This window comes from Oncorhynchus clarkii, chromosome 8 (genome assembly GCF_045791955.1).
Source record: "Oncorhynchus clarkii lewisi isolate Uvic-CL-2024 chromosome 8, UVic_Ocla_1.0, whole genome shotgun sequence".
NCBI lineage: Eukaryota > Metazoa > Chordata > Actinopteri > Salmoniformes > Salmonidae > Oncorhynchus > Oncorhynchus clarkii.
Window position 1 is genome coordinate 38787785 of NC_092154.1, and position 51973 is coordinate 38839757.

General features: G+C 42.2%; 1 protein-coding gene across 3 annotated transcripts; it reads right to left on the minus strand.

Annotated features, from left to right (window-relative positions):
- Positions 1-11573: 11573 nt before the first annotated feature.
- LOC139415377 (Golgi resident protein GCP60-like) lies at positions 11574-50896 on the minus strand. Of its 3 annotated transcripts, none has more exons than XM_071163483.1 (8): positions 50615-50896; positions 19102-19243; positions 18667-18807; positions 18405-18542; positions 18090-18264; positions 15859-16078; positions 15058-15345; positions 11574-14754 (listed from the first exon to the last, which is right to left on the minus strand). In XM_071163483.1, the coding sequence occupies exons 1-8, from the start codon at positions 50862-50864 to the stop codon at positions 14540-14542; spliced, it is 1569 nt and encodes a 522-aa protein (XP_071019584.1). In that variant the 5' UTR covers positions 50865-50896; the 3' UTR covers positions 11574-14539. The 3 variants fall into 3 exon arrangements, with proteins under 3 accessions (XP_071019584.1, XP_071019585.1, XP_071019586.1); XM_071163484.1 differs by having other exon boundaries at positions 11577-14754; positions 15880-16078; positions 50615-50875; XM_071163485.1 differs by having other exon boundaries at positions 11585-14754; positions 15058-15342; positions 15880-16078; positions 50615-50875.
- Positions 50897-51973: the final 1077 nt, after the last annotated feature.

A 51973-nucleotide genomic window follows, 5' to 3' on the forward strand; every position in this document is an offset into this window, starting at 1 on the left:
CTGTTTAAAGGTCTTACTCACGTCAGCTATGGAGAGCATGATCACACAGCCGTCCGAAACAGTCTGTGGTGGTAAATAAACAGCCACGAAAAGTATAGCTGAGAACTCTCTAGGCAAGTAGTGTGGCCTGCAGTTTATCACAATATACTCTACTTCAGGCAAAGACTTCCTTAGATTTCGTGCACCAGCTGTTGTTTACAAATATGCACAGACCGCCCCCCCTGCTCTTACCGGAGTGTGCAGCGTGTATCCCGCTAGCTGAATATCCATATCGTCATTCAGCCACAATTCCGTGAAGCATAGAATATTACAGTTTTTGATGTCCCCGTTGGTAGGATATTCGTGATCGTACTTCGTTTAGTTTATTGTCCAATGATGAGTAATATTGACGGTAACGGCAGCTTTCCTAGTTGTCTTCTTCGGGTCCGGACGAGGCATCCGGCTCTTCGTCCTCTGCGTCGCTTCCTTTCGCGAATAATTGGGACGTCTGCCCTGTGGGGTGCTTGGAGAATATCGTTCTTCAACAACAACAAGCAGGACTCACACGAGGTTCATGGAAAAGTGGTGACATTTTTTTTTCAAATTCTTGACCCAGAAATGGTGTCTCCCGTCATGCTGAACAAGGTGCATGCCCGTATAAGGCCCCAAAAAATATTTTCTTCAATGTTCATAAAAAAGTGGTGAAAAATATGTTTCAAATTCGTCAACCCGAATTAACGTTAAGCCGAATAGGTCTTAAAAAAATGTTTGGCCATGGCCATGAAAAAGAGCTGACAAATATGTTTCAACTTCGTGACCCAGAGACGGCATCTCACATCATCCCGAACTAGCGGCAAGCCGGATAGGGCTTAAACAAAGAGATTGGGCCATGTTCATGAAAAAGTGGTGAAAAATATGTCTAAAATTCGTGATCCAGAAACGGTGTCTCCCATCATGCCGAACTAGCGGCAAGCCGGATAGGGCTTAAACAAAGAGATTGGGCCATGTTCATGAAAAAGTGGTGAAAAATATGTTTAAAATTCGTGATCCAGAAACGGTGTCTCCCATCATGCCGAATTAGCGGTAAACCGGATAGGGCTTAACCCTCTCGCTGTCCTTGGGTCACTTTGACCCAACCCGACACTGTGTTGTCCTCGGGTCATTTTGACCACACAGTGTTGACCCTCCCGCTGTCCTTGGGTCACACAGTGGCCTTTTGGCTATTTCAGTTCCATGGCATGTTAGCACCCCCTAGCGGTGACAATTGAAACAACATGATTCAGAAACAACACACATTCTCTGAGTTGTGGACTGTGTGCATTTTGGGTATGGATTCAACATTCCCTGGGTTATGAAGACGACCATGGATACCTCTTAGAAATTGTAACCTGCAAAAGGAAAGACATACAAGGTAACGTTTGATAAGTCTGGGTTTGAGCTTGAGACCGGTATACACTTCACCACCATGAGAGGTTTGCTGCACTACATGAGCACGGTTGAAAAGGTGACCTTTGTGACAAGAGCCTTTCCTACGATGCAAGAGCTCTGCAGGAGAAAGATGGAGAAGGATGGAGCAGGAGGAGACGATGGGAGATGGAAATTCCAACATATCTCAAAGGCTTCATACAGGCCAAACCATATGCAAAGAGATGGAGGACATGACCATGGAACTCCTGCGCATCTCAATGAATATGTCAGCCCGTATAAGTGTAATTGAAGTGTACCATATGTAACCCTGTTATGACTTGACATCAATAAATAAAGTTAATGACCAGTCATTTCAGAGATGTTTTCTTTTTATTCATGACAGTACAACTATCATTAATATTGTCAGCTCGCTCATTTCACCCAAACGGTCAGGATTAGCATGTTGTATAAAAAGGGGGCTCATTTATCCAACCGTGGCTGGTTTATCCAAACATCTACCATTCATCCAGCCGTGTCTGTTTTATCCAACCAGGGCTCATTCAACCAACCATGGCTAGTTTATCCTTTCTAGCGCAGGCGTTCCACTAGCGACTCACCTCGACAACATCCGGTGAAATTGCAGAGAGCGAAATTCAAACTACAGAAATATAAATATGTGTGTAAAACATCAAAATAAAGCCTAACTTCTTAAGTAATTCTGTGTGATTAGTTAGTAAATAATTAATGAAGCCAATATGTAGATCGCTGATTCATCATTTATGCCAGGGTTCGTGCAGATATCCAAGTGTTTTGCAACATTCAGAATGAGACTGATGAGGTAATAAGAATGAATGATTTGACCTGTGACTGATGTAAGAGATATAAATATCTTAGAGTTTAGAAGGGAGATAGTAGCTTGTTAAATAACTTTTCCCGTGGTGCCCCAGATTACTACTTAATTAATAGTTATATGATTAATTTAATTGCGTAATAATTGAACTTGGTATGTAATTAACACAGTAATGATAGTAATGAGGACAGAACAATGCTTGCTTTTCTCCGTCTGCTCCACTACAGATAGAGACGACTTCCTTGGCAGGTATGTTCCAGGTAGTACAGGCCAATATAATAGACAAGCCTGCTGGCCTTACTGGGTGGATAGGAACTGATGGGTTCTGACTTTTAGATATGAAATATACTTATTCATGTCACTGGGGGAGAGAGGGGAATGTATAGCCTTTACATTCTGTCAGAATATGTTATTGTTAGCCACCAGGGATCCTATGGGAGGAGAAGAGACACAGTCTGGTACAAGTCAACATGACAGCCGTGAGTTAGGGAGGAGTGAGCAATTTGGGGTCAGGTTAGATGAAGTGAGGAAGAACATATATCATTCATCTTCTGGATAGCAACAGAAATGTATTGGCTGTTCAGATGGGTCAGGAGGGGCTCAGTATAGGGGAAAGGGTTAAATACCAGTACTTGTGAATATGTTCCTTGTCTTATGCAGCTGTGGTGTGAGCTTTATTAAGCGTCCGTGAGTTTTATTAGGTTCATTTAGAACCGAACAGAACATTAATCCGAGCTGTTTAGGAGGGATATCACACCTGGCACAAATTATTATACTATTATGTATTTCCTTCAGGGGGTGCTCTATTTGCACCCAGAGGTGAGTAGTTCAAAGTCCGGGTACAGGGGGTGGCTTGGGCCTAAAATGATTGTGTGAGCCTTGCTGAGGGCCCTGATCTTCAAGATCTCATCCAAGCCTGTCTGTTTGATTCCAAGTACTTTGCTTGCTGTGGTGTAATCCTTCTCAGCATATTTTTCTGGCAGACAGTGTAATTGCCAAACCAAGCAAAAAAATCTCTCAATGAAAGAATTGTAAAACAGAGTCAATATAGTATAGTCAACATTAAAAGATCCCAGCTTTTTGATAAAGTACAATCTCTGCTCACTCTTTTTGTAGATCAGGTCTGAACATTTACTCCACTGAAGTATATTGTCCAAGAGGACACCCAGATATCTCTATTCCTCTACAATCTCTACGTTCTGACCTCTGATAGATGTTGCAGAGGAAGGTGTTGTACGCATCCTGAAGTCTATGCACATCTCTTAGGTCTTGTTGGTATTGAGTACCATGTGAGATTCATCACACCACTCTACCAAGTCATCTAGGACCGGGCCACGGTGTTCCTCGTCATTATGCAACGGGCTGATCGAGGCAGTGTCATCAGCAAACTTAACGAGGTGTCTGTCAGGATGGGAACTAGTATTACTATTAGTGTACAAGATGTACAGGAGTGGGGACAAACCACATCGCTTTGGGGAGCCTATGTTGGTGGTGCTTATGTCTGACACGTGGGGACCCACCTCGACCCGCTGTGACCTCTGGCTCAGGAAGTCCAACAGCCACAAAACTAGCCCCCCATCTAAGGAGAAGTCCCTTATGAGTCTCTGTGCCAGAATGTTAGGTTGGATTGTGTTGAAGGCAGAAGAAAAGTCAACAAACAGAACCCTGACATGGGATTTAGTGCCCTGTAGATGTCTATAGACCATGTTGAGAAGAGTAAGAATGGCATCATCAACTCCTCTGCTGGGCTGAACTTCTGGGTGGCGCTGAGAATATGACTTTTCACAATTTTCTCAAACCATAGGATGTGTGCATTACATCCCCTGAACAATTTCAGAACATCAACCTGTTTAACAACAACCCTCTTCAACATTTGTAATGATGCTTCCATTTGTATAACCTCTGACACAAAGCTGTCTGATTCAAATCGAGAGAAGAAAACATTCAATTCATTAGCCATGTTCTGGCCCTCGTGTCTCCCAAAGTGTTAATGGAATTTTTATCAATGATGACTAATTACGTATACATTTCAATCAGGACTGACTAATCAGAATACTAGTATGTTACTATATATATATATATATATATGTACTAATCCGAATACTATTATGTTACTGTATATGTACTAATCAGAATACTATTCTATATATGTCTGAGTTTTCTTTCTTGATCCCAGTACTGAAAATAATGTGTGTGTGAATGTGGTCAAGAGTTTAGAACAATGGCGGTCTGTTCCTTGGTACAAATGAATTAACTATATCTCCATACTGACTAGAATGCTTATCTACACTGACTGACCTTGGCTCTAGGCGAGGAGGGAAGGCTTGAGAGCTATAAAGCCTTTCTACCAGTGTCAAGAAGAGACGGAACATTTAGAAAACGCTGACGTCATTTTCAGTTTATAACCTGTGGTAAAAATGTGTGTGTACTCAGTACTCTCTTGAATAAAGGCTGTTACTTGACTTTAAGACCGGGGCTCTGTCCATTCCTATAAAATAAGGGTCCTACAAAAAAGTGTTTAATTTGAATTGGGAATTAAAACAGAGAAATTAAATTCCTTCAACACAAAGTCAGCACTGGTTTTTCCCTCTGCCTATGTGCCTATGTGGGGGGGACCAGTCATGGATTTTATCCCTTGCCAGGCCACCCTTGAGAATCCTGAGGAGAGGGTCCTCTCCACCCTTTGCTTGTATGCCTCCTTGTCCACCAGTATCTGTCTTATGATCTCACGTTGTACATCTCTTAAAGAGTGTCAATTACCCTCAGCATAAACTGCCTTCTTCCTATTAAGTAGTGATTTTAAATGTTTTATTGGTATGGACGATTTTACTGGTATTATTGGTATGGACGATTTTACGGTCTTATTAGGCACTACCTGACTCAGAGGTTTACATAGTTTGTCCTCAAATACCTCCCATATAGTACAGTCAAAACACCCCTGGAGACCATATGCCTCCCACATAGTACAGTCAAAACACCCCTGGAGACCAAATACCTCCCACATAGTACAGTCAAAACAGCCCTGGAGACCAAATACCTCCCACATAGTACAGTCAAAACACCCCTGGAGACCATATGCCTCCCACATAGTACAGTCAAAACACCCCTGGAGACCAAATACCTCTCACATAGTACAGTCAAAACACCCCTGGAGACCAAATACCTCCCACATAGTACAGTCAAAACACCCCTGGAGACCAAATACCTCCCATATAGTACAGTCAAAACACCCCTGGAGACCAAATACCTCCCACATAGTACAGTCAAAACACCCCTGGAGATCTGGACCTCTCACATAGTAGTCAAAACACCCCTGGTGACCAAATACCTCCCACATAGTACAGCCAAAACACCCCTGAAGACCAAATACCTCCCACATAGTAGTCAAAACACCCTGGAGACCAAATACCTCCCACATAGTACAGTCAAAACACCCCCTGGAGACCAAATACCTCCCATATAATACAGTCAAAACACCCCTGGAGACCAAATACCTCCCACATAGAAGTCAAAACACCCCTGGAGACCAAATACCTCCCACATAGTACAGTCAAAATACTCCTGGAGACCAAATACCTCCCACATTGTACAGTCAAAACACCCTTGGAGACAAGTGATACTGTTGTCGTTCCAGATCTGGACAGTTATAACTGTGGGTTTCTCCCTCTCTAAGAGCCGACAGTAGGTTGGCCTGAGGTAGTTTTATCTGTGGGTTTCTCCCTCTCCAGGAGCCGACAGTAGGTTGGCCTGAGGTAGTTTTATCTGTGGGTTTCTCCCTCTCCAGGAGCCGACAGTAGGTTGGCCTGAGGTAGTTTTATCTGTGGGTTTCTCCCTCTCCAGGAGCCGACAGTAGGTTGGCCTGAGGTAGTTTTATCTGTGGGTTTCTCCCTCTCCAGGAGCCGACAGTAGGTTGGCCTGAGGTAGTTTTATCTGTGGGTTTCTCCCTCTCCAGTAGCCGACAGTAGGTTGGCCTGAGGTAGACCACACTGTGGTCTGATGTCCCCAGGAAGGTCTGGGGACATTAGGTAACGTCCCAAAACACAAATCAAGTCTTATTTTTTCCCAGTATGGCATTTCACATACAGGTGGTGCGTGAGCATGACTTTGAGCAAAGTGCAGTTGTTAAAATCTCCTAAAATACATTTGGTTGTTGGATTCCAGTTTTCAGTTTCAGTTTCTGTGACAGATTATAAATAATTTCTGATGTCTTTGCTATATTAGATTTTGGTTGAATGTACACAACGGTAACAAACAGTTACCAACAAACAGTTGGGGGAATTTACAGGGCTGGTAGTAGGGTTGCAGTGACACAGAAACCGGTTCAATGTTGGGGGTACAAAGTCTCTCTCTCACCATGATCGATTTACACCACTGATCCCGTTTTCCACCTAGTCCGTTTGTACCGGGTATGAACACGATCAACAAGATCAATCCAACAACCTACCACTGTAAAGCTATCTTTGACAGACGGTTTACAAACAAAGTGTAAAAAGTTAAAACATAAAAGATCGCCTTTTAAAATGATAACCTTGGATTAGCTAACACAACGTGCCATTGGAACGCAGGAGTGATGGTTGCTGATAATGGGCCTCTGTACGCCTATGTAGATATTCCATTAAAAATCTGCCGTTTACAGCTACAATAGTCATTTACAACATTAACAATATTTGATCATTAGAAAACCCTTTTGCAATTACGTTAGCACAGCTGAAAACTGTTGTCCTAATTAAAGAAGCAATAAAACTGGCCTTCTTTAGACTAGTTGAGTACTTGGAGCATCTGCATTTTTGGGTTCGATTACAGGCTCAAAATGGCCAGCAACAAAGACCTTTCTTCTGAAACTCGTCAGTCTATTCTTGTTCTGAGAAATGCGAGAAATTGCCAAGAAACTGAAGATCATGTACAGCGTTGTGTACTACTCCCTTCACAGGACAGCACAAACTGGCACTAACCAAAATAGAGAGTGGAGTGGGAGGCCCCGGTGCACAACTGAGTAAGAGGACAAGTTCATTAGAGAGTGTCTAGTTTGAGAAACAGACGCATCACAAGTCCTCAACTGGCAGCTTCATTAAATAGTACCCGCAAAACACCAGTCTCAATGTCAACAGTGAAGAGGTGACTCTGGGATGATGGCCTTATAGGCAGAGTTGCAAAGAAAAAGCCATATCTCAGACTATCCAATAAAAATAAAAGATTAAGATGTCCCAAAGAACACAGACACTAGACAGGATAAAAGGTGTTATGGACAGACAAATCTAAGTTTGAGGTGTTCGGATCACAAAGAAGAACATTCGTGAGATGCAGAAAAAATGAAATGATGCTGGAGGAGTGCTTGACGCCCCAAAGTCTACTTGGACTGAAACGGAGATGATGAGTGGCAGGTGGCAGCGTGGTAAACACGGCTTGTCCCATGAATTAATCTCAAAATGACAAGACGAACAGGTGGAAACAATTGATTTTCAAAGAGCTCACCGTTTTGGTGGCAGAGTAGAGGGAAGGCACTGTCTGATCAGGGCAGGGTAGCCTAGTGGTTAGCGCGTTGGACTAGTAACCGAAAGGTTGCAAGTTCGAATCCCCGAGCTGACAAGGTACAAATCTGTTGTTCTGCCCATGAACCCACTGTTCCTAGGCCGTCATTGAAAATAAGAATTTGTTCTTAACTGACTTGCCTAGTAAAATAAAGGTAAATAAAAAAATGCTAACCCACTACAAAATGAAAATTGGCTTGTTTTACAACAGGGTAGGGATTTGAAGAACACCCCATTCTCTATTAATGAACAATTTCCTCATGAAATAGTGGAGAGACGTCGTGCCCTGTACCCCACTTTCAAAGGGCTCCGAGCATAGAAGCACAATGTTCGTCTAGCGGTGGATAAATTATATGTAAACAATTAAATGTTTAAGGACTCGATGATTACAACGTGGCTGTGAGTCACCTGTTGAAGTAGTCCCCGATACATATTTTCACCGCATTACACAGTACAAATATGGATCATTAAAAATATATATATATATATTTGTGCATTATGGAACCGTGGACTATGTGTACTTAAAATAAGGTTGCATTTATGGTAATGCAGAATGGGTATGATGAATTTATCCTTTTTCTATTTAGGCTATATGGAACTTGGGACTATATAGACGTAATATCAGGCTTTGATTGAGGGGAAGGCGAGAATGGGTAAGGCTGAACTATTTGTTTTTCTTTATGAATTTTTCTTTATTTAATTTGAAGATTGTACATTAGAAATACCAAGGTAGTTTTTTTGTTTGTTTAAATCTGATATGTCCTAATTGTAGAGGTCGGGTATATTTAGACTTTAAAGCTGTTATATAGTGCGGCCCTTGTTCGCCGATGTGAATCGGCATGATTAGCTTTTAAGATAAAACTTTATATGAATAGGTGTATTATAGGGTTAGGATAAAGGATTATATTATTTTAAAAAACGGCATAGGTTCTCTATTGGAATAATTGGTATTACCCTTTTACATTTAAAAAAATACATCTCAATATAAAACATTTTTAAAGGATGATTATTCTTCCGATACACACCGGCAAATGGATGGATTAGGTATTGTCAACGGGGTTGTTGTTTCTAGTGTGTGCTGGCTGGTTAACACTGGGATAGTGATTAAAGTTAACGGTAGAACAAATACAAGAATTGGCTTATGCAAGCACTTCTGTAAGTGAGAGGTATATTATATATTTCTATATAAGTTATTTATGCTACCTTTTATATTCTTGATCCTAATGATATAGGCCTAGGTGTAAAACAGCAGAGGTGACAGAGCAACGACCCTGGAATAAAAAACAATGTGTATGGGTGGAGAGAGGATTGGTTTTTACAGGTTACCTCGCTCTAGATTGTCAGTACTGCATGTGTTCAGGGCTGTCGTGCCGTGGATGTGTCGGAGTCGATTGTGAGTTGAACTTGAGTTTGCCTTCCCATAAGAGAGTGGCTTGCGGTCGGCTCTGGCACAGCCATGGCACGACACAACAGGAATACAACAGGAAATAATGTGATGCCCAAGACACATTTTTACTTGCAGTCATTAGTGGCCGTTAGAATCTATGTTCCTTTTTCCTTCTTTTTTGTTGGAATATAACAGGATGTAATGAGGACTACATGAAATATGTATTGCATGTAATGGACATAAAAAAAAAAGGACTGGTCTTGCGATATATTTAGGATGTTTTCTCTTTTTCACTAATCCAATGAACTGAGCAGGCTGGGCTGACATGCTTATAGCCTTGCTAGGACTTTCAAATATGAGCATGCATGTATAAGATTGTACTGCTATTATTTATATTATATCCAAACTATGCAATAACTATTTAGGGAAGAAGCAGTCAGCTGCTATTCTGTATATAATGGAGTGGCCAGCAGTCACCGGATCTTAACCTTATTGAGCTGTTGTTGGAGCATCTTAACCATATGGTACGTAAGAAGTGCCCATCAAGCCAATCCAATTTGTGGGAGGTGCGTCAGGAAGCATGGGGTGAAATCTCTTCAGATTACCTCAACAAATTGACAACTAGAATGCCAAAGGTCTGCAAGGCTGTAATGCTCAAATGGAGGATATTTGACGAAAGCAAAGTTTGAAGGACACAATCATTATTTCTAACCTTGTCAACATCTCGTCTCTATTTCCTATTCATTTTGCAACTCATTTCATGTATGTTTTCATGGAAAACAAGGACATTTCTAAGTGACCCCAAACTTTTTAACGGTAGTGTACTTGCGGATTGGGTGTTCCCACTGTGATCAGATCTGTGGTCTGTGACAATCCTCCGTGTGGGTGTCCACCTGTGAAGTGTTGGAGGAAGCCATCCAGGTCCTCTGTTTCCGTGACGAGACAGCAGTCATCATTGGGGCTCGGCAGTAGGAGACGCCATCAGCCACAGAGAAGTGGAAATACCCTTGAAGGGCTGCTCTTTAGGTGTCGCTCTTTTGTTCTCTCTGACAGCTTTGTGTCAAAAGAGGAAGATGGGACGATGACAAACTTTTCTACTGGTAGGCACATCTCAGGGCTCTTCATGTATCGGTCTAGTTTAAGGTCTGGTTTAGCAAGGTACAAGGGGTGGTGAAGTTCTTGTTTCTTCCTCAAATTGATTTGAAATGTAAAATAATATATATATTTTTAAACATAAAATAATGAAAATAGCGGAGGGGTTGGGTAGAGGATACAAACCTGGTTTTGGTTTAAAGGGAAGGGTGGGGGATAGGATACCCTAAACCGGGTTTGTAAGGGGACTTGGTTTGAGGAAAGAGGTAAATAACTTGATTAAAAATAGAAAGTAGGTGATGGAAACTTGTTTGGATACTGGGAGGGAAGCCGTGGTTAGTGATTTTTGAAAGTGTGACGAATGGTCGCAGTTATTGCTTAAGTTGTTTTCACTGTGTGAAGAAAAAAAATCTACTTACAATGAAGTAAAACTGCCATTTAGGTTGTTAAAATGTCAGCTTCTACTGTGGTGCCTATCAGAGGGAGTAAGAGTGGATAATATCACAATAAAATGCATCAGATATCCACTCTAAGATGGTTTTAAAAGTGATAATATGCCCAATAGTTAAGTACAGAGGGGAGTGCTAAATAAAAATCTAGGCGGGTCAGCTTGTTACTCCCGAATCATGGGTTTCAGAGGGTAAACCTGCACCCCAGAACAGCCATCCTCTCCTCTACTGTTCTCAGTCCTGAAAGTTAATGTATGTAGTGCGTTTGTGTACTTGGTGTGTCTATATGCCATCTTGATTGCAAGGTTTTAAAATGGTCTGAAGGTCTGACATGATACCTCCCCAAGTCCATACTCAGAGCGGCCAGATGTAGCTCTGATGGCTATTCTGGTCGTGGTCGTTTCTTCTGCAAAGTACCCTCAGGTGGTTCATGTTTCTCCTCAGTGCAGGTTGTGTGGCAGTGTCCCCCTCCACACCAGGTGTCTTCTGTGCAATGTTGTACGGTTTGGTTAAAATGCTGACATTTAAAACACTTCAAAATGTACAGGAGTGTGGGCTTTCTTGATTCTGTCGTGTAAGTTGTCCATATAAAAACCCTCCCGAAGGAGTCTGGGGGCATCCTTAGGGCATGTGAGGGTAAAATAAAATGAAGGAGCGGACTGCAGCCCCTTATATGGGAAGTGGAGTGGCAGTTTCTCCTGTCTAGATGTGTGATTGTATCTTCCTAGACTGACTCCACCCTCAGGCATTACCATAGTGAGACAGTAATTTAAATAAAACCTTGGCGTAACCCCTTGACTGTAATAGAGTTGAACACAAACTGTAATTGTAGATGTTTTACATTTACATGTTTTAAATGTGAGAATAAAATGACATTCAGGTAATAGAGATGAACATAAGTTTAATCAATATTAAATATGCCAGATTCTTCTTTAAACGCTTAACGATCAAAAAAAGTCAAAGCAATACAAAAATGGATGAGCTTTCCCCCCCACATTTCATCCAGTCTTTCAGTTTACACTTTAGAGTTTGACTTTTTTGGGAACAATGTACATAATATCCACTTCTCCATACTTTGCAGTGCATCAACTCTCAACTCATGCCCCCCCATCTCTAGAACCCACACTTAAACCCATTTATATAATGATATACTTACAAGGCTAGAACAATCTGTATCATTAGGCTTAAAGTTGGTGAGCAAAAGTAGTTCAGACAAATGAACAGAACACAATGAAAGATCAACAATGGGGACTTTCTTGAACTTTGTGGCTCCTAACTAGCTTTACCATCAATAGTGCCTTGCATGATGTATTTCTCAATTTCTGGGTCAAAACCATTGCCACAAGTCAACCAGTACAAACTACAACTAGGAGACGGAGTTGGTGATTGGCTAACCGGTAGGCCTTACTCTATTTCAATCTCTTTCTGACCCCTGTTGATGTGCAACCAACCTCGGCACAGTGGACGTTATTAAGTGTTAAGGTAATGTCAGGCATCTTTGAATGGAAAGGAGACTTGAAAACCCATCAGAAACCAAACAATGGTCTGATTCATCGAAAAAGTAATTCAAAAGAAGAACAATTCATACAGAATGATCAGCTCCCGAGTTTGATTCCAGCCTGTATCACAACCGGCCGTGATTGGGAGTCCCATAGGGCGGCGCACAATTGGCCCAGCGGTGTCCGGGTTACGGTTCGGCCGGAGTAGGCCGTCATTGTAAATAAGAATTTGATCTTAACTGACTTGCCTAGTTAAATAAATATTTGTTTTTCTTTAAATAAACAAACCCTGGTGGCTGACTTTGACTTCAAGTGAAACACAAAGCATGCAGATGCAATGTGGAGGAACATCTGACTGGACAATACCAAATAATGGCAACAAGTTAAACAACTAAGAGATCATACAGTAAGAGTTAAAGAAAAACACACCTTCAGAGCTCAGTCTGAGTTCAGTTAGTAACTGATTACTCTCAACAAAGAGACATGGATGACTAGAGAGCTAGACGTGATCATCTCAGTTTATTAGCGATGGCAGACAGTCTTATTTGAGAGAAAAAAATAAATCGGAATCAATCCATCAATTAGGACAGAAAGATCAAATGCTCGAGAGAGGTCACAGTAAAACTCATCTTAAAGGGGAATGTGCAGTTGCATCATCCCTCTTCGGACTTCTGAATGAATGAAATATTCCCATTGATTCTTGAGGCATTTCCAAGTTAAATTCTTCATGACTTCAGTTCAACTGTCATAACCCATCAGAACTTCAAATATAAGCTTGTTTCACTCCAATGTTGGTAAACAAAGTAAATGTAAACAAGCACTATATATGGTTAAAACTATAATTGTAATCATGGATGGTCAGTCCTTGCAACCATAGCTCTGTCAATGAATTTGAGAGTGGTTACCTTTCTCCAGCCCTATCCCTCAGCTTTTTACTGAAACAGGGGTGGGGATTTCAATTTGTTATTGTTTCAACTGATGATTCCCTCTAAGTTATTAGCCGGCAGTTCGTATGTATGAAATAGGTTTAGCATCTCCAGTCCATGGACAAACTCAACACACACACAGGAGTGATCAATAGATGACAATGCCCAGTCTCCTTCAGAACAGACATGGGGGTGTCCCAATACGCCTTACTGGATTCCTTTCCTTGTCCCCTGTCCTTCATAGCCACTGATAGGGAAAGATGGGTAAGTTTCCATCCTTATAATTTTCACCTCTCATGTCCTTTGAGATCAGTGGCCATGAAGGAAAGGAAGCATCTAAAAGACTAAAGAGACATGTCTCCTGAAGCAGGGAGGCCACTGTTTGGAGATGAAATACACCCAAATATTATACAGACACAAAAATGATCCTACACTACAAGAAAGGGTGAATAATAAATATGAATTAAATGCTTTTTAGACACAATCTCACTTTTTTCAGCATTCCATTTTGAGATACCGAACTTTTCCATGTACATGTCATATCCCTCTTCCAACCCTATACCCCTTCTAACCCCTTGCTCTTCATCATCCTTCGCTCAGTAGAACAGTGTACAATCCCAAATGAATCCCTAGCCCCTCCCCGGTTTGCACTTGTGGCGATCTGAAAGGATTGCTTAGATAATATCAATATGATAATAGCTCCACCATGGCCTAGGACAGGCTATACTAGAAATTCTGCAATATTGTTATATTAAATCCAACCCTCTCAGACCTCCAGAAGTATGTAGCTGGTAGGAGCTAGGGGTTGATGTGGATTTGGGTGTGGCTCTTGCAATAGAAGCGTTGCCACTTGAGGAGTAACTGACTGCGTGTGTTTTAGTGTTACTCCGTGGTGGTCTATGAGGGACTCCTTCTGGAGTACAAAGGCATGGTGCTGTAGTGTAGTGTGTCACTATGTTTGGACTCCGTTTGACCAATGACTTCTCTCATTGGACAAAGCCCCAACCCTGTATGGACTTCAGTTGTGTTAAATTTGAACTCAGGTTAAGGAGTGTCTCACTCAGAGAGAAGCACAGCCATAACAATGACATGACAGGGCAGACTAGGGTTAGATGATGTTTGGGCAGGAAAGATGGCCTAGAGTTGATCTCTAAGAGCGAGAAGACGACAGGTGGTGAACACACTACAGGGTTAACTACCTCCCGGACTCCACAGGCTCCAATGAGGTGTAAGCACACACACACACACAGACAGGAGTCACACACACACACACACACACACACACAGAGACAGGAGTCCCATCTCCAACGGGAGTCCAACGCAACTCCATCGCCCTCTGGAGATCTAGTCCAGAACAGATAATCTCATCCCCCCTTCCTCTCTTCAAACACACACTCCCCGTCTCCTGTAGTCCCTCCAGGCTTATCTGGTGTAGTAGACTCTGTAGTAGACACTTTTTGACCTCCAAAGAGAGTAAGAGTTGTCGAACTTGAGAAGGTAGACCCCACGGCCAGGGTATTGGTGACTGCCGGCATAGACCTCCTCGTGACAGTCCCGCCGATACACCGGCACTATCTCATCCACCTGCGGCTTCCCTGCCTCTTTCTTAGCCTTCTCCTCCTCACTAGGGGGCTCACCTGGAAATAGAGGGAACGCAGACCATCAGGGGGGCTGGTCAGTAACTACTGGATCACACTACAAGATTATTATCATCTGGTCTGAGGTGGCTTTCAGTGAATAGCCGCCTAGTGTTTTTCTAGCAGTATGAAAGGACCATACACATTAACAATAAGGGGCTATGTTAAAGACATGAACAAATATTAACTATGACAAACAAGCAGGTATAGGCCCTCTCAATAGAGCTGTATCCTGGGTCTCACGAAAGAACCCCATAACATCCCATTAGAAATCCAGCAGGCATCTCATCTTCCTCTCCTCACCTTCCTCATCCTCGTCTTCGTCGCTGGACTCGCTGACGTGCACACTGACCGAGGCATTGGCGGAATCTGTCCACTCAAAGAAGACTCCGAAGCCGATATCGTAGTGGTCCGTGGCAAACTCCCAGAAGAGGTAGGAGCCCTCCTCGTGGGTGGGCACTCGCACTGTCACTACCTCGCCACGCCCCACTGTGATCACACTGTCCACGTCCTGCCGAATCTTCTCCTTGAAGTCCTTGATCTGGGGTCGCGTCCACATGGAGGGGGCTGCTATGACCGGGGGAGAGTCTGCTGGGGGAGAGGACGGAATGAGAGGGGCGTGTAAATATAACAGTGGCAGATTATGCACAATGTACATCCATTTCTCTGGTACAACATTTCAGAAAAATACAGGATACAAACAAATGTATGCTTTTGAGTAGTAAAAGTGACTTTCATTTTCACTAGATGAGGCAGTACTGGCTTTAGGGCTATACAGGCACACTGTCTCCTTGTTCTATGCAGGATAACAAAGTAGGCAGAGATACTCTGCTGTAACCGATGAATGAATTCCATGGTTTGATTACAAACCAGGAATTGGCATCTTCTGTCCTGGCCAGCAACTTCTTAGCCAATCGAAGGGTTAGGGAGGAGTCATTCACATATCCCTTACACCTATTCATCCATTTCTGATCCCCAAAGTCGCATCACCAAGTGTAGAGAGTAAGGCATTACATTACAATTTGGAATGTGTGCACGCTTGTGGATGCATGCATGTATGTCTACCTGGCCGGTGTGTGTGCGTGCATGCATGTGTGTTTGTACCTGGCCTTTGCGTGTGTGTACCTATTGGCCCATTCTCAGTGGCCTCCTCAGCAGGCTCTAAGCGCTCTGGCTCTCTGTCCGTGCCCTCAGAGTGGGAGTCTGACTGGCCATTGAGCAAGGGGACCTTCTCTCTAGCCGGGAGCGCTGCAGCTACAGGCTCACTAGTGGCCTCCAGGGTGGCCTTCACCACCGCATCCTCCTGCTGCTTCTGTAAGGCTGCCTGGAAGGGTGAGGGAGGGGGAACGGAGGGTCAATGCCTGGGAGGGCAGCAGAATTAAGACATTTCTGTACAATCTCAAACTTCTTCCCTTAATGATCACAAAAAAATCTCTTCATGAAAGATGAAAGACAACACAAGTTGATAAAAACTCTCTAATTAGGGAAATGTTTTAGTATCAGTGTTTAAAGACGTCCTCCAGCTATTTCTGAACTTTTCCTGTTGAAAAGCGATATCCCAAGTATAAATAGGGGAGAGTGTGGTAAGTTGAGCCAAAGGGGAAAATTGAGCCACCCTTGTTTCTAGGGAACCATACACAAAATTAATCAATCACCAAATATTTAGGAAGAGGTCATCATTTCCATGGACACTGAAGGAAGACACTACATGGGAAAAGTGGTAAGCAAGTTGGTGAAAATTGTTTTTTTGGACTAAGTCAAGTTAACTTGTGTTAGAGGTTTCATGATGCTTGTATCTAAACCAAAGTATGTACTTTAAAGATTCTAAGGTTCTATACATCAGTTGGGGTCTCTATTAGGTTCAATATGAGGTCCTAAACATAGCATGAAAGTGCATCCTTGTAGCTGTGTGGGCTAATTCCCTGAGTGTACAAAACATTAAGAACACCTGCTCTTTCCATGACAGTCTGGTGAAGCCAGGTGAAAGCTATGATCCCTTACTCATGTCACTTGTTAAATCCACTTCAAATCAGTGGAGATGAAGGGGATGAGACATGCTAAAGAAGGATTTTCAAGCCTCGAGACAATTGAGTGATGGATTGTGTGTGTGTGCCATTCAACAGCCAATTTGACAGAGCTTGAAGAATTTTTTTAAAAGAATAAAAGGCAAATGTTTCACAATCCAGGTGTGGAAAGCTCTTAAAGGCTTACCCAAAAAGACTCATAGCTGCAATCGCTGCCAAAAGTGTTTCTACAAAGTATTGACTCAGGGGGTGTGAATACTTATGTAAAATTAGATATTTGCAAACATTTATAAAAACATGTTTTCACTTCATCATTGTGGGGTATTGTGTTTAGATGGGTGAAAAAATAAATAATATTTAAACACTTTTGAATTCAGGCTGTAAAACAAAATGTGGAAAAAGTCGAGGGGTATGAACACTTCCTGAAGGCACTCTAGGTTAACAATTATATGAAAATATGTCTGTTAATTCATAGTGATTTTGCAAAAGAAAGCCACGCATTTCAATGCATGCCACTGGAACACCTAACATATGTCATACTTTGACTAAAACTACGACTTATTGGTTATCGTCTTTCAGCTCAGAAAAGTGGATTCCTACTGGTGTGGGTGTTTAAGAAGACAAAAGCGATTGTGATGGTGTTAAATTGTGTTTGGTTTTAAAAAGGTAGTGGTAATATTTTATTCAGTACAGACATTTGTAGGTGGCTTAAAAGAAAACTCCACCAAAAAACAATATTTTGGTATTTGTTTCATTAGTCCATTGTTGATATAGTCCCAACATGTTTTGCATGTTGTGCATGTCAGCAACTTGATTGCTGACATGCAAAACAAAACATTTTGTTACTATATCAACAAAGGACTAATGAAACAAATACCAAAAGATAATTTTGGGGTAGAATGGTCCTTTAACTTAGCCTGTCCTTTAGCTCAACAGACCCCATGACCGTGGTAAGTTGTGCCAAGAGACCACTGTTTTTGGACAAGATATGGTTTTCAAAACACATTTTTACATGAATTCTGATTATTTCTGGGGATAAACATCATCCTGAAATATATCTAGATATCTTTGTTAGAAAGAATACTATATTTTCCTTGGAGTGATGCTGAATGTAAAAAAAAAAAAAAAAAATTTGCACAACTTACCTCTCCCCTATAGTAATGTGCACACACTTTTGCGCAAAACAGTGCTTTTTTGACAACAGCAAACTTCAAGAAGTATTGCATTCAAGGAATTGGTCTGATGTGATGTCATTGTCCTACCCACTTGCTTGAGGAAGATGTGGAGTGCATAGAATGGTGTTGTGTGTACCTGTTGTTGTGCCAGCTGGACCTGGTAGAGCTGCTGCATGTACTGTTGGTAGTGTTGTTCCTGTAGCTGGTGTATGAGACCCAGCTGCTGCTCAAGGCTTTCTGGGTACTGCTGGGCAGCATACTGCTGGAACTGCACTGCCGTCTGAGCATTCAGTGCTGCCATGATCTGCTGTCTGCACACAGGGAGGGGGAGGATGGAGGAGAGAGTCAACTCAGCACCCTTCCTTCAACAAACACTGGACTACTGTAGAGAGGTAAAGCTGAAGCTAAAGAAACTGATAATCTATCATACACACACAGACACAGTACTCACTTCTGCTGCTCTACCCGTAGCCTCTCCTCCTCCTCCCTCTTCAGCCTCTCCTCCTCTTCGATCATCTGTCTCTCCTCCTCCTGCCTCTGTCGCTCCCTCTCTTCATCCTCCCGGCGCTGTCGTTCCTCCTCCTCCCTCCTGAGGTAAGATGGAAGGAAAGAGACAAAAACACGACAAACTTTAGTAAACTTCCTAAGTCCTAGGGTAGTTTCCACCATGTTGCTGTCATGGGCAGAAATGTCTGTCCTCCTGGACAACTTACCGTTTCCTCTCCTGCTCATCCTTCTCTATTTGGTGGGAGGTGACATAGGGTGCAAATAAATTACAGCATTTGTTCAACAGCTTGACAAACTCCACCATAGCCTCCTCCTTCTCCATGTTACCCAGAGCAGCCCACTCTTTCCTAAAGGGGAAAGAGGGATAGTATAGTTTTTTTTATACTGTAGATGTTAAATTCTCTCACTTTTGTTTATTTTACTTTCTTTGGCAATATAAACATATGTTCCCATGGCAATAAAGCCCATTTGAATTTAAATTAGAGTGGGAGATAGAGATGGGGGACAACTTTTTCACACTGAGCTGTGAAAAACCTGGATTCCAAACGGTTTCCTCACGTTTCCTGAAACACAGCAGCAGCACTAGTGCTGGAGCATCAGCTTTAGTTAAAGTCCCACACACTGGCGTGGGGGTGGTTTACCTGCGGTCATTTCCCAGGACGTCAAAGAAGCCCACCTCTGGAGAGGCGTCGAGGTTGTATGGCCCCAGTAACACCTGCTTGTGGAGGGCCACCAGACGAAGCTTCTCTTCATAGGTGGGGTGGAAGGCCTTGCCATCCTTATCTGAGGACAAGACAAACCAGCTTATGGGCTAGACTGCAAAACACTATCAAGGCAAATAATATGTTGATCAGTCATTGCTAGACAGGCCTATATTGGAAATGGCACACAGAACATCTTGTTGCTAAGCGTGTTACTAGCGAATGGTGACTGACATGTCCCTTTTACAGTGTATACAGTCAGGGAAAAAGTTAGCCATGTCGGACCTTTGTCGTAGAAAAGTCTCAATTTAGACCAGATCGAATGATGAGAGAAAGACATGCTCTCTAAATGTGCACTCCTTATATTGCCAATGCCCTTTGGGAGAAATTAACAATGACTGCAATGCACAGCTTCACTGAAGAATAGGAGAAGTCCAGCTTTAGAACTTGTTTACACAATGTTGTGACTATATTAAAGCAGAAATCCGCAGATTGTGGGTGAACCTATGCCTCCCCACTTCTTGCGTAGTGTTTTCACTTTGAACGAAAACGAGGCAGTTGAGCGCTGAGCCACCTTGGGCTGGACTTTTATGCTAGGTGTGTCTCTGTGCTAATCCGCCTACTCGAATGACCCTACTGCCCCAGAGCTGGAGAGGAAGTGAAAGTCACTTAAAACCAGAAACAAAGAGCAGACGGAGCCAACAAGCATCATTCTCTGTTCTTGGATCTGAATCAACTCAACCCCAAAAGATAAAAAGCAGCGAGAAAGACTGCTAATGACCAATCCATAAACATGATAAACTGGATTAATTTTAACCGATGGAAGAGTGACGGACATGGCCACCGTTCTCATGGACAGGTAACGTTAGGTAAGTGTTAGGTAAATGTTGGGTTGCGTTTTTAGCCTGCTAGCTACTAACCTTAGTGTGTTCAATGTTCAAGCTAGCAGCTAACAAGGCTACCTAACATCTGAATTTGGACTGTTTTGTACTCGAAGGAATCTAACGATACCATCATGTGGCAACACTGCATAAACCCCAACAAGATTGTTTACATGGTAGTGTCTCTCGTTTGTAGATGATAATGCTAACTAGCTAGGTGGTAAGACAGCAGTTTCTGTCCAGGACCACCCCCCAAAAAATGCTTATAGCTATACCATTTGGTCAGAGATGTTTCTGTACATTGCCAATTACTTTATTTTTTAATTGGCAAGATTAGCAAATGTAGGTACGACATGCCAGCAACAAACGCTGACACAACAATTCCAAGTATAACTGATTAAATTATGAAAGACAAGCATTGTAATTTTGAATTCCATAGGGTGTGGAAGATGTGTAAAAAAATAAAAAAAGCATTGTCTATCAACAATGACAAGCCACGGGTGTTTAACTTGGATGCAAAATTACTGAGGATAACAGTGCTGATATTGCCACTCCTATTTGCCATATCTTCAATCTAAGCCTACTAGAAAGTGTGTGCCCTCAGGCCTGGAGGGAAGCTAAAGTAATTCCGCTACCCAAGAATAATAAAGCCCCCTTTACTGGCTCAAACTTTTGGGGGGAAAAAACATGACCAGATACAATGCTATTTTACAGTATACAAATTGACAGCAGACTTTCACCATGCTTGTAGGGAAGGACATTCAACAAGCACAGCAATTACACAAATGACTGATGATTGGCTGAGAAATTCATGATAAAAAGATTGTGGGAGCTGTGTTGTTTTTTTCTTTGCGGCTTTTGACATTATTGATCACAGTCTGTTGATGGAAAAATGTATGTGTCATGGCTTTAGATCCCCTGCTATGTTGTGGATAAAGCATTACCTGTCTAACAGAAGGGTGTTCTTTAATGGAAGACTTTCCAACATAATCCAGGTAGAATCAGGAATTCCCCAGGGCAGCTGTCTAGGCCCTTACTTTTATCAATTTTACTTGCCTTGAAATTTCACTGGCCTTGAGTAAAGCCAGTGTGCCTACGTATGAGGATGACGCAACACTATACACAAGTGTTGCAGTGAAATCACTGCAACACTTAAAGAGCTGCAGTTTCAGAATGGTGGCAAGGAATAAATTCCTTAACATTTCAAAAACTAAAAGCATTGTAGTTGGGACAAATGATTCACTAAAACCTAAACAGCAACTGAATCTTGTAATAACTAAATGTGGAAATTGGGCAAGTTGAGGTGACTAAACTGCTTGGAGTAACCCTTGATTGTAAACGGTCATGGCCAAAACATGTTGATACAACAGTAGCTAAGATGGGGAGGAGTCTTTCCAAAATAAAGCTCTGCCTTCTTAACAACAGTATCAATAAGGCAGGTCCTACAGGCTGTAGTTTTGTCGCACCTGGACTACTGTTCAGTCATGTGGTCAGGTGCCACCAAGAGGGGCCTCGGGAAAAATACAATTGGCTCAGAACAAGGCAGCATGGCTGGCCCTTAAAAGTACACTAACAATAATATGCATTTCTTGAGCCATTCTCATGGCTCAAATTTGAGGAGAGACTGACTTCATCATTACTAGCACACAGCTCGGACAACCATGCATACCCCACAAGACATGCCACCAAAGGTTTCTTCAAAATCCTCAAGTCAAGAACAGACTATGGGAGGTGCACAGTACTACATGGCTACATTGAACTCTTTTCTACATCAGGTAACTGATGCAAGCAGTAGAATAGGATTTTAAAAAACGATACAAATATACCATATTGAACAGGGGGACTGGGGACTGTGCAGACACACACGTACACATGGATGTTGTATTGTAAATATGTGATAGTGGAGAAGTGGCCTGAGGGAACACACTAAATGTATTGGGTAAAGTGTTATGAAATGTAATGTTATATTTTTAACTGTATATAACTGTATTAATGTAGCTGGACCCCAGGAAGAGTAGCTGCTGCCTTGTCAGCAGCTAGATGGGGATCATTAATAAACACAAAATACAACATTTCTCAGGAAGATACTGGTGGAGACAGTCTGATTTCAAGTTAACCTAAGACTGCGCAAGTTGTGGTTGTGCAAACACCAACACTGAAGAATTAAGAAATGCTGTATACATATTCTGTTTTAATTTGTGATTCAATAATTATTTTGTTGGTAATATACCAAAATCGTTAGCCATGTTTGCCTGTTCAGCACATCGCCTGTAAATAAACAGCATTGATTCCTACCTAGTGTGAACTACCCACCAGAACCGGCCGTGATTGGGAGTCCCATAGGGTGGCGCATAATTGGCTCAGCGTTGTCCGGGTTAGACTGTCATTTTAATTAAGAATTTGTTCGTAACGGACTTAAAATAAATATCCAGCCTAGTCAGTCAAGTAAACAATGGCTCATCTGCATGACATATTGGTGGACCATGGGCCATGAAGTCATAGGATGGTACATTAGCTTCTTACACTGGTAAGAGCAAAACACTACATATAAACTCAGCAACAAAAAAAAAAGTCCTCTGTCAACTGCGTTTATTTTCAGCAAACTTAACATGTGTAAATATTTGTATGAACATAAGATTCAACGGACAAACTGAACAAGTTCCACAGACTTGTGACTAACATAAATGGAATAATGTTTCCCTGAACTAAGGGGGGGGGTCCAAATTTTTTTCAGTATCTGGTGAGACACCTGCATTAAATACTGCAGTGCATCTCCTCCTCATGGACTGAGATCCGGGCTCTTAGCTGGCTATGGCAGAACACTGACATTCCGGTCTTGCAGGAAATTCACGCACAGAACGAGCAGTATGGCTGGTGGCATTGTCATGCTGAGGGTCATGTCAGGATGAGCCAGCAGGAAGGGTACCACATGAGGGAGGAGGATGTCTAACCTGTAAGGCATGGCATTGAGATTGCCTGCAATGACAACAAGCTCAGTCCGATGATGCTGTGACACAGCGCCCCAGACCATGACGGACCCTCCACCTCCAACTCGATCCCGCTCCAGAGTACAGGCCTCGTTGCAACGCTCATTCCTTCGACGATAAATGCGAATCCGACCATCACCCCTGGTGAGACAAAACCGCGACTCGTCAATGAAGAGCACTTTTTGCCAGTCCTGTCTGGTCCAGCGACGGTGGGTTTGTGCCCATAGACAACATTGTTTGCCAGTGATGTCTGGTGAGGACCTGCCTAACAACAGGCCTACAAGCCCTCAGTCCAGCCTCAGCGTATTTCAGACAGTCTGAGCACTGATGGAGGGATTGTGCGTTCCTGGGTTAACTCAGGCAGTTGTTGCCATCCTGTACCTATCCTGCAGGTGTGATGTTCGGATGTACCGATCCTGTGCAGGTGTTGTTACACGTGGTCTGCCACTGCGAGGACGATCAGCTGTCCGTCCTGTCTCCCTGTAGCGCCGTCTTAGGTGTCTCACAGGACGGACATTGCAATTTATTGCCCTGGCCACATCTGCAGTCTTCATGACTCCTTGCAGTATGCCTAAGGCACGTTCACACAGATGAGCAGGGACACTAGGCATCTTTCTTTGTTTTTCAGAGTCAGTAGAAAGGCCTCTTTAGTGTCCCAAGTTTTCATAACTGTGACCTTAATTGCCTATCATATGTAAGCTGTTAGTGTCTTGACGACCGTTCCACAGATGCATGTTCATTAATTGTTTATGATTCATTGACCAAGCCCGGGAAACAGTGTTTAAACCCTTTATGATAAAGATCTAACGTTATTTGCATTTATACGAATTATCTTTGAAAGACAGGGTCCTGAAAAAGGGATGTTTATTTTATTTTTTGCTGAGTTTACCATCTATGTTATCAAAATCAATGTTTATTTGGCATATGCACAGGATACAGTGGGGGTGTATAAAGGGAATATGATGGTAGGAATTTTTTGTTCATACAAGTACTTTGAGTATAGTTATGAAATGTATTAATTCTCTCTCAAAACAGTGCGCATGTTCACACTATAATTTACTAATATTCCAATCATAATCAATATTATGTTATCAAAATCAATGTTTATTTTTCAGCATATGCATAGGACAGAGTGGTGTGTATACAGTGTCTGCCATTCTGTACCATTACCAACCAGGCAAGAACATCAGTGCAAGGGGCTTGGTAGGAAACTTTTGTTGATACAGAACGGCAGCCATTCTGTATCAACATTTAACCTTTTCCTGGTGAAACTGAAATGAAAATACAATTACATTGCGTTAGAATCAATACTATGAAAACTTGGAAAGGCCATTGACACTTGGGCTAATAATTTCAGTGATGTGATTTCTCTCTCTCGCATCAGCATTAACACTGCTGTAGTAACAGATCCACGGATGATTGGGACTACTTGCTGCATGACAAAAGACTTGACTCATGTAAAAATCCACATACAGTTAAAGTCGGAACTTTACATACACCTTAGCCAAATACATTTAAACTCAGTTTCACAATTCAATCCTAGTTCAATTTCCCTGTCTTTATTTTAAGAAAGTGAAACATCAGAATAATAGTAGAGAGAATGATTTATGTATCCCATTATCACATTCCCAGTGGGTCAGAAGTTTACATGCACTCAATTAGTATTTGGTAGCATTGCATTTAAATTGTTTAACATGGGTAAAATGTTTTGGGTAGCCTTCCACAAGCTTTCCCAATAAGTTGGGTGCATTTTGGCCCATTCCTCCTGACAGAGCTGGAGTAAGAGTCAGGTTTGTAGGCCTCTTTGCTCCCACACACTTTTTCAGTTCTGCACACACATCTTCTATAGGATTGAGGTCAGGGCTTTGTGATGGCCACTCCAATACCTTGACTTTGTTGTCTTTAAGCCATTTTGTCACAACTCTGGAAGTATGTTTGGGGTCATTGTCCATTTGGAAGACCCATTTGCGACCAAGCTTTAACTTCCTCACTGATTTCTTGAGATGTTGCTTCAACATAGCCACATCATTTTTGTGCCTCATGATGCCATCTATTTTGTTTAGTGCCTCATGATGCTGCCACCCCCGTGCATCACAGTTGGGATGGTGTTCTTTGGTTTGCAAGCATCCCCCCTTTTCCTCCAAATGGTTCTATTTTTGTTTCATCAGACCAGAGGACATTTCTCCCAAAATTCCAATCTTTGTCCCCATGTGCAGTTGCAAACGGTAGTCTGGTTTTTTTATGGCAGTTTTGGAGCAGTGGCTTCTTCCTTGCTGAGCGGCCTTTCAGGTTATGTCGATATAGGACTTGTTTGACTTTGTACCCGTTTTCTCCAGCATCTTCACAAGGGCCTTTGCTGTTGTTCTGGGATTGATTTGCACTTTTCACGCCAAGGTATGTTAATCTCTAGGAGACAGAACGCGCCTCCTTCCTGATCGGTATGACGGCTGCGTGGTCCCATGGTTGTTTATACTTGCATACTATTGTTTGTACAGATGAACGTGGTACCTTCAGGCGTTTGGAAATTGCTCCCAAGGATGAACCAGAATTGTGGAGGTCCACAAAAACAAAATTGAGGTCTTGGCTGATTTCTTTTGATTTTCCCATGATGTCAGGCAAAGAGGCACGGAGTTTGAAGGTAAGCTTTGAAATACATCCACAGGTTCAACTCCAACTGATTCAACTGATGTCAATTAGCCTATCAGAAGCTTCCTAAGCCATGACATAATTTTCTGGAATTTTCCAAGCTGTTTTAAACTTAGTGCATGTAAACTTCTGACCCACTGGAATCGTGATACAGTGAATTATAAGTGAAATAATCTGTCTGTAAACAATTGTTAGAAAAATGACTTGTGTCATGCACAAAATAGATGTCCTAACAGACTTGCCAAAACTATAGTTTGTTTACAAGAAATTTGTGGAGTGGTTGAAAAATGAGTTATAATGACTCCAACCTAAGTGTATGTAAACTTCAGACTTCAACTGTAATTCACAATTAAACTTGACAAGTAAAAGTGACTCTTCCACCCAAAATTGGGACAATTACATGACAACTGAACTTAAATAAAACACACACATACAAGGCAGGACATACAGTGCATCTGAAAAGTATTAAGACCCCTTGACTTTCTCCACATTATTACGTTACAGCCTTATTCTAAAATGGATTAAATAAATACAAATCCTCAATCTACCCACAATACCCCATAACGACAAAGTGAAAATAGGTTTGTAGTAAATTTTTTTTTTTACAAAAATACCCAATTTATATAAATTTGGATTATGGGTCAACTTTGAACATTGCTATACTAGAGACATGATAGATCAGAAGTAATACTATAGTATCTGAGGGATAATAGAGAATGGTTGTTATATCAGAAGTTAATTGTTATCTGTAGGAGTCAGATGGCTTTGGAATGTGTAGGGGAGACAGGTGGAGATCTTAGAACCACAGGAGAGGGGGGAATGTGTAAGTTTACATTATGTCAGGATATGTTATTGATATACATCAGGCATCCTATGGGAGGAGAAGAGAGAGTCTGGTATCAATAACCATGACAGCCTTGAGTTGGGGAGGAGTGAGAACTTTGGGGTAAAGGTCAGGTTAGATGAAGAAGGTTCTGTCTGGTAACAGAGATGCATTGGCTGTTCAGTTGTGGAGGAGACTCAGTCTCGGAGAAAGGGTTAAATACAAGTGCTTGTGTGAAATGTAATTTGTTTGAATCTAGCTGTATCGACCCTTTGGATAGAATTAAACTTAGTTTTGTCCGTGAGTTATTTACACTGAAAATTAGAACCTAACAATAAGTATTCAGACTCTTTGCAATGGGACTCGAAATTGAGCTCAGGTGCATCCTGTTTCCATTGATCATCCTTGAGATGTTTCTACAACTTGATTGAATTCCACCTGTGGTAAATTCAATTGATTGGCTATGATTTGGAAAGGCACACACCCGTCTATATAAGGTCCCTCAGTTGACAGTGCATGTCAGAGCAAAAACCAAGCCAGGAGGTCGAAGGAATTGTCCATAGAGCTCCGAGAGGCACAGATCTGGGAAGGGTACCAAAACATTTCTGCAGCACTGAACGTCCAAGAACATTAAATGGAAGAAGTTTGGAACCACCAAGACTCTTCCTAGAGCTGTCCGCCCGGCCACACTGAGCAATCAGGGGAGAAGGGCCTTGGTCAGGGATGTGACGAAGAAGCCGATGGTTCATCTATGGAGATGGGACAACCTTCCAGAAGAACAACGATCTCTGCAGCACTCCACCAATCAGGCTTTTATGGTAGAGTGGCCAGATGGAATCCACTCCACAGTAAAAAGGCAGTCCGCTTGGAGTTTTTAAAAAGGCACATTTTGGTCTGATGAAACCAAGATTGAACCCTTTGGTCTGAATGCCAAGCTTCACACCTGGAGGAAACCTGCACCATCCCTACTGTGAAGCATGGTGGTTGCAGAATTATGTTGTCAGGATATTTTTCAGCGGAAGAGACTGGGAAACTAGTCAGGATTGAGGGAACAATGAAGAGAGCAAAGTACAGAGAGATAATTGATGAAATCCTGCTCCAGAGGGCTCAGGACATTAGACTGGGGCGATGGTTCACCTTCCAACAGGACAGAGACCCTAAGCACACAGCCAAGAAAACGCAGGAGTGGTTTTAGGACAAGTCTCTGAGTGGCCCAGCCAGAGCCCGGACTTGAACCCGATCGAACATCTCTGGAGAGACCTGAAAATAGCTGTGCTGCAACGCTCCCCATCCAACCTGACAGACCTTGAAAGGTTCTGCAGAGGAGAATGTGAGAAACTCCCCAAATACAGGTGTGCCAAGCTTGTAGCTTCATGCCAAAGACTCAAGGTTGGAATCTCTACCAAATGTGCTTCAACAAAGTAATGAGTGAAGGGTCTGAATACTTATGTATTTGCAAACTTTTCTAAAAACCTGTGTTTGATTTGTCATTATGGGGTATTGTGTGTAGACTGACGAGGGGGGGAAAAACAATTTAATAAATTTTAGACTAAGGCTATAATGTAACAAAATGTGGTAAAAGTCAAGGATTCTGAATACTTTCTGAATGCACTAGCTATCAGCTCCCAGGTAAAAAGCCTACATGGTGCCACAGCCTCTCGTGAGGCCAGTACCAACCACACACAGCAGTTTGGAATGACGACCCTTTTGCCAGGTCCTACACCTCCAGGCCACAAACCTATGTGCTGCTCCTGGTTCCCACCTTTCAACACCTACTAGGTCATCAGAGCAGGTAAGACCGCATTGCATCTTAACGGGCCTGCTACAGAGGTTACATTTTCAATGGCTTACGTGCATTCTATCATTCTATCTTGTGAATTGAAATAATGAGACTAAGTTGATTTGGTTGGTTTCTGGTGTATCAGATAGAACGTCACATGGATACTTTTGATGGTGATGCATGTAGTGTAGCTGAAGGGTTAGGATGTTCGTCATCATCTATGGTTGACTTGGTTTCTTCCATCCAACAGGTCCAAACTATCCTGTGCATTATAGGTTGACATTGGGAAAACACATTTTTACGTCAATAGTACACGGAACATCGCAATGTCATTTCCTGTATACATCAGACTGCATCCGGTGCATATACCAAAAAAAGGTGATTTTGATCACATAATATTTATGGAACATGAGTACATTATAGCGAGAACACACACACCATTTATGAATTCAACCACTTCAATGCTGTGTTGACATTACCACCAAATAAGTCTGTCACAACAATGTCCTTTACATACAGTGCACTCAGAAAGTACTCAGACCCCTTGATTTTGTTACATCACAGCATTATTCTAAAATGGATTAAATAATTTCCCCCCCTCAATCTACACAAAATACCCCATAATGCGAAAGCAGAAATAGGTTTATCAATTTTGGCAAATATCTAAAATCACATTTTTGCAAATACATAAGTATTCAGACCCTTTACTCTGTACTTTGCTGAAGCACTTTTGGCAGCGATTACAGCCTTGAGTGTTCTTGGGCATGACGCTACGAGCTTGGCACACCTGTATTTGGGGAGTTTCTTCCATTCTTCTCTGCAGATCCTCTCAAGCTATGTCAGATTGGATGGGGAGCGTTGCTGCACAGCTATTTTCAGGTCTCACCAGAGATGTTCGATTGGGTTCAAGTACAGTCTCTGGCTGGGTCACTCAAGGATGTTCAGAGACTTGTCGCGAAGCCACAGCATGATGCTGCCACCACTATGATTCACTGTAGGGATGGTGCCAGGTTTCCTCTAGACGTAACGCTTGGCATTCAGGTCAAATAATTCAATCTTGGTTTCATCAGACCAGAGAATCTTGTTTCTAAATGGTCTGAAAGTCCTTTTGGCAAACTCTAAGCGGGCTGTCATTGGCATTTTACTGAGGAGTGGCTTCTGTTTGGCCACACTACCATAAAGGCCTGATTGGTGGAGTGCTGCAGAGATGGTTGTTCATCTGGAAGTTTCTACCATCACAGAGGAACTCTGGAGCTCTATCAGAGTGACTATCAGCTTCTCGGTCACATCCCTGACCAAGGCCCTTCCTCGATTGCTCAGTTTGGCTGGGCAGCCAGCTCTAGGAAGAGTCTTGGTGGTTCCAAACTTCTTCCATTTAAGAATGATGGAGGCCACTGTGCTCTTGGACTTTCAATGCTGCAGACGTTTCTTGGTACCCATCCCCAAATCTGTCTGACACAATCTTGTCTCGGAGATCTATTGATAATTCCGTCGACCTCATGGCTTGGTTTTTGCTAGGAAATGCATTGCCAACTGTGGGACCTTATATAGACAGGTGTTTGCATTTCCAATTAATGTCCAATCAATTGAAATTTAGCACAGGCGGACTCCAATCAAGTTGTAGAAACATCTCAAGGATGATCAATGGAAACAGGACGCACCTGAGCTCAATTTCTAGTCTCATAGCAAAGGGTCTGAATACTTAAGTAAATAAGGCATCTTTTTTATTCAGAATAAATTATGGGGTAGTGATAAAAAAAACTATTTAATCCATTTTAGAATAAGGCTGTAACATAACAAAATGTGGAAAAAGTAAAGGGGTCGGAATACACTGTACATAGAATGTGGAGACGTGCTATAACCATGTTAGATGTGTCATGCTAATGTACCATCCTAAGACTTCATTATCCCATAATTCCACCAATATGTCATGCAGATGAGCCATTGTTTACTTTACTGGCCATGATGGGTATTCATTCAGTTGGGTTAACTCTAGGTAAGAACCAATGCTGTATATAGGCAGGGAATGTGCTGAACAGGCAAACAAACTATTTTGGCCAATAACCAACTAAATAATTATTGGGTCACAAAGCATAACAGAAAATGCATACCTTTCTTACCTCTTTCAGTGTTGGAGTCTCAGGTTCCCTTGAAATCAGACCGTGTTCACCAGTATCTCCCTGGGAAATACATGTTCGTGTGATGTTACTGTACCAAATTGTATAGCTAGATACTTTTTTTTGGATTGGTCCGGTGCTGGAAATGCTGTCAACCACCTAGCTAGCATTATCATCTACAAACGAAACACTATCATGTCAACAATTATCACACCTAGCTTCAGCTAGCTAACGTTAGCTAGTTGAAATAAAGGCATTGAGCATCTTGTGGGGTTTATGCAGTGTAGCTGCAATAACATGATGCTATTGTTAGATTCCTTTGAGTACAAAACAGTCTGAATACCAAATATGTTAGCTAGCTAAGCTAGCTAGCTGTCTCAGCTAGCATGAACATTGAACACACGGAGGTTAGCAGCTAACATAACTAGCAGGCTAAACACGCAACCCAACACTTACCTAATGTTACCAGTCCATGAGAACGGGGGCCATGTCAGTCACTTTTCCACTTGTTAAAATGAATTCCATTGTTTATCCAGTTTATGGATTGGTCATGAGCAGTCTCTCGCTTCTTTTTCCCCTTTGGGATCAAGTTGATTCTGATCCAAGAACAGAGAATGATGCTTGTTGACTTCTGCTCTTTTTGTTTCTGGCGGCTGAAGCGTTAGGTTGCTAGTGACTTTCATTTCCTCTCCAGCTCTGGGGGAGCAGGGTCATTTGAGTAGGCAGGATTAGCGCAAAGACACACCTAGCCCACAAGGCCAGCCCAAGGAGGCTCAGAACTCAACCCCCTTGTTTCCGTTCAAAGTGAAAACACAACAAGAAGTGGGGTGGAACAGGGTCGCCCACAACCTGCAGATTTCTGCTTTAAAAAGGTGTATATCGGAAGCGATGGTAATGGCATTGGCTCAAATGTATTTCCATGCTTATCCATTGGCTATGAAATGTGTATGTGGTCTACATTCAATGGCCCTTCAAAGGAAACTTTTTTGATGTGAAGCCAAGTGCATTTAATTATGAAGATTGGAAGGCAGTCAGCCTACAATTAAGCAGTAAAAGTCAAGTCACTAAGGCACAGAAGGATCTCCAAAGGCTGACCTCTGGAAACTACACACTGCTTGTCGATGGGCTGAAAGACTGTCCGTGTCTCGAATCTGGCTTGCATACCACTTATTTAAAAGGTTGTTCTATTTGATATCACTTTTTGATTTGAACGAAACTTTCCATATATACTTTTTTAATTTGTTAAATGCAACAATTTTAAAGATTTTGCTGAGTTACAGCTCATATTAAGAAATCAGTCAATTGAAATAAATTCATTAGGCCCTAATCTACGGATTTCCCATGACTGGGCAGGTGCGCAGCCATGGGTTGGCATAGACCCACAGACTTGGGAGCCAGGCCTACCCACTTGGGAGCCAGGCCCAGCCAATCAGAATGAGTTTTTCCCCACAAAAGGGCTTTATTACAGACAGAAATACAACTCCGCACCACCCCTCCGACAATCCTGCAGGTGAAGAAGCCAGATGGAGGTTCTGGGCTGGCATGGTTATACGTGGTCTGCGGTTGTGAGACTGGTTGGACATATTGCCAAATTGTCTAAAAAGAGGTTGGCGGCTTATGGTAGAGAAATTAACATTCAATTCTGTGGCAACAACTCTGGTGGACATTTGTGCAGTCAGCATGCCAATTGCATGCTCTGTGGCATTGTTTGCTTCTTGATATGCCACACCTGTCAGGTGGCAGGATTACCTTGACAAAAGGATAAAATGCTCACTAACAGGGATGTAAACAATTTTGTGCACAAAATGTTTGTGTGTATGGAACATTTATGTTCTCATTGGTCACATACACATATTTAGCAGATGTTATCGCGGGTGTAGCGAAATGCTTGTGTTCCTAGCTCCAAAAGTGCAGTAGTAACAATTCACAACAATACACATGAATCTAAAAGTAAAAGAAAGGAATAAATATATAAATATAAAGGATGAGCAATGTCTGAGTGGCATACCTCCACCAGTCATATTTAGGATATAATTTACAAATATATATATATATATATATATATATATACAGTGCCTTGCGAAAGTATTCGCCCCCCTTGAACTTTGCGACCTTATACCACATTTCAGGCTTCAAACATAAAGATATAAAACTGTATTTTTTTGTGAAGAATCAACAACAAGTGGGACACAATCATGAAGTGGAACGACATTTATTGGATATTTCAAACTTTTTTAACAAATCAAAAACTGAAAAATTGGGCGTGCAAAATTATTCAGCCCCCTTAAGTTAATAATTTGTAGCGCCACCTTATGCTGCGATTACAGCTGTAAGTCGCTTGGGGTATGTCTCTATCAGTTTTGCACATCGAGAGACTGACATTTTTTCCCATTCCTCCTTGCAAAACAGCTCGAGCTCAGTGAGGTTGGATGGAGAGCATTTGTGAACAGCAGTTTTCAGTTCTTTCCACAGATTCTCGATTGGATTCAGGTCTGGACTTTGACTTGGCCATTCTAACACCTGGATATGTTTATTTTTGAACCATTCCATTGTAGATTTTGCTTTATGTTTTGGATCATTGTCTTGTTGGAAGACAAATCTCCGTCCCAGTATCAGGTCTTTTGCACACTCCATCAGGTTTTCTTCCAGAATGGTCCTGTATTTGGCTCCATCCATCTTCCCATCAATTTTAACCATATTCCCTGTCCCTGCTGAAGAAAAGCAGGCCCAAACCATGATGCTGCCACCACCATGTTTGACAGTGGGGATGGTGTGTTCAGCTGTGTTGCTTTTACGCCAAACATAACGTTTTGCATTGTTGCCAAAAAGTTCAATTTTGATTTCATCTGACCAGAGCACCTTCTTCCACATGTTTGGTGTGTCTCCCAGGTGGCTTGTGGCAAACTTCAAACGACACTTTTTATGGATATCTTTAAGAAATGGCTTTCTTCTTGCCACTCTTCCATAAAGGCCAGATTTGTGCAATGTACGACTGATTGTTGTCCTATGGACAGAGTCTCCCACCTCAGCTGTAGATCTCTGCAGTTCATCCAGAGTGATCATGGGCCTCTTGGCTGCATCTCTGATCAGTCTTCTCCTTGTATGAGCTGAAAGTTTAGAGGGACGGCCAGGTCTTGGTAGATTTGCAGTGGTCTGATACTCCTTCCATTTCAATATTATCGCTTGCACAGTGCTCCTTGGGATGTTTAAAGCTTGGGAAATCTTTTTGTATCCAAATCCGGCTTTAAACTTCTTCACAACAGCATCTCGGACCTGCCTAGTGTGTTCCTTGTTCTTCATGATGCTCTCTGCGCTTTTAACGGACCTCTGAGACTATCACAGTGCAGGTGACTTGATTACACACAGGTGGATTGTATTTATCATCATTAGTCATTTAGGTCAACATTGGATCATTCAGAGATCCTCACTGAACTTCTGGAGAGAGTTTGCTGCACTGAAAGTTAAGGGGCTGAATAATTTTGCACGGCCAATTTGTCAGTTTTTGATTTGTTAAAAAAGTTTGAAATATCAAATAAATGTCGTTCCACTTCACGATTGTGTCCCACTTGTTGTTGATTCTTCACAAAAAAATACAGTTTTATATCTTTATGTTTGAAGCCTGAAATGTGGCAAAAGGTCGCAAAGTTCAAGGGGGCCGAATACTTTCACAAGGCACTGTGTGTGTGTGTGTGTGTGTGTATATATATATATTTTTACAAATATGTATTATTTGTTCTGTATTTTCTGGTGGATTAAATTGAAATTGCAAACAACTTCATGGCTTGTTATAAAAATAGCAATAGTAAGCATAAGTAATCTGAAAAGCGAAAAAGGTCTTTCTTGAACATAGGGTGAGACATTCTTACTAATTTGCTAGAGAACCAGTATGGATTTAAGTATAACTTTTGTATGACTGAAGCCTTTAGTGAGAGGTCTAATGCTTTAATATTTAATAATTTCTGCCCTCCAAATTCATATTCATTATATACAAAAGGCCTGTTCAATATTGTCTGGCTTGCTGTTCCAAATCAAATAGAATATTTATTTATCATATCATCTAAAACACATTTTCTAGGTGTAGGCAAGACCATAAGCAAATAGGTATACTGGGATATGACTAAAGAGCTAATCAGGGGGATTTAAAAAAACAAACAAACAGGTATTTGCCTTTTCATGGAAGCAAGAGCTTACATATTTTTGCTAACTTCCTATTAAAATTTGTCAGAGTGAGAATTTCTTTCAGCATATGTTCACTGAGAATACTAATGGTCTGGTGGTGATGTGGATAATGTAAAAATTGTAAACTCAGCAAAAAAAGAAACATCCCTTTATAGGACCCTGTCTTTCAAAGATTATTCGTAAAAATCCCAAAAACTTCACTTATCTTCATTATAAAGGGCATAAACACTATTTCCCATGCTTGTTCAATCAACAATAAACAATTAATGAACATGCACCTGTGGAAAGGTTGTTAAGACACTAACAGCTTACAGACAGTAGGCAATTAAGGTCACAGTTATAAAAACTTGGTACACTAAAAAGGCCTTTCTACTGACTCTGAAAAACACCAAAAGAAAGATGCCCAGGGTCCCTGCTCTTCTGCGTGAACGTGCATTAGACATGCTGCAAGGAGGCATGAGGACTGCAGATGTGGCCAGGGCAATAAATTGTAATTTCCGTCCTGTGAGACACCTAAGACAGCGCTACAGGGAGACAGGACGGACTGCTGACCATCCTCGCAGTGGCAGACCACGTGTAACAACACCTGCACAGGATCAGTACATTCGAACATCACACCTGCGGGACAAGTACAGGATGGAAACAACTGCCCGAGTTACACCAGGAACGCACAATCCATCCATCAGTGCTCAGACTCTCAGCCTATTGCGGACAGAGGCTGGACTGAGGTCTTGTAGGCCTGTTGCAAGGCAGGTGCTCACCAAACATCACAGGCAACAACGTCACCTATGGCCACAAACACACCGTCGCTGGACCAGACAGGACTGGCAAAAAGTGCTCTTCACTGACGAGTCGCGGTTTTGTCTCACCAGGGGTGATGGTCGCATTCGCGTTTATCGTAGAAGGAATGAGCGTTGCACCGAGGCCTGTACTCTGGAGCGGGATCGATTTGGAGGTGAAGGGTCCGTCATGTTCTGGGGCGCTGTGTCACAGCATCATCGGACTGTGCTTGTTGTCATTGCAGGCAATCTTAACACTGTGCATTACAGGGAAAACATCCTCCTCCCTCATGTGGTACCCTTCCTGCAGGCTCATCCTGACATGACCCTCCAGCATGACAATGCCACCAGTCATACTGCTCATTCTGTGCGTGATTTCCTGCAAGACAGGAAGGTTAGTGTTCTGCCATGGCCAGCGAAGAGCCCGGAGCTCAATTCCATTGAGCACGTCTGGGACCTGTTGGATCGGAGGGTGAGGGCTAGGTCCATCCCCCCCAGGAATGTCCAGGAACCTGCAGGTGCCTTGGTGGAAGAGTGGGGTAACATCTCACAGCAAGAACTGGCAAATCTGGTGCAGTCCATGAGGAGACGCACTGCAGTACTTAATGCAGCTGGTGGCCACACCGAATACTGACTAGCATTTGATTCCCCCCCTTTCTTCAGGGAAACATTATTCCATTTCTGTTAGTCACATGTCTGTGGAACTTGTTCAGTTTATGTCTCAGTTATTGAATCTTGCCATGTTCATTAAGTTAAGTTCGCTGAAAATAAATGCAGTTGACAGTGAGAGGACAATTATTTTCTTGCTGAGTTTGTTAGTGAGCCACTGCATAATATAGTACACATATCATAATTTGGTTGTAATCCAGATGTTAGAAAAATTACCTCGATCCTGAGGCTGTGGAAGGATCAAAGTTGTGGATTTAAGAAAACATGAATGAGCATACTATGACACCTTTGTTTTTAAGCCCTGTATTTCTAATCCCTTGATATTGTTGTTGGATCTGGTGTTAAAGGCACAGTCAACTTAGTGTATGTAAACTTCTGGCCCACTGGAATTGTGATACAGTGAACGATAAGTGAAATAATCTGTCTGTAAACAATTGTTGGAAAAATTGCTTGTGTCATGCACAAAGTAGATGTGTTTTAATGACTCATACCTAAGTGTATGTAAACTTCAGACTTCAACTGTATATCTCACTAGGTCATGATATTTAAGTCTCCAAATATCCACAATTTACCATTAAAAAAATACCATAGCGATTGAGTGTCCATATAGCTGTACCATATTTGCTTTGCCACCAAGTAACCCTCCAATTGTTCTCCACTATTCCACACGCTAAAGCCCCTCCCCATCCCAAGTTGGGTTGCCATCCCAGTGACTGGCAGACCACCCCAGTTCCCCCCACATCCCTAGGCCCCACGAGGCCAGGACCCATTCTTCAAAAAAAGCACAGAACAGAAGCAGATCATCGCTAAAAGGATTTCCAATACACTCACCTCAATTTGCTTTAAATATATGTACACACACGTATGTATATATGTATCTTAATTGCCATCATTAACAATTAATATGCGTAATAATGTGCAAAGGATTGTTACCTATAACCTGGATTGCCATTACATTGCATTTTTGTCAAGCAATTATTCTACCAAAGAATAATTGTGATTCATCCTATAATTGTCCCTAACATCCTTACACCCCTTGCAACAAACGTGGGATACACACACACAAAACCCTTTTGACCCAGAATCAACCATAAGCTCGGATGCTCAACGGTTGTTACATCCCAGAGCCCAACTCAAGAAAGGACCTGATTTATGAATGCATATACAGTTACAGCTGTTTGAGAAAGCATGCAAGATTGAGCAAAAATTTGCACAAATTTGAGATTTGATTAACCAATGTCAAGTCCTAGGTGGAGATCAGATCCACCCCGTTCCCCTGCAACACACACACTGGTCCCCCTTGTGACCATTTTCGCAAGCATCTCTGTGCAGTCAGACCTTTGATGATTTTGTGCCACCAGGGCCACAATAATATGCCCCATCTCTGATTGTCCAAATGCGACCGTCTCTGATTGTGTGTGTGTCACCCCCCCCATGGGTTACTGCAGCCAGTGTTGCCTGCACTGCCACTACCAGGGTGGGGGTACCCCACCGGCTAGGTACAAGGTCGTCAAGGTTCTCATTAGCAGCTGAGAATTTCCTTGTATATTATGCTCTCCATCAGGGGGCTCTGGATTTGGAGGAACAACCCTGCCAAGCAAGCTCAGAGTCTTGAGGGGACGGTGCTGCTCTAGTCCGTCTCTGACCACATTTATCTTTCTGTTTTGGCTACATATAGGCAGCTCACAGGAGGCCCATAAAACAGATAAGGACTTCGCATTAGCGTCGTTCAGATGGGTGTCTAGGGTATAGTGTAACGGTTTTGACTTGAGGTTATTTTTTTATAGGGGTGCCAGGTAGGTTGTGCCTACCAGAGAAAACATTGGTTTCTCCTTTTGTTGTTTGGGAGGGAATGAGTCCCATCTGGTCCGTCAAGTCTACACCATACAAAGGACTTATGTAAACGTCAGAAGGGAAATCAACTTTTCATAAACCCTTAAAACATTGAAAGAACTTCAAAAACAACTATTCTTTTGCGTGGGTTGTATTAGCAACATCAATGGATTACACACACATAATAATATAACACAATGAGTTCTGGTTCCTCCAGAAATGTCCTGTACCTCGGGCCTAAAAAGAGTCCCGCCCGGTAAGGAGTTCAGTGAACTCAAGTGACTTTGGTCACGCAATGTTGGTCCGTTCATTCCGTGTAGCGTAAACCCAGTATTAAATCATACAATCAATATAACCATTTTACCACAGAACTTTAAAGCGTATCTGCTCTTACTAATTCCTCAACTACATCTAACTACATAAATCATCACCGTATACATCATATCAAAACAAATGAAATACCGTATACAAAAAAGGTGGTAGTCAGTCGGTCAGTCAGACAATCCAATCCGCCAACAGATCTCCAGCGGAGAAAGGCCACGAAGAATAGAGAGGAGTAGTCCACGGACGCAAAGAGTGGATCCGATCCTGGGTAAACTCTCAGGCTACAAAACACACGTTTAACAGCAACAAAACAACCGGAATAGAGAAGCTTCGGGAACACATCCTCAGTCACGTCTCCATCACAAAACGCCACTTTTGCGCAGCTGATGCTGGCTATTTAATTGGGAATTAAAGGGCAAGCACCCTATTGGAAGGAGAAGCACTGAGACGGCTCAAAATAATTCAGGGCCGTCACAATAGGGTTGGGGACCGTTCCGTCATGATAGGGACAATAAAAAAAAATGTGTATCCCTCATCTGCACAAAATTGAACGCGCTCTCTCAACCCCTGCTCACCGACACACATTGCTTCTGGGATATGCAACCATTTCCTTACTCACTTAATGCAACACTTTCCCAAGTGCAACACTTTCCCAAGTGCAACACTTTCCCAAGTGCAACACTTTCCCAAGTGTTGCATTATATTGTGATAAATTGCAGGCCACACTACTTACCTAGAGAGTTTTCAGCTATACTTTTCATGACTGTTTATTTACCACCACAGACAGATGCTGACACTAAGATTGCTTATTTCCTTATACAGCTGACTGAGTACAAACAGGAAATCACTCACCCAGAGGCAGCGATCCTAGTGGCCGGAGACTTTAATGCAGGGAAACTTAAATCAGTTCAACCTAATTTTTATTAAAATGTTAAATGTGCAACCAGAAGGGAAAAAAACATCTAGATCACCTGTACTCCACACACAGAAACTCGTACAAAGCTCTCCCTCGCCCTCCATTTGGTAAATCCGACCACAACTCTATCCTCCTGATTCCTGCTTACAAGCAAAAATTAAAGCAGGAAGCACCAGTGACTCGGTCTACAAAAAAAGTGGTCAGATGAAGCAGATGCTAAACTACAGGACTGTTTTGCTATCACAGACTGCAACATGTTCCAGGATTCTTCTGACGGCATTGAGGAATACACCACATCAGTCACTGGCATTAACAATAAGTGCATCGAGGACTTGCCCCACAGTGACTGTCCGTACATACCCCAACCAGAAGCCATGGATTACAGGCATCATTAGCACTGAGCTAAAGGGTAGAGCTGCCGCTTTCAAGGTGCGGGACTCTAACCCGGAAGCTTTTAAGAAGTCCTGCGACAAACCGTCAAACAGACAAAGCATCAATAGTTTCTCCATTGCACTCCACACTGCCCTTTCCCACCTGGACAAAAGGAACACCTATGTGAGAATGCTATTCATTGACTGAAGCTCAGCGTTCAACACCATAGCACCCTCAAAGCTCATCAGTAAGCTAAGGATCCTGGGACTGAACACCTCCCTCTGCAACTGAATCCTGGACTTCCTGACGGGTCACCCTCAGGTGGTGAGGGTAGGTAGCAACACATCTGTCACGCTGATCTTCAACTGGAGCCCCCCCAGGGGTGCGTGCTCAGTCCCCTCCTGTACTCCCTGTTCACCCACGACTGCATAGCCAGGCATGACTCCGACACCATCATTAAGTTTGCAGACGACAACAATAGGCCTGATCACCGATAACAACGGGACAGCCTATAGGGAGGAGGTCAGAGACCTGGTCGGGTGGTGCCAGAATAACAACCTATCCCTCAACGTCACCAAGACTAAAGGAGATGATTGTGGACTACAGGAAAAGGAGGACCGAGCACGCCCCCATTCTCATCGACGGGGCTGTAGTGGAGCAGGTTGAGAGCGTCAAGTTCCTTGGTGTTAACATCACCAACAAATTAGAATGGTCCAAACACACCAAGTCATTTGTGAAGAGGGCACAACAAAGCCTATTCCCCCTCAGGAGACTGAAAAGATTTGGCATAGGTCTGGAGATCCTCAAAAGGTTCTACAGCTGCAACATGGAGCATCCTGACTGGTTGCATTACTGCCTGGTACGGCAAATGCTCGACCTTTACACCAGGCGGTGTCAGAGGAAGGCCCTAAAAATTGTCAAAGACCCCAGCCACCCCAGTCATAGACTGTTCTCTCCACCGGAGTAGAGAGAACCGGAGTGAGAACCGGTACCGGAGTGCCAAGTCTAGGACAAAAAGGCTTCTCAACAGTTTTTACCCCCAAGCCATAAGACTCCTGAACAGGTAATCAAATGGCTACCTGGACTATTTGCATTGTGCCCCCCCCCCCAACCAACCCCTCCTTTACACTGCTGCTACTCTGTTTATCATATATGCATAGTCACTTTAACCACACATTCATGTACATACTACCTCAATTGGCCTGACCAAACAGTGCTCCCGCACATTACATTGGCTAACCGGGTTATCTGCATTGTGTCCCGCCACCCACTTTTTGCGCTACTGCGCTATTACACTCTGTTCATCATATAGGCATAGTCACTTTAACCATATATTCATATACATACGACCTCAATCAGTCCGACTAACCGGTGTCTATATGTAGCCTCGCTACTTTTATACCCTTGCTACTGTTATTTCACTGTTGTTTTTTGTTTTCTTTACTTACTTATTGTTCACCTTAAACCTTTTTTGCACTATTGGTTAGAACCTGTAAGTAAGCATTTCGCTGTAACGCTGGATGCTACCGTCCCACCTGCCCATAAGAAGTTAACATACTTGTATGCCATCTGCAAATATGAATACAAAATTTAAATTACGAGCCGAGTTGGTTTAGCCTCAGAAAAAGACAAGGCGTCCATGATTGAGACTAGAGGTCGACCGATTAATCGGGCCGATTTCAAGTTTTCATAACAATCGGAAATCGGTATTTTTGGGCGCCGATTTTTTTACATTTTATACCTTTATTTAACTAGTCAGTTAAGCACACGTTCTTATTTTCAATGACAGCCTAGGAACGATGGGTTAACGGTCTCATTCAGGGGCAGAACGACAGATTTTCATCTTGTCAGCTCGGGGGATCCAATCTTGCAACGTTACAGTTAACTAGTCCAACTCAATAACAACCTGCCTCTCGTTGCACTCCACAAGGAGACTGACTGTTACGCGAATGCAGTAAGCCATGGTAAGTTGCTAGCTAGCATTAAACTTCTTATAAAAAACAATCAATCATAATCACTAGTTAACTACACATAGTTGATGATATTACTAGATATTATCTAGCGTGTCCTGCGTTGCATATAATCTGACTGAGCGGTGGTAGGCAGAAGCGTAAACATTCATTCAAACAGCGCTTTAGTGCGTTTTGCCAGCAGCTCTTCGTTGTGCGTCAAGCATTGCGCTGTTAATGACTTCAATGTTTATGACTACAAATAGATAAAAATCGGCCAATTAAATAGGTATCGGCGTTTTTGGTCCTCCAATAATCGTTATCGGCGTTGAAAAATCATAATCGGTGGACCTCAGACCATGATTGCCTCAGAATGGGTGGGCTGGACATGGTGAGGGATGAGTTCAGATTGGTCTGCCATGTAGCATGCTTCTGTCTATAACGTGAGCTGTTCAGTATGTGTAGGTTACACTTTCTAACATCTTTTTTTGAAAGATATCACGTAGTAGAACTGCAGAAGTGTTGCTCTACACTTTCTGGGGAACCGAGTTTTGAAAATCAGTGGAATGCACGGTGGAATTAGAGTATAATAGCTAAGGAGATGGAGAGAACTCTGGTATTTTATTGCAAATATGCAGACGGAGTCATAAAGAGAACACACAGAAGGCTGTTGTATAAAACACCGTCTCCAGATTAAATCTAACTAAGGCAACCATGACAGAGGGAGAAGCCTTCATCCACGTATACGGGCAAGAGTCTACTGTTGGCTAACCCCATTTCGTACAAATTTGCGCAACCGTGGCATTCAAACGAGGCTGCAATGAAAAGTAATGGGACTGTATCGACTGTTGCATTAAATATTGTTAATCATCAGTTACACTAGAGACATGAGGGGTGCCATAGTCTAGGGTTTACACCAGAAGTTAATGGTTATCTGTAGGAGGAATGTACATGGTGGGCGCAATTAAGTTTGGAATGTACAGAGTGAAGGAAACATAATCATGTGGCAGGCACTGATAAGGATGGAGAGCTGTGGAGTAGTGAGGAAGGGGGTAGAGGTCAGGTCATCTTATGAAAGAACAGCTTGTATCACTTAACTTCCTGCCTAGTAACAAAGATGTCATTTTTATATATGTATGAGAGGGAGAGCACGAGAGCGATTAATTATACACACACTACCACTGGTGGAAATATGCCTGTCTGTGTCTTATGCAGCTGTGTGACCCAATACGTAAATAAACTTGGTTTAAGCTTTACTAAATTGTCCATTAAATTTTATGAGATTAATTTAGAACCTAACAGCATCAATCTGGGGTGTGAACTACATTTCAATTCAAGAGTTGATTGACATGGTAATGGCCTGATCGTATTGGAGAAAAGTTTAATTTTTAAACAGACCCCTCTGACGCTGTACGTTAAATTGTGACGTGTCATGCCGTAACATACAGCAACCATTTTTTATTTATTTCACCTTTATTTAACCAGGTAGGCAAGTTGAGAACAAGTTCTCATTTACAATTGCGACCTGGCCAAGATAAAGCAAAGCAGTTCGACACATACTCCATGTGTAACTCTGTCGTTGTAAAACAAACATACAGTCAATAATACAGTATAAACAAGTCTATATACGATGTGAGCAAATGAGGTGAGATAAGGGAGGTAAAGGCAAAAAAAGGCCATGGTGGCAAAGTAAATACAAATAGAAAGTAAAACACTGGAATGGTAGATTTGCAATGGAAGAATGTGCAAAGTAGAAATAAAAATAATGGGGTGCAAAGGAGCAAAATAAATAAATAAATTAAATACAGTAGGGAAAGAGGTAGCCGTTTGGGCTAAATTATAGGTGGGCTATGTACAGGTGCAGTAATCTGTGAGCTGCTCTGACAGCTGGTGCTTAAAGCTAGTGAGGGAGATAAGTGTTTCCAGTTTCAGAGATTTTTGTAGTTCGTTCCAGTCATTGGCAGCAGAGAACTGGAAGGAGAGGCGGCCAAAGAAAGAATTGGTTTTGGGGGTGACTAGAGAGATATACCTGCTGGAGCGTGTGCTGGAGCGTGTGCTACATAATGCAATTCATTCTGTGTCGTACAGCCTCTCTCCACCAGGTGTAGAGCTTCTCTCGCAGATAAAAAGCAAGGGACAGGGTAAGTGGGATACCTAGTCAACCTGATTCAAATTCGAACAAAAACCTTCAAATAGGTATGTAATGATACATTATATAAACTCTTTAGAGTTCTAGAGGTGATGTTGGACAGATCGGGTGAAAAAAAAAAGCTGTTTCCCCACACAGCCTTTCCCTATCACGCAGTATGTTTCGCTTCCCCACACACCATTTTTAAAAACACTTGACGGAGCTCATTTCAATCATGCAGAGACAGGCAGCATGCAGGTCTCATCATTGATTTTGCTGGAAAGGGGAGAAATTGTGCTATACAGTGATATTCATATTACAGTTGACCTCGAAGTATTACTTTATTGGTGCGCTTAAATAAGGCAAATTATATGTTACAGCACAATGTACAAAAGTGCTTTAGTTAACTATAGCTAGACATATTCAGATATTACACGTTACTAAATTGTCAGAAAATTGTTTTCATTTCAAGTTAAAGCGTACTGTTAGCTAGCTAGCTAACGTTAGCTGGCTGGCTCGCTAACATTACGTGTATGATTTGTGTAGTAATTTTATTCATATCTCAGAGCCATTCGCATTGCTAGTTATAGCCTAATGTTCGCTAGCTAGCTAACATTGAACCTGGTTGGTTATCTACCTGCAGATTCATGCAGGGTGGTAATGTTATGAGTTGGGATTATGGTTCATTGTTTAGCTAGCTAACTACATGTCTAACCACTATGCAAGTAACCATTTCATTACAATGTTAATGAGGTGACTGCGACACCTGTCGATAGACGTAGCTGGTAAATTCACTCTGGCTATCTACTCCGCATTTCAGATCACTCATCTATAACTACAAATTTACGAATGCTCAATACCCGTTGAATATGGCCGGTGTCAGTAAACGTTGGCCAAAAAGTGTAATTAAAATTGTTGCCAGCAGCACAGTTGCCTTCACCAACGATCTGGATGACATAAAAACAGCCTAACCAGCTCTGCGAGGACAAGTAAAATGGTCAGAATGAGCTATTCCCTCATTTCTGTCTAGAAGTAGCTAGCAAGCTAGCCAACGTCAGCAAGTTCGCTTAGGTACTTGACTGCTGTTAGGTCAGAACGCTCGGATCAACCCTACTCCTCGGCTCAGTGTGCGCTCCGAGAGAAAAGCTCTGAATTTACAAAACGGACAATCTGACAACGCTCAGTTTACGAAAGCCCAGAGCTCACTCTGGCACTCCAGATTGAATTTACGAACACACCCGTAGTATAAACCAGCCATTATTCTTGAAATCTTTGGTTGTTTAGTACATGGCCTCACAAACCTTAAAGAGCTGGGTGGGGCTTAAGTTTAAGAGGGTGAGAACAATGCTGAATGGTGTAGACAAAGAAAAGCTCTCCAGTAGGTGTACCAAAACATTCAAGGGTCATTTTCTTCAAAGTGAGGTTAAAAGTTTATCAACCATCAAAGCAGAATTACTTTCTCATTGTTCCTTAATTGTAGTGTATGATAATATAATTTTCTAGCTCTGAGTCTACTTTTATCCTATGTAAAAAACACAATTTCAAATGTTGCTACATAAGACCGAATCGATCAGGTCAGTTTGTATACACCATATTCCCAGTCACCTTGCCGTGGTTAAATGTGGTGGTTGGCACTTTCAGTCTTACGCAAAATCTGCAATCAATCGATCCACGATTTTTGGTTTGGGTAGGTTAACAGTCACAGTGCATACATCTCCTATACACTTCCTGATGAAGTATGTCACCGTGTCCGTGTCAATGTTATTCTCAGAGACAACCCGGAACATATCCCAGTACGCGTAATCAAAACAATCTTGAAGCATGGATTCTGACTGGTCAGACCAGCATTGAATCGACCTTAGCACAGGCACTTCCTGTTTGAGTTTCTGCAGAATGGAGTCGTGATCTGATTTGCCAAAGGGAGGATGGGGGAGGGCCATGTAGCCATCCCGGGAGGGAGAGTAACAACGGTAGAGAGTTTTTGTATAAAAATATACCTTTTCTCCATCTGTGGCATCTTGGAACAGCTTCTGGGATAAGTTCAATTGCCCTGGGGGTTAAGAATAAAGGATGGAACTCGGGAAAGTTGTATTTCTGGTCATAATGCTGGTAAATTACCACCGCACTGATATCCAAAAGTTATTTCCGGGTGTATATAATAACACAAAACGTTATGGGCTAATTGAATGCATTCAGTTGTACAATTGACTAGGTATCCCCCTTTCCCTAATGTAATAAAATACACACAAAAAATACTGCAAAGTTGCTTAGGAGCTAAAATCAGAGCTGCCATGTCTATTGGCGCCATCTTATTGAATTTCAGCTTGTGAAACATGGGACTAGAACTTCACATGGAGCGTTAATATTTTTTTTGGTAGAAGTTACTTTTTGAATCATGAATGACAAAAACATTCAGGACATAGAGATAATCAAAGTTGACCCATTTTGCATACTTCATATCATATATATATATTTTTAAATTTAACTTGGCAAGTCAGTTAAGAACAACTTCTTATTTACAATGACGGCCTACCCTGGATTAGACATCCAAGTTTTCATCACTGGAAAAGGTTAAAGGGCTAGGCCCCTTTTTTCTAAATTTCCGCCTCAATGACGTGCCCAAAGTAAACTGCCTGTTGCTCAGGCCCTGAAGCCAGGATATGCATATAATTGGTACCATTGGAAAGAAAACACAAGTTTGTAGAAATGTTAAATTAATGTAGGAGAATAACACAATAGATATGGTAGGAGAAAATCCAAAGAAAAACCAACCAGAATTTATTTTTTGAGAGACCATCCTCTTAAAATGGCCAGTCTAAGGGCACACTGAAAATATCTCCCTGGATGCAATTCCTATGGCTTCCACAGGGTGTCAGCAGTCTAGGTTCAAGGTTTCAGGCTTGTAACTTCAAAAACGAATAAGAAATATCCGTTTTAGTACAGGGACAGTCTTGGAAATTCATGTTTGCACGCGCCATGAAGACAGGACTCACCTGCTAAAATTGGTTTCCTATTGAACATACTTATTTCCGTAAGAAATATTATAGTTTGATTACATTTTAGGGTATCTGAGGAGTAAATAGAAACATAGTTTGACTTGTTGAAACAAAGTTTAGGGGTAGATTTTTGGATTCCTTTCTCTGCATGTTGAAAGAGTGGATTACTCAAATCGATGGCAACAGCTACTGACTTTTTGGGATATAAACAAGTTTTTTTTATCTAACAAAACGACACTACATATTATAGCTGGGACCCTTTGGATGACAAATCAGAGGAAGACTCAAAAAGTGAATATTTAAATCGCCAATTGAGAATTTATGAAACCTGTGCCGGTGAAAAAATATTTTGTGGGGCACCGTCCTCAAACAATCGCATGGCATGTTTGATGTAATAGCTACTGTAAATCAGACAGTGCAGTTAGATTAAAGGCTTAGCTTGATATCATTTAAAAGCTTGCAAAAAAGGTGCCAAAACGTTCTCAATGGGATTAAGTTCTGGGAATTTTCCTGGCCATGGACCCAAAATATGTTTTGTTCCCTAAGCCACTTAGTTATCACTTTTGCCTTGTGGCAAGGTGCTCCATCATCATGCTGGAAAAGGCATTGTTCGTCACCAAACTGTTCCTGGATGGTTGGGAGAAGTTGCTCTCGGAGGATATGTTGGTACCATTCTTTATTCATGGCTGTGTTTTAGGCAAAATTGTGAGTGAGCTCACTCTCTTGACTGAGAAGCAACCCCACACATGAATGGTCTCAGGATGCTTTAGTGCTGGCATGACACAGGACTGATGGTAGCGCTCACCTTGTCTTCTCCGGACAAGCTTTTTTCCGGATGCCCCAAACAATCGGAAAGGGGATTCATCAGAGAAAAGGATTTTACCCAAGACCCTTTGCAGAATATCAGTCTGTCCCTGACATGTTCCTGGAGAGAAGTGGCTTCTTTGCTGCCCTTCTTGACACCAGGCCATCCTCAAAGTCTTCGCCTCACTGTGCATGCAGATGCACTCACTCACACCTGCCTGCTGAGTAAGCTCTGTACTGGTGGTGCCCCGATCCCGCAGCTGAATCAACTTTAGGAGACGGTCCTGGCGCTTGCTGGACTTTCTTGGGCGCACTGAAGCCTTCTTCACAACAATTGTGCCGCTCTCCTTGAAGTTCTTGATGATCTGAGAAATGGTTGATTTAGGTGCAATCTTACTGGCAGCAATATCCTTGCCTGTGAAGTCCTTTTTGTGCAAAGCAATGATGACAGCACGTGTTTCCTTGCAGGTAACCATGTTTGACAGAGGAAGAACAATAATTACAAGCACCACCCCCCTCCTTTTGAAGCTTCCAGTCTGTTATTTGAACTCAATCAGCATGACAGAGTGATGCTGTCCTCGTCAACACTCACACCTGTGTTAACGAGAGAATCACTGACATGTCAGCTCATCCTTTTGTGGCAGGGCTGAAATGCAGTGGAAATGTTTTTAGGGGATTCAATTCATTTGCATGGCAAAGAGGGACTTTGCAATTAATTGCAATTCATCTGATCACTCTTCATAACATTGTGGAGTATATGCAAATTACCATCATACAAACTGAGGCCGCAGACTTTGTGAAAATGAATGTGTCATTCTTAACTTTTGGCCACGACTGTCAACTGTAAGTGCTGTTATTGTGATGTGGAAATGTCTAAGCGCAACAACAGCTCAGCTGCGAAGTGGTAAGCCACACAAGCTCACAGAACGGGACCGCCGAGTGCTGAAGCGCTTAGACAATTTTTAAGGGCTATCATCAGTTGCAATACTCACTACCGTATTCCAAATTGCCTCTGGAAGCAACGTCAGCACAAGAACTGTTCAAAGGGAGCTTTGTGAAATGGGTTTCCATGGCCGAGCAGCAGCATACAATCCTAAAATCACCATGCACAATGCCAAGTGTAGGCTGGAATGATGTAAAGCTCGCCGCCGTACTCTGGATCATTGGAAACATGCTCTCCTGAGCAATGAATCACGCTTCACCTTCTGGCAGTCTGACGAACGAATCAGTTTGGCAGATGGCAGGACAACGCTACTTGCCCCAATGCATAGTGCCAACTGTAAAGTTTAGTGGAGGAGGAATAATGGTCTGGGTCTGTTTTTCGTGGTTCAGTCTAGGTGGCCCCTTAGTTCCAGTGAAGGGAAATCTTAATGCAACAGCTTTCAATGACACTTGACGATTTTGTGCTTCAAACTTTTGGGAAAGTCCCTTTCCTGTTTCAGCATGACAATGCCCCCGTGCACAAAGCAAAATTCACCGTAAAAATGGTGTGTCGAGATCGGTGTGGAAGAAATTGACTGACCTGCACAGAGTTCTGACCACCACATTGAACACCTTTGGGATGAATTGTATCGCTGACTGCGAGCCAGACCTAATTGCCCAACATCAGTGCTGGACCTCACTATTGCTCTCGTGGCTGAATGGAAAGAAAGTCCCAGCAGCAATATTCCAACATCTAGTGGAAAGCCTTCCCGTACGATTGGAAGCTGTTATTGTAGCAAAGTGCGACCAACTCCATATTAATGCCCATGATTTTATGCCCATGAAATTAGATGTTCGACAAGCAGGTGTTCACATGCTTTGTCAGTCTGAAAGAAGTCACTGTAAAAAGACGTAGGGCTCACAAGCCAGAATGTTGAATAAAATAATATTTGAGTTTACTTTACTGGTTGTCCGTGCTGTTGGTCCTTTTGCCGGAAGGTAGTGGAGATCAAATGTCCACAGTAAAGTAATGTTTATTCGAATTCTTGAGGTATATTCTATCGTATATTATATCTCGTAACGCATGTAACCAAACAATGTCGACCGAAGGAAGTTACCTCGCAATAAGCTGCTAGTGTTTGTTAAATTTGCCAGCTGTTTGTGTGGGATAATGTTCTGTCTTTTTTTTTTTTACATTTCTTAAGGACTCTTGGAAGACTAGCCCTTGGACTAAAATAACTCCTAATAAAATGTAAATCAACCTCAGCCATTATTGACATATTGTGCAAGTCGCGAGCGAATTGCATCGGTATTGAAAACACAAACCGGAAATAGAAAACCGATAAAGTATACTTTGTCTCAGATTACCTCCTAGATAAGGACAACAACTGCAGACAAGAGGAAAATGATGTTCAAATGAAGCGAATTCAACGTTCTGACTTGTAATGGGACTGTTCACTGAAAGTGAGCCTACAGGTTAGATAAGAGAGAGGAGTCTTCCAATCTCGGATTCGTAGAGGCTATGGATAAAGGTGAATTGGCTCTGGACGCCAAAACAGCCAAATACTCCATCTAAAATGTATCGGTTGTCAATTGCGGTATTGTTCTAGAAACATAAATACCTCTAGTTTCATATATGCAAAATACACACTGTACAGTTTTAACACAGTTGCAGCGAACCTTATTTTTCAGTAACACGTTTGTGGCGTCCATCTTCCGTTTATACACAGGTGTAATGAGATGCAGATCGCTAATTAGCACAGGTAGTCGACTGTAAACACTGGCAGTAACATGGAGATATGGCAGTGGGGCTCGTAACAAAACTCCCCCATACAGAAGACCCTTCGTCCAATGTGTAATGGAACCGAGACATGATCATGGGTTAGTGGAGGGTGTGTGCCTGCCACATACCAGTCAAACTAACTGGATTCTCATTCACTAGACTCTAGAGACTGACAGCTAGCTAGCTACGTGGAGGAATTACATGACCATATAGACACATTTACATGTCAAGTTAACTGTCGCCTCATCTTTAATCTGGACTATAAACATTACAGTTAGCCCTTTATTCTTGCGTTGTCTGAACAACAAGAGACACCATCCAGCAATCATGCAGGTACATTTGGAATTCAGAGATTCTGATGGATGAAAAAGCTTCAATTTGCTTCATTTTGTCAGTTAGCCAAGCATCATTAGCAAATGGCTAGCTAGCTAACGTTGAGCTAAATGTTAGCTAGTGCACCGCAAGAAAACAATAAACACAGGGATGAAAAGCTGTCTAACGTTACCTAGTCAAATCGTGAATAAAGGCTATTATACATTTTATTATCAAATACGAATATAAAATACCTTTGAAGAATTTCAAGGCTAGTCTGTATAGCTCCAGCAAACCAAAGCCCCATTTCCTCTCTATCGTGGTTTTGGAAGACTCGCCTTCTTCCCTATCGTCGGTGGCGCTCTGGTCCCCGGTATCATGGTCAGGTTCAGCGACTTGCTCGCCCTCGGGGTCGGGGCTGAGGGTGAGGCCGTCGATGGAGACTTCGAGCCGGCTAGAACTGCCATTGTTGAGGTCGGCGCTCTGAACCTCTGTCGCCATCATGCAGAATGTCAGCTGCCTGAAGCGGCCACGTACCTACTTCCGTTTTTAGCGGAAGTTCCGGTAGATACTGTTACAAGATGTAAATAATGACGTACCAAGACAGGACCTAATGCTGCGTTCAAAACAACTGGGAAATCGGAACTCAGAAATCTCAGACTACAGAACATTCAAAACAACTGGGAACCCGAAAAAAATAATCCGACCTGAAGATCACTGATGTCGTGATTTGACCTGTTATTTTTTATTTTTTACTTCCCAATTGACATGAAAGCACCATAAGCAACAGGGCACATGGGGTTGGGAGAACATTGGCCAGTTTCTCTGAGTCAGGTGAAGAAGAAAGCAGAAACTGAGGTTGTGTTTGAAACTGCTAGTGAGTCAGGTGAAGATGATGCTGAGGTTTGAGAAAGTCTTGCAGGTAAAAGTACAGATAGGATTCCTTAGTTTCAATGTTAGAGAATTTGTCGCATTTGCACTGCGGAATTTTAAATGCCAAAGATTGGGACATGTAGCTGCTCAGTGTAAAAATTATTGTTGTCTATCAACAATGACACGCCTCCGGGGTCTAATAACTTGGATGGAAATTTACTGAGGATAATAGGGGACGATATTGCCACTCCTATTTGCCATCTCTTCAACTTAAGCCTACTAGAAAGTGTGTGTTCAGCATTGGAACAAAGAACAAGTCATTCCACTTCCTAAGAATAGTAAGGCCCCCTTTACTGTTTCTAACAGCCAACTAATCAGCCTGTTACCAACCCTTAGTAAAGTTTTGGAAAAAATTGTGTTTGACCAGATACAATGCTATTTTACAGTAAAGAAATTGAAAACAGACTTTCAGCACGTTTATAGGGAAGGACATTCAACAAGCACAACACTTACATAAATGACATATGATTGGCTGAGAGAAATTGATGATAAAAAGATTGCGGGGGCTGTTTTGTTAGACTTTACATCCCCTGCTATATTGTGGATAAAGAGTTACCTGTCTATCAGAACACAGAGGGTGTTCTTTAATGGAAGCCTCTCCAACATAGAATCAGAAATTCCCCAGGGCAGCTGTCTTGGCCCCTTACTTTTTTTCAATCTTTACTAATGACATGCTTTGA

Coding starts and splice junctions, on each gene's coding strand:
- LOC139415377 (XM_071163483.1), bottom strand. CDS start 50,864: ATGATGGCGACAGAGGTTCAGAGCGCCGACCTCAACAATGGCAGTTCT. Junction 18,808..19,101: donor GTCCTGGGAAATGACCGCAG/GTAAACCACCCC, acceptor TTTCCCCTTTAG/GAAAGAGTGGGCTGCTCTGG. Junction 14,755..15,057: donor CGAAGACGAGGATGAGGAAG/GTGAGGAGAGGA, acceptor CTCTATTTCCAG/GTGAGCCCCCTAGTGAGGAG.